This window comes from Scyliorhinus canicula, chromosome 23 (assembly GCF_902713615.1).
Source record: "Scyliorhinus canicula chromosome 23, sScyCan1.1, whole genome shotgun sequence".
NCBI classification, from domain to species: domain Eukaryota; kingdom Metazoa; phylum Chordata; class Chondrichthyes; order Carcharhiniformes; family Scyliorhinidae; genus Scyliorhinus; species Scyliorhinus canicula.
In genome coordinates this window covers 18198380-18267973 of record NC_052168.1, presented here as the reverse complement: position 1 = coordinate 18267973, position 69594 = coordinate 18198380, and the positions used below count along the sequence as shown (strand labels likewise).

At 51.4% G+C, this 69594-nt stretch overlaps 1 protein-coding gene across 1 annotated transcript; it reads right to left on the bottom strand.

Annotated features, from left to right (window-relative positions):
• Positions 1–9496: 9496 nt before the first annotated feature.
• tab1 (TGF-beta activated kinase 1/MAP3K7 binding protein 1) lies at positions 9497–57044 on the bottom strand. Its single transcript, XM_038783539.1, has 11 exons — positions 56954–57044; positions 56195–56328; positions 52917–53067; positions 49495–49581; positions 36893–37031; positions 34634–34750; positions 20670–20781; positions 18748–18892; positions 17554–17776; positions 17059–17221; positions 9497–10458 (listed from the first exon to the last, which is right to left on the bottom strand). Exons 1-11 carry the CDS (start codon positions 57005–57007, stop codon positions 10239–10241), a joined length of 1545 nt encoding a protein of 514 aa, XP_038639467.1. The 5' UTR covers positions 57008–57044; the 3' UTR covers positions 9497–10238.
• Between the last annotated feature and the right edge of the window lie 12550 nt (positions 57045–69594).

The following is a 69594-nucleotide window of genomic DNA, read 5'->3' as shown; positions in this document are numbered from 1 at the left end:
GAGGTAATATCAGGTAAGCTCTTCCGTTCTTTTTCTTTTTCTTGTTTTTTTTAATCTAGAGGGGATGTCAGGGAAGGCAGTACAATGCTCCTCCTGCAGAATGTTTGAGGTGAGGGACGCGTCAGTGTCCCTGCTGATTTCATCTGTGGGAAGTGCACCCAACTCCAGCTCCTCAAAAACCGTGTTAGGGACCTGGAGCTTGAGCTGGATGAACTTCGGATCATTCGGGAGGCAGAGGGGGTCATAGATAGGAGCTTCAGGGAAGTAGTTACACCAAAGACTGGAGATAGATGGGTAACTGTAAGAGGGACTGGGAAGAAGCAGTCAGTGCAGGGACCCCCTGCGGTCGTTCCCCTGAGTAACAAGTATACCGTTTGGATACTTGTGGGGGGGGACGACTTACCAGGGGTAAGCCATGGGGTACGGGCCTCTGGCACGGAGTCTGTCCCTGTTGCTCAGAAGGGAAGGGGGGGAAAGGAGTAGAACATTAGTAATTGGGGACTCAATAGTCAGGGGCACAGATAGGAGATTTTGTGGGAGCGAGAGAGACTCACGTTTGGTATGTTGCCTCCCAGGTGCAAGGGTACGTGATGTCTCGGATCGTGTTTTCCGGGTCCTTAAGGGGGAGGGGGAGCAGCCCCAAGTCGTAGTCCACATTGGCACTAACGACATAGGTAGGAAAGGGGGACAAGGATGTCAGGCAGGCCTTTAGGGAGCTAGGATGGAAGCTCAGAGCGAGAACAAACAGAGTTGTTATCTCTGGGTTGTTGCCCGTGCCACGTGATAGTGAGATGAGGAATAGGGAGAGAGAGCAATTAAACACGTGGCTACAGGGATGGTGCAGGCGGGAGGGATTCAGATTTCTGGATAACTGGGGCTCATTCTGGGGAAGGTGGGACCTCTATAGACAGGATGGTCTACATCTGAACCTGAGGGGCACCAATATCCTGGGGGGGAGATTTGTTAGTACTCTTTGGGGGGGTTTAAAACTAATTCAGCAGGGGCATGGGAACCTGGATTGTAGTTTTGGGGTGCGAGAGATTGAGAGTAGAGAGGTCAGGAGCACAGTTTTGACTTCGCAGGAGGGCGGCAGTGTTCAGGTCTGTGGTTTGAAGTGTGTCTATTTCAATGCCAGGAGTATACGAAATAAGGTAGGGGAACTGGCAGCATGGGTTGGTACCTGGGACTTCGATGTTGTGGCCATTCAGAGACATGGATAGAGCAGGGACAGGAATGGTTGTTGCAGGTTCCGGGGTTTAGGTGCTTTAGTAAGGTCAGAGAAGGGGGCAAAAGAGGGGGAGGTGTGGCGCTGCTAGTCAAGGACAGTATTACGGTGGTAGAAAGGATGCAAGATGGGGACTCTTCTTCCGAGGTAGTATGGGCTGAGGTTAGAAACAGGAAAGGAGAGGTCACCCTGTTGGGAGTTTTCTATAGGCCACCTAATAGTTCTAGAGATGTAGAGGAAAGGATGGCGAAGATGATTCTGGAAAAGAGCGAAAGTAACAGGGTAGTTGTTATGGGAGACTTTAACTTTCCTAATATTGACTGGAAAAAGATATAGTTCGAGTACATTGGATGGGTCGTTCTTTGTACAATGTGTGCAGGAGGGTTTTCTGACACAATATGTTGACAGGCCAACAAGAGGTGAGGCCACTTTGGATTTGGTTTTGGGTAATGAACCAGGCCAGGTGTTAGATCTGGAGGTAGGTGAACACTTTGGAGACAGTGACCACAATTCGGTGACCTTTACGTTAGTGATGGAAAGGGATAAGTATACCCCGCAGAGCAAGAGTTATAGCTGGGGGAAGGGCAATTATGATGCCATTAGACATGACTTAGGATGTGTTGGTTGGAGAAGTAGGCTGCAAGGGTTGGGCACACTGGATATGTGGAGCTTGTTCAAGGAACAGCTATTGCATGTTCTTGATAAGTACGTACCAGTCAGGCAGGGAGGAAGGGGTCGAGCGAGGGAACCGTGGTTTACCAAAGAAGTGGAATCTCTTGTTAAGAGGAAGAAGGAGGCCTATGTGAAGATGAGGCGTGAAGTTTCAGTTGGGGCGCTTGATAGCTACAAGGAAGCGAGGAAGGATCTAAAGAGAGAGCTGAGACGAGCAAGGAGGGGACATGAGAAGTCTTTGGCAGGTAGGATCAAGGAAAACCCAAAGCTTTCTATAGGTATGTCAGGAATAAAAGAATGACTAAGGTAAGAGTAGGGCCAGTCAAGGACAGTGGTGGGAAGTTGTGTGTGGAGGCTGAGGAGATAAGCGAGATACTAATGAATACTTTTCGTCAGTATTCACTCAAGAAAAGATAATATTGTGGAGGAGAATGCTGAGACCCAGGCTATTAGAATAGATGGCATTGAGGTGCGTAGGGAAGAAGTGTTGGCAATTCTGGACAAGGTGAAAATAGATAAGTCCCCGGGGCCGGATGGGATTTATCCTAGGATTCTCTGGGAAGCCAGGGAAGAGATTGCTGAGCCTTTGGCTTTGATTTTTAGGTCATCATTGGCTACAGGAATAGTGCCAGAGGACTGGAGGATAGCAAATGTGGTCCCTTTGTTCAAGAAGGGGAGTAGAGATAACCCCGGTAACTATAGGCCGGTGAGCCTAACGTCTGTGGTGGGTAAAGTCTTGGAGAGGATTATAAAGATACGATTTATAATCATCTAGATAGGAATAATATGATTAGGGATAGTCAGCATGGTTTTGTGAAGGGTAGGTCATGCCTCACAAACCTTATCGAGTTCTTTGAGAAGGTGACTGAACAGGTAGACGAGGGTAGAGCAGTTGATGTGGTGTATATGGACTTCAGTAAAGCGTTTGATAAGGTTCCCCATGGTCGGCTATTGCAGAAAATACGGAGGCTGGGGATTGAGGGTGATTTAGAGATGTGGATCAGAAATTGGCTAGTTGAAAGAAGACAGAGAGTGGTAGTTGATGGGAAATGTTCAGAATGGAGTTCAGTTACGAGTGGCGTACCACAAGGATCTGTTCTGGGGCCGTTGCTGTTTGTCATTTTTATAAATGACCTAGAGGAGGGCGCAGAAGGATGGGTGAGTAAATTTGCAGACGACACTAAAGTCGGTGGAGTTGTAGACAGTGCGGAAGGATGTTGCAGGTTACAGAGGGACATAGATAAGCTGCAGAGCTGGGCTGAGAGGTGGCAAATGGAGTTTAATGTGGAGAAGTGTGAGGTGATTCACTTTGGAAAGAATAACAGGAATGCGGAATATTTGGCTAATGGTAAAATTCTTGGTAGTGTGGATGAGCAGAGGGATCTCGGTGTCCATGTACATAGATCCCTGAAAGTTGCCACCCAGGTTGATAGGGTTGTGAAGAAGGCCTATGGTGTGTTGGCCTTTATTGGTAGAGGGATTGAGTTCCGGAGCCATGAGGTCATGATGCAGCTGTACCAAACTCTGGTACGGCCGCATTTGGAGTATTGCGTACAGTTCTGGTCGCCTCATTATAGGAAGGACGTGGAAGCTTTGGAACGGGTGCAGAGGAGATTTACCAGGATGTTGCCTGGTATGGAGGGAAAATCTTATGAGGAAAGGCTGATGGACTTGAGGTTGTTTTCGTTAGAGAGAAGAAGGTTAAGAGGTGACTTAATAGAGGCATACAAAATGATCAGAGGGTTAGATAGGGTGGACAGCGAGAGCCTTCTCCCGCGGATGGAGGTGGCTAGCACGAGGGGACATAGCCTTAAATTGAGGGGTAATAGATATAGGACAGAGGTCAGAGGTGGGTTTTTTACGCAAAGAGTGGTGAGGCCGTGGAATGCCCTACCTGCAACAGTAGTGAACTCGCCAACATTGAGGGCATTTAAAAATTTATTGGATAAGCATATGGATGATAAGGGCATAGTGTAGGTTAGATGGCCTTTAGTTTTTTTTTTTCCATGTCGGTGCAACATCGAGGGCCGAAGGGCCTGTACTGCGCTGTATCGTTCTATGTTCTATGTTCTATGTTCATGCTCGCTTTTGGGAGGCCTGTAGTAAAGTCCCAACAATGTTACTGCACCCTTCCTATTTCTCAGCTCCACCCATATTGCCTCAGTGCTCAAATCCTCCATCATGCCCTCCTTAATCACAGCTGTGATATCATCTCTGACTAGTAATGCAACTCCTCCACCCCTTCTACCTCCCTCTCTATCCCTCCTGAAGCATCTATACCCTGGGATATTTAGTTGCCAGTCCTGCCCTTCCCTCAACCAAGTCTCAGTAATACCAATAGCATCATATTCCCAGGTACTGATCCAAGCCTTAAGTTCATCTGCCTTACCTGCTACACTTCTCGCATTAAAACAAATGCACCTCAGACCACCTTTGCGTTCATCATCTCTTCCCTGTCTACTCTTCCCCTTAGTCACATTGAGTTTATTGTCTCGTACCTTACTGGCTTTAGTTGCTGCTTCTTTACTCACCTCTAACTTCCTAATCTGGTTCCCATCCCCCTGCCACATTAGTTTAAAACCTCCCCAACAGTGTTAGCAAAAAGCACCCCCTAGGACATTGGTTCCAGTCCTGCCCAGGTGTAGACCATCCAGTTTCTAATGGTCCCACCGCCCTCAGAACCGGTTCCAATGACCCAAAAATCTGAACCCCTCCCTCCTCCACCATCTCTAAAGCCACGTATTCATTCTGACTATTCTTGAATTTCTACTCTGACTGTCCCGTGGCACCGGTAGCAATCCTGAGATTACTACCTTTGAGGTCCCACTTTTTAAACTTATCTCCTAACTCCCTAAATTCTGATTGTAGGACCTCATCCCTTTTTTTACCTATATCGTTGGTGCCTATATGCACCACGACAACTGGCTGTTCACCCTCCCCCTTCAGTATGTCCCTGCAGCCGATCGGAGACATCCCTGACCCGAGCACCCGGGAGGCAACATACCATTCGGGAGTCTCGTTTTCGACCACAGAAACGCCTGTCTACTCCCCTTACAATTGAATCCCCTATGAACAAGCGCTTAACTCTGGGCTATGGTAAATGAGGGCCCATCTCTTCACATAATCGCACCACATTTGCATTTAACTTAACTGGTAACAGTAAATGTCTTTATTCTTAGTTGATGGTAAACCAGCTCACTGCTAGCAGCAGCTGCAGTTACTTAGGTTGTGAGTTAGAACTGTTTCTGTAGTCAGCAGTGGCCAACTCAGCTCAGTGGAATTTCAGCTGTATGAAAATAGGAGGCTTAGCAGATGCATCCAGTAAGTTGCACGAAGCTGCAGCTCAAGACGGAGTTACGGGAGACTGGTATTACGTAAGGGAGGGAATGTGGTGCAGTGAGAGAAGAGTTGTTGTTCCAGCCTTTTACAAAAAGGATTGGTGCAAGGGTGGCAGCCGGAGATAGCGAGACCAGAGAGATGAAGCAGATGCATTAATTAGGCAAGTAAACGATTGATTTCCTCCGCCAAACTGGGGCACTGGTCCATAACATTCATAAACTCCATAACATGACTACAGATAATCAGTTATATTTCTAGACGTTTTATTATTCATTTGCAGGCTGTACATGTCACTGGCTAGGACAGTACTTATTGCCTATCCCAAGTTACCCTTCAGAAGATGGTGGTGAGTCACCCTCTTAAACCGCAGCAGTCCCCAAGGTGTAGGTACACCCACTGTGCTGATAGGGAGGAAATTCGAGGAATTTGCCCCAGTGAGTGAAGGATTGGCGATATATCTCTAAGTCAGGAAGCTGAGTGACTTGGAGGGAAACCTCCAGGTGGTGGGGTTCCCCGGTTTCTGCTGCTCTTAACGTTCTAGATGGTGGTGGTCGTGGGTTTGGAAGGTGCGGCCTAAGGAACCCCGGTGAGCTCCTGCAGTGGATCTTGGAGCTGGTACATACTGCTGCTGCTTTCCGTCACGGCGGAGGGATTGAATGCTTGTGTAAGGGGGAGCAATCAAGTGGGCCGCCTTATCCTAGATGGTGTTGAGCTAGAGTATTTTTGGATCTGCACACCCAGGCAAGTGGAGAATATTCCATCGTATTCCTGGCTTGAGCTGCATCCATAAGAACTAGGAGCAGGAATAGGCCATCTGGCCCCTCGAGCCTGCTCCGCCATTCAATGAGATCATGGCTGATCTTTTTTGGACTCAGCTCCACTTTCCGGCCCGAACACCATAAACCCTTTATTCCTTTATTGTTCAAAAAACGATCTATCTTTACCTTGAAAACATTTAATGAAGGATCAACTGCTTCACTGGGCAAGGAATTCCATAGATTCACAACCCCTTGGGTGAAGATGTTCCTCCTAAGCTCAGTCCTAAATCTACTTTCCCTTATTTTGAGGCTATGCCCCCTAGTTCTGCTTTCACCCGCCAGTGGAAACAACCTGCCCGCATCTATCCCCTTTATAATTTTATGATTCTATAAGATCCCCCCCCCCCCCCCCCCCCCCCCATCCTTCTAAATTCCAATGAGTACAGTCCCAGTCTACTCAACCTCTCCTCGTAATCCAACCCCCTCAACTCTGGGATTAACCTAGTGTATCTACTCTGCACACCCTCCAGCGTCAGTACGTCCTTTCTCAGGTAAGGAGACCAAAACTCTAGGTGCGGCCTCACTAACACCTTATACAGTTAGAACATAGAACATAGAACAGTACAGCACAGAACAGGCCCTTCGGCCCTCGATGTTGTGCTGAGCAATGATCACCCTCTTAAACCCACGTAACCCGTATACCCGTAACCCAACAATCCCCCCATTAACCTTACACTACGGGCAATTTAGCATGGCCAATCCACCTAACCTGCACATCTTTGGACTGTGGGAGGAAACCGGAGCACCCGGAGGAAACCCACGCACACACGGGGAGGACGTGCAGACTCCACACAGACAGTGACCCAGCCGGGAATCGAACCTGGGACCCTGGAGCTGTGAAGCATTGATGCTAACCACCATGCTACCGTGAGGCAACATAACTTCCCTAGTCTTAAACTCCATCCCTCTAGCAATGAAGGACAAAACTCCATTGCCTTCTTAATCACCTGTAAACCAACTTTTTGCGACTCATGCACTAGCACACCCAGATACCTCTGCACAGCAGCAAGTTTTAATATTTTATCATTTAAATAATCATGTAGATGGTAGACAGGCTCTGGGGAGTTTACAGGAGTGTTACTCACCACAGGATTCGTAGCCTTTGACCTGCTCGTCACCACAGTATTTGCCTGGTTAGTTCAGTTTAGTTTCTGGTCAATGACAACACGTAGGATATTGATAGGGAGGGATTCAGCGATGGTAATGCCATTAACGTCATTGTGCGCTGGTTAGATCCTCTCTTGTTGGAGGTGGTCATTGCCTGGGAGTAGTGTGGTGTGAATGCAACTTGCCACTTGTCAGCCCAAACCTGGATATTGTCCAGGTCTTGCTGCATTTGGACATGGACTGCTTCATTATCGGAGGAGTCCTGAATAATACTGAACGTTGTGCAGTCATCTGTGAACAACCCCACTTCTGACCTAATGATGGAAGGTCACCGATGAAGCAGCTGAAGATGGTTGGGGCCGAGGACACTACCCTGAGGAACTCCTGCAGTGATGTCCTGGAGCTGAGATGATTGGCCTCAAACCATCACAAGCATCTTCCTTTGTGCCAGGTATGACTCCAACCAGAGGAAATCTATTTAACTAAAACCCAATAAATGACAGGGAAGAATTAGGGGTCACTGATGAAAAATAAAACTGAGATGACGCAAAACATTCTCTGAGGGTTGAATCTTTGTAATTCTCTTCCTGAAGAAGCCGGTAGAAACAGATTTCCTTCCCGAAAGAACATTAGTGAACCAGATGTGTCATCATTCGACTTTTAATTCCACACCTTGATTCAATTCAAATTTTGCCATTCGTCCCCTCTAACACTTTTCCACCATGCCTTGCCATAGCACCCCTAAGCAGGAATCCACCATTCGGCCCATCGAGTCTGCACCCTACCCAGTACCACTCCCCACCGTATCCCCATAACCCCACACAATCTGCACATTTTTGGACACCAAGGGGCAATTTAGCACAGTCAACCTGCACATCTTTGGATTATGGGAGGAAACTGGAGGAAACCCACGCAGACACGGGGAGAAAGTGCAGACTCCGCACAGAGTCACCCGAGGCCGGAATCGAACCGGGGTCTCTGGCGCTTTGAGGCAGCAGTGCTAACCACTGTGCCACCCAGAGCCCAGCGACCATGAAACAAATTGCGGGAATATTGAATTTCAGGTTGGCGATGGAACACAACTTGACCGGTCTGTGCCCCTGCAGAGGTCAGATCCAAATCCCAGCAAGCTTCACTTTCAGGAGGAAGCAGATCTAAATCTGAACTTACTGACACACACACACACACACACACACACACACACACACACACACACACACACACACACACACTCTCTGGGACACAAGTTCAGAAACAATCTATAAATAATTCACAGAGCATTAAATTTTAATTGATGGAGTCATCGTTAAAAAAAACAAACAAAATGAGGAAACGAAAGAATGGGAGAGGTTGCTAACACAGGAAAGTGCGACACAGTTGAAAGTGAAATGCTAAGTATGGACAATAAATACATTCCCAGAAATAAGAGCAAACAAAACCTGCCAGCAGACTAAATAAAGACAGAATCCAGCCTGTAGTGGCTGCGGAGGAGGAAAAGGCTGACTTCAGGCAAATTCTAAATTGCAAAAATATCACGAGCAGAGACAGACTGGGATGAGAGAAAAAAAAAAGGACACAGAGCACCTTGAGCACAGTAAAAGTATTTGGTTGTCACAGCGAGAAGGGAGGGAGACGTGACAGCAGCCATGAAAGCTGCAGGCAGGGTGGATGCTTCCATCTCCCAGTCATCACCAGTCTGGGGTGACGTGCTCTCTCTAGGTTCAAATTCTCGAGGAAAGTCAGGCTGACCCAGGTAGAGTGGCTGTTTTTCCAACAGTGCCTCCCCAGGGCTGCAAGTCGAGACCTGTCACTGACGGCGTAGCCCAGCTGCTGTTGTTGAAGTAGTGGTGGGGTTATGGATGCGGCGATTCTTCAGGGAGTCCATCAACTTCAGAAAAATATGCACCAAATACCCGCAACTCATCAGATCAGCGTGAAATAAATGGTAAAAAAAAAATATTCAGCCCACTCCATTTTTTTCTCCAACTCCCTGAACTGCACATCCCTTTAGTATATCTCCTATCCATCAGGTGAGACCCTAATTAGAGAGCACACTATTGGTCTGTGGAAGGCATGAGGACTGAGCCTGGTCCCGATGCTGGGCTGCACGGTAGCACAGTGGTTAGCACTGTGACTTCACAGCGCCAGGTTTGATTCCCGGCCTCAGGTCACTATCTGTGCCGAGTCTGCACGTTCTCCCCGTGTCTGCGTGGGTTTCCTCCGGGTGCTCCGGTTTCCTCCCACAAGTCCCGAAAGACGTGCTTGTGAGGTGAATTGGACATTCTGAATTCTCCCTCTGTGTACCCGAACAGGCGCCGGAATGTGGAGTCGTGGGGATTTTCACAGTAACTTCATTGCAGTGTTAATGTAAGCCTACTTGTGACAATAAAGATTATTATTATTAATACAATTCAGTGGTTGAGTGTTGTCTCCCTCCACAGAGAACGGTGGCCAATCCTCCTGGTTTAAACACTGCCCTGGTGAACGCCTGGCAGAGCTGGTCAGTGCAGCTCAGTAACACACTTGTCGGACAGAAGCAAGTCAAACCAGTACATACTGGGGTTGTCCTTCGACTGGACAGCTTCCCAGCGCATTACGTCGGGTGTGCATAAACCGAGCCAGGGTCACGGATGAGGTACATGATGCACTGAACCCGTTCCCCGTCAACCTCAGCAGCCGAGAGGACAGAGCTCCTGAACACAGAGCACCAGCCTCGGCCCCAGAGCCGGGTTCCAGTCTCTCAATCCAGGGGGCGAGTGATACATTTACCTCTCCTCGAGGACAGAATCGAATTGACATTGAACCCCTTCCCCACCCCCAAATCCTTCCCACAGTTACGGGCAGTCGGTAATTAGAGATTCAACGGTTCACATTGGCCAACTCAGAATTCCGGAGGTTTGTAACAATGCCGCTGAGAAATGTGGTCAGGAAGCTTCCGCTGCCCCTCAGCTCCTGCTTGCGATTGGCAGCTGAGGAAGTCAGGGATTTGGGGGGGGCGGGGGTTAGTGTGGACACACAGCCCAGAATATTCCCGGCGGCTCACCCTGTGACCAGAGGCGGTGCTTGAGAGCAATCTTCTACTGGACTCCAGCCACGGTTTGCTCGCTGTGGTCCACTGTCCAGAGGCGGTAGAACTCCAAGAAGTCGACGTAGGGCTCAACCCGGCCGTCGGGGTCAGAGTGGAGGTTTTGAGGGAGGCGGTGACGGTGGAACAAGTGGCCTTGCCCATCGCCAGAGCTGGAACTGCTGCTGTGTGTGTGTGTGTTGGTCGACTGCAGTGTCGCAGTTGGACTTTGGCTGGAAAGGAAGCAGAAGTTTAACAATATCTGTTTTGCCAGGTTCACCTCATTTGTACACATATATGGAGCAGAGATAAAGCAGGAGCATAGAGACACAGAGATCTGGGCGTGCAGGTTCGATCCCGGCTCGGGTCACTGACCGTGTGAAGTTTGCATATTCTCCCCGTGTTTGTATAGCTTTCGTCCCACAACCCAAAGATATGCAGGGTAGATGCATTGGCCACGCTAAATTTCCCCTTAATTACAAAAAATGAATTGGGCACTCTAAATTTATTTTAAAAATGGAAATGGTGGTAAAGAAAGCATACGGCATGCTTGCCTTCATAGGACGGGGTATCGAGTATAAAAGCTTGAAAATTATGTTACAATTATATAGAACATTGGTGAGGCCACATTTGGAATACTGTGTCCAATTCTGGTCACCGCATTACCAGAAGGACGTGGAGGCTTTGGAGAGAGTACAGAAAAGGTACTGGTATGGAGGGTATAGCTATGAGGAGAGATTGAATAAACTGGGATTGTTCTCCCTAGAGAGATGGAGACTGAGGGGCGATTTGATAAAAGTTTATAAAATTATTAGGGGTATAGATAGGGTGAACAGTTGGAGGTTTTTTCCCAGGGCGGAAATGACCATTACAAGGGGGCACAAGTTCAAGGTGAGGGGGGAAAGGTTCAGCGGAGATGTGCGGGGAAAGGTTTTTACAAAGAGGGTGATGGTGGCCTGGAATGCACTGTCAAGCGAGGTGATTGAGGCATATAGGTTAGCGACTTATAAGACCTATCTGGATAGACACATGAACAGACGGGATATAGAAGGATACAGGCGGTTGGTCTAATAGGACACGCGATCGGCACAGGCTTGGAGGCCGAAGGGCCTGTTCCTGTGCTGTATTGTTCTTTAATGGAATTATCAGATTAGTCCCAATTTTCCACTCCTTTTCTCATCCAATTCCCCTTTGAAAGCTGCTCGTGTCCGTTTCCACCACCTCATCAAATCCCCTCTTGGCCTTTTCAGGGGAACAATCCTGGTTTCTCCAATCAAACCACAACCGTAAGCTTTCATCCCCGGAACTATTCTACTCAATCTCTTCCGTACCCTCTCCAAATCCTTCACAGGTCCATTCTAAAGCGTGGTGCCCAGATAGCACGGGTACAGCAGCACAGTGGCTACGTGGCTGGACTCTTCGCCTGCTGAATGAGAGATTGACCCCTCGAAGGCAGCTGGACAGTTTACAGTCTAGTTTATTTCAAATTCAATAAATTAAGAGTTAACAACAGATCGTGAAACTGCTGTCAGAAAACCCCAGCCGGTTCTCTAAAGCCCTTTAGGGAAGGAAATCTACCGTCCTTACCCAGTCCGGCCTGTGTGTGCGACTCCAAGCCCACAGCAATGTGGTTGAAACACAAGCAATAGGAGAGTGAACCACAAGGCCCATCGAGTCAGCTCCGCCATTCAATACGATTAGGGTCGATCTTGGACTCCACTTACCCGCCCTCTTCCCAAATCCTCGAGACACCAAAAAATCAATCCCACCCTTAAATATATTCAATGATTCAGCGTCTTCAACCCTCTGGGGACGAGAATTCCAAAGGTGCACAACCATTTGAACAATGGAGTTTCTCCCAAGCTCGGTGCGGAATGATGGGCCCCCTTATGAGGAGAACGTGCCCCCCACCACCCCGCGGTTTAGATTCCCCGACCAGCGGAAACAGATCTCTCAGCGTCAATGAGATTGTCTCTTCTTCTAAATTCCAGGGAATATTAACCCAATTTGCTCAGCCTCTCAACTTAAGGGCAACAGTCTCAATCCAGCCACCAATCCAGTGAACCTTTGCCGTACCACCTTCAATGCAAATGCACCCGTCCTTAAATATGGAGACCAAAGCTGCACACAATATCCACAATGTGGCCTCACAACAAAGTACCCTCTCCAAATCCTTCACAGGTCCATTCTAAAGCGTGGTACTCCAATCACCTTGCAATAAAGACTAAATGTTCCCATTTGTGGTACTAATATCTTGTTGTCCCGGTATGCTGTGTGGCTTGCACAAGCGCAGTCAAGTCTCTTTGAACATCAACACTTACAAGTTTCAGACCTTTTAAAAACTATTCTGCTTTGTTATTCTTACCACCAAAATGAATAATTCGCACTTTGCTGCTTTATTGCGTCACGCCACCCTGGGCTAGTTAGCGGTCAATTCAAACCCCAGTTGACCCGGGTGGCACCACAGCTGGGTAATTACCATCTAATTTCCAATTCTCCTCATTCTAACTCGCCCCACTCTATATATACACACGGGCACAGAGACACAGAGACGGCCCCCGCGCCGGCAGAGACGGCCCCCCCCGCCGGCAGAGACGGCCCCCCCCGCCGGCCGAGACGGCCCCCCCGCCGACAGAGACGGCCCCCCCGCCGACAGAGACTCGCACTCGCGCCGACAGAGACTCGCACTCGCGCCGACAGAGACTCGCACTCGCGCCGGCAGACACGCACTCGCGCCGGCAGAGACGCACTCGCGCCGGCAGAGACGCACTCGCGCCGGCAGAGACGCACTCGCGCCGGCAGAGACGCACTCGCGCCGGCAGAGACGCACTCGCGCCGGCAGAGACGCACTCGCGCCGGCAGAGACGCACTCGCGCCGGCAGAGACGCACTCGCGCCGGCAGAGACGCACTCGCGCCGGCAGAGACGCACTCGCGCCGGCAGAGACGCACTCGCGCCGGCAGAGACGCACTCGCGCCGGCAGAGACGCACTCGCGCCGGCAGAGACGCACTCGCGCCGGCAGAGACGCACTCGCGCCGGCAGAGACGCACTCGCGCCGGCAGAGACGCACTCGCGCCGGCAGAGACGCACTCGCGCCGGCAGAGACGCACTCGCACCGGCAGAGACGCACTCGCACCGGCAGAGACGCACTCGCACCGGCAGAGACGCACTCGCACCGGCAGAGACGCACTCGCACCGACAGAGACGCACTCGCACCGACAGGCACTCGCACCGACAGGCACTCGCACCGACAGGCACTCGCACCGACAGGCACTCGCACCGACAGGCACTCGCACCGACAGGCACTCGCACCGACAGGCACTCGCACCGACAGGCACTCGCACCGACAGGCACTCGCACCGACAGGCACTCGCACCGACAGGCACTCGCACCGACAGGCACTCGCACCGACAGAGACGCACTCGCACCGACAGAGACGCACTCGCACCGACAGAGACGCACTCGCACCGACAGAGACGCACTCGCACCGACAGAGACGCACTCGCACCGACAGAGACACACTCGCACCGACAGAGACACACTCGCACCGACAGAGACACACTCGCACCGACAGAGACACACTCGCACCGACAGAGACACACTCGCACCGACAGAGACACACTCACACCGACAGAGACACACTCGCACCGACAGACACACACTCGCACCGACAGACACACACTCACACCGACAGAGACACACTCACACCGACAGAGACACACTCACACCGACAGACACACACTCGCACCGACAGACACACACTCGCACCGACAGAGACACACTCGCACCGACAGACACACACTCGCACCGACAGAGACACACTCGCACCGACAGAGACACACTCGCACCGACAGAGACACACTCGCACCGACAGAGACACACTCGCACCGACAGAGACACACTCGCACCGACAGAGACACACTCGCACCGACAGAGACACACTCGCACCGACAGAGACACACTCGCACCGACAGACACACACTCGCACCGACAGAGACACACTCGCACCGACAGACACACACTCGCACCGACAGACACACACTCGCACCGACAGACACACACTCGCACCGACAGAGACACACTCGCACCGACAGAGACACACTCGCACCGACAGAGACACACTCGCACCGACAGACACACACTCGCACCGACAGACACACACTCGCACCGACAGACACACACTCGCACCGACAGACACACACTCGCACCGACAGACACACACTCGCACCGACAGACACACACTCGCACCGACAGACACACACTCGCACCGACAGACACACACTCGCACCGACAGACACACACTCGCACCGACAGACACACACTCGCACCGACAGAGACACACTCACACCGACAGACACACACTCGCACCGACAGACACACACTCGCACCGACAGAGACACACTCGCACCGACAGAGACACACTCGCACCGACAGAGACACACTCGCACCGACAGAGACACACTCGCACCGACAGAGACACACTCGCACCGACAGAGACACACTCGCACCGACAGAGACACACTCGCACCCACAGAGACACACTCGCACCGACAGAGACACACTCACACCGACAGAGACACACTCGCACCGACAGAGACACACTCACACCGACAGAGACACACTCACACCGACAGAGACACACTCACACGAGGCGAGGGAAGAAAATATGATAAAAAATAAAAGATGGGGATCTTTAATTTCAGATGGATATCCTCCAGTTTGTTCCTTTCTCCAGTTTAGACCTTCAGTTAGATGTTATTTTTTTCCTTCAGCTTTTAATGGTCTTCAATGTAAACTCGCAGAGAAGCAGGCAGGCGGGAGAGAGCAAGGAAACACAGCTTCTTACTCAGTCTTCACCAGAGTTCTCTCCAAACAGCCCCACCTGGCAGGAACCAATCATTGTCTGTTGCCAGGCAGAATACTGTGCCTGGCCAGCCCAATGGTCACGAGCCAACCAATCGATCCAAATCCCTCCAATCTGCTGGGTGCCAGAAAGTCTGGGATTTCCTTTCCCAAACCCAAAACCTGAGCACATTGTGCTACACGTGACTCCAGACCCACAGCAATGGAGCTCTTGCTCCAGACACTTCTCCCACCTTCAGCTTGACCCATCTCCCTTTCCTGAATGCTGGCCCTTGGCCACCCTGCTCCCGACACCGCGCTGTCCCCGCCCTCTCCCATCTTGCGCCCCATCCTTTCCCTGATGAGTAAGTTGGTCAGGGGTTGGGAGTGGCGCAGCAATCAGGAGGCAGCATTCATCTGCCATAGAGAATGGATAACAAGGTTCCCTCCGGGTGCTCCCAGCCCCCTTTTTAAGTCTGGGAGGGTCCAGTGAAGGAGACCACTTTTGATGCAGGCAGGTACCCAAGAAAGCTTTGATGTCACTGACCGCATCTCCACATGTGCAGGAACTGCTCATCTTAGTGTTGTGGCGGCAATAATCGCAGACGAGCATTCATGCCCCCAACCACGCCCTCGCTTATCTCCACCCGTGACCAAGTATATAGCACCGACTTCCCTCTAGCCACATCTGTGGAGACAGAATTAATGCTTTGAGTCTGTGCGACTCAACTGAACTCTGAACAGTCATACTGACTCGTAAGGCTGACTCTGTTCCTCCGTCCACAGATGCTGCCAGGCCTGCTGAGTTTTTCCAGCATTTTCTGTTTTTAATTTCAGAAACCTGGTGCCCCGCCCGGGGCCCCTGTAGCCATCTAAGATGGCCATCTGCAAAGGACCATGGGAATTATGGCCAACCCCAGGACTCAGACAGATACACAGCCTATGTGTACCTAAAACACAGGTAACCAGACCTGATCGAAACCCCCACTCGCTTGCATTTTAATGGCCCATTTTCCTAGGACAATAGAACTCCAATCAAGCACCCAGTACAGCCACAGACTGATCGGCGCCACTCCCCTTACTCAGAAAGCACAAGTGGCAAGGTCAATGACCGCTAAGGACCCGCCCAGCCACCAAGGCACCCGCCCCTTAATTGGCCGAAATCGAAGACAGTGATCAGAGCCCCATCGAACTATTGGGTCCAAGGTTAAGGACCGCCCCAAAGAACGCGAAATCCCAGAAGGATAAAAGAGGACGCAGCCATATGTTCTGTCTCTTTTGGATCCGGCCTGTGCCAGCCCAATTGTAGCAGGAACAGCCAACCAAGTTCAAGACCAACGATCGCTTCCTGACGGATGAGCCCAGCAGAGGCAGAGCCACTTTCTTCGAACCAGCCAAGTGAAATCCAGATAAAGGCCTTATCCATTTGCACAGTGCCGGTCGCCCTGAAGTTAAGTATAGGTTATTGTAGCTGATAGGTGTAGTTTAATTTGTTGTAGATATTGTGTTCGCATGTTGAGATAACTCGTGTATGTAAATAAACCATCTTTTGAACTAACTAACTGGTTGTGTGGTCATTTGATCGATATAAGGGAAGGCCTGTGGTTCACCAAGATAAATAGAAACACCCACAGTATTGGGACCGAAACAGAGCAACATTATTGGCGTCACTGGGTGGGAAAAACACCAATACCCTGCCCGGGGCAGGAGCTGTGTAAGTATATACCAGAAAGAGATGAATTGCCAGGCGATAAAAGGGAATAGAGGGTGACAAAAACATCACAATTTCCTGCATTACAACAGTGAGATCATCCTCAAAACTGCCTCGGGACAGCCTAAGGTTTTAAAAGGCACAAAGGAAATTTAACGCCAGCTTCCCCTTTTTCTATGTGAGAGTGATTGGGGTAGATGGGGATTCGCAAAAAATGTCACTCAAACCACTGAGGGATCTCACTGTCTCCCTCACGCAGCCACCCTCCTCATCCACCTACCTGTTGGTGAGAGTTGGTGTAGTCTCGTCCCCGGTTGAGTTGCTATGGTTACCATTCATCATCTGATTCTGGGAAGGCATTACCAGGGAGAGCGTGACACTGGTTTTTCCCAGGGTTCCTTGTGTGCTGGTGTAAGGGACGGAGACTGGGTAGATGCGGCCCCCTAGAAGGAGGTTCAAAGACCGAGATAAACACACATGGATATTAATGGATACCAAAAGTGCACCGAGTTTGTGACGCATGCTTAGAGACACTCCCTAACCACCTCCTTCAAAACCAACCCACCTGCCCACCCCTAGATGGACACCCAGCCAATCTCGTGACATTAATCTGGACATAGGTAGCCCCCCCCACCCCCAATAAAATTAAAGCGAGTCATCAGAACTCAGGCACCTCCGCCTCCTCCTCCGGTAGTGTCACACTCACAGGGTCTGACTGTGTGATGGACCAACTGAAAACTCAAGACACCGCTCAGATTATAACAGTCTCCCCTACCTTGTGTGGGGCTCATGGTCGCTTGGCTCATCTCCCCCAACGGGTAGCTGAAGTTTCGGACCAGGAGGGTCATATCCTCATGTTTGTCACAAAACTTGGACCTTTCACCTCCACTGACAAAGGTGTCGCGGTGGATCCGTCGAACACGGTCAACCACAGCCTGGGCCACAGCGTCCAGTGTGCTCTGCAGGGCAAACTCGGTCGCCACCATAGCAGCGATCTCCTGCAGAGGGCAAGACCAACAACGCATCAGCAAACAGATTAGCCGGGGTGGGGGGGCAGCAAGTGAAGGGCATAGAACACAGAACAGTACAGCACAGAACAGGCCCTTCGGCCCTCAATGTTGTGCTGAGCCATGATCACCCTACTCAAACCCACGTATCCACACTATACCCGTAAACCAACAACCCTCCCCTTAACCTTACTTTTTTATTAGGACACTACGGGCAATTTATCATGGCCAATCCACCTAACCCGCACATCTTTGGACTGTGGGAGGAAACCGGAGCACCCGGAGGAAACCCACACACACAGGGGGAGGACGTGCAGACTCCACACAGACAGTGACCCAAGCCGGAATCGAACCTGGGACCCTGGAGCTGTGAAGCATTTATGCTAACCACCATGCTACCCTGCTGCCCCTGACCTTTCACCTCCAGGTGTGAGTGACTGCCTCAGTGTAACACAAACAAACCCATGATGGTCATCCCAGATCTCATAGAATTTGCAGTGCAGAAGGAAACCATTTGGCCCATCGAGTCTGCACCAGCCCTTGGAAAGAGCACCCTACCCAAGCCCACACCTCTACCCTAGCCCCGTAACCCCACCCAACCCAAACTTTTTGGACACTAAGGGCAATTTATCATGGCCAATCCACCTAACCTGCACATCTTTGGACTGTGGGAGGAAACTGGAGCACCCGGAGGAAACCCACTCAGACACGGGGAGAATGTGCAGACTCCGCACAGACAGTAATCCAAGCTGGGAATCGAACCTGGGACCCTGGAGCTGTGAAGCAACAGTGCTAACCACTGTGCTATCGTGATACGCAGTGTTGACACTTCACTGCCCATCCCCACCAAATGTTCAGATTCCAAACCCCCCCCCCCCCCCCCCCAAGACCGAGTTTCAGACAGGACATCTTTGCCCCCCAACCTCCTTCCCCCACTGCCACCAGTATCATACGTACAGTACCTGGTTAGCTTGCCCTGGACCATGGGCTGCCTCCAGAGCTTTATACAATCCATCCGTCATCAGCACCAGAAACCCCGTCAACCCTTCCAGTGACTGTCCCCCATGAATCTCGGGTTCTGCAACGATCGGTTTCGTCTTGGCAGCGCTTCCAAGCAGAAAGAGGAATCAGAGAGTTAGCAATCACAGGAAGGTCAGGGTTGGACGTTTATGCAAATAGTTCCTGACTCGCAACAAAGATATATCCCAGTCAGGAAGGAGGATTCTAGGAAGGGGCTAAATCAATCAGGGTTAAACTGAAAAAATAAAAAAAACATACAATGTGGCAAAGATTCGTGGCAAGTCTGAGGATTTAGAAAGTTTTAAAAACCAACAAAAGATGACCAAAAAAAAAATAAAGAGGGAGAAGATAAACGGAATAGAAACTAGCAAGTAATATAGAAACAGCTTCTCTAAATACATAAAAAGGAAGAGAAGGCAAAAGTGAACATGGGCCCTTGGAGGCGGCATGTGGCGCAGTGGGTAGCACTGGGACTGAGGCGCTGAGGACCCGGGTTCAAACCCCGGCCCTGGGTCGCTGTCTGAGCGGAGTTTGCATATTCTCCCCATGTCTGCGTGGACTCCCCCCCCCCCACAATCCAAAGATGTGCAGGTTAGGTGGACTGGCCACTGTAAATTGCCCCTAAAATTAGAAAATAAATTGGGTACTCTCTATTTATATTAGAAAAAAAAGAACATGGGCCCTGAGTGAATAATCGGGAACCAGGAAATGGCAGACGAGTTCAATAAATATTTTGTATTGGTCTTCACCAATTCCAGAAATACAAAATAATCCAGGAGCAAAGGAAGGGAGGAAATAAATACAATATCACCAAACAGAAAGGGAAAATAAAAGGGACTAAAGTCTGATAAGTCCCCTGGACCGGACGGGCTGTATCCTAGGATATTAAAGGAAGTAGCAATAGAGATAAATCTTTCAATTTTGGAAAAACCCCAGAGGATCAGAAAACTGCCACTGTAACACCCTCAACGTGGGGTTATGCTGAACCACGAGATTGCAGATTGTGGTTGAACACAATTCTGGGGCTGCTGAGGGCCCACAGCAGCTCTTTATGTCCCAATTTGAGCTGCTCAATCTGTTGGGAATGTATCATTTTAGTATGGCGGTAGTGCCACACATTACGATGGAGGCTGTGCACGGTGTGAATATGAGAATTCAATTCCACAAGGACTATAAGAGATTGCATCTATGGTTAAAAGTATGTGTAACAAATAGGTCTTTTGTGACTCTGTCAGCCCAGTCACTGATGGTACTACAGTACCAAGACACTCTTGGTATCGGATACGGAAGTAATGCGTAAAACGGTGTTCTTGCCACCCGCAACTGCTTCTTCCAGTGTTGTGCAACAGGAAGGGGCACAGATTGATCAGCCAAGGAAGGGCGGTAGGTGGCAATCAGATTTCCTTACTCATGCCCCGAGGCTTCGTGGGATCTGGAGCAACTGTTGAGGAAAATAAATGCTGGTCTTGCCAGTGGATCCCACATCCCATGAACAAACAGATATGGCGATGCCGAGTCTGGGCCATCGGCTGAAGGCTGTAATTCTGTTGAGTATGATTGTTTATTGGAACGACATTCAGCAGGTAAGGATTTAACTAGCATCTAAGAATCAAGTTAAATTACCAACCAAATCTCCGTTCACCACTCGCTTGTTTCGAGTTAGTGTAGGTCACTGAGCACACGGGTGACAGGTGAATGAAGCATAGTGCAAGCTAGGATTTGGGTTGGAGAGGAATACATCAGCAGAGGTTCCCGAAGGGTGCAAGACGAATGCTTGGCCAAGGGAGTATTGGAGAGTTAACAGGGTTCACTGTTCTAACGATGTGGCGAACCTAAGACTTTAATAAAACTTAGGGTTCCTTACCTCAGTACTTCGACATCATTGTAACAGTATTTCATTCTGTAATCTCCAATCCTGCGACTGCTGTCCTGACCTCCAATCAGCCCAAATTGCTTTATTTTTGCTGCATCCAGTCCTAGGGGATAGGCACAAAGTACACAATCAAATATCGTCACACACTGACCAGCGGGTCCCCGGCACTGGGTCACACACTGACCAGCCTGTCGCTGGCACTGGGTCACACACTGACCAGCGGGTCCCTGGCACTGGGTCACACACTGACCAGCCTGTCGCTGGCACTGGGTCACACACTGACCAGCCTGTCGCTGGCACTGGGTCACACACTGACCAGCCTGTCGCTGGCACTGGGTCACACACTGACCAGCCTGTCGCTGGCACTGGGTCACACACTGACCAGCGGGTCCCCGGCACTGGGTCACACACTGACCAGCGCGTCGCTGGCACTGGGTCACACACTGACCAGCGGGTCCCCGGCACTGGGTCACACACTGACCAGCCTGTCCCCGGCACTGGGTCACACACTGACCAGCCTGTCGCTGGCACTGGGTCACACACTGACCAGCGGGTCCCCGGCACTGGGTCACACACTGACCAGCCTGTCGCTGGCACTAGGTCACACACTGACCAGCCTGTCGCTGGCACTGGGTCACACACTGACCAGCGGATCCCCGGCACTGGGTCACACACTGACCAGCCTGTCGCTGGCACTGGGTCACACACTGACCAGCCTGTCGCTGGCACTGGGTCACACACTGACCAGCCTGTCGCTGGCACTGGGTCACACACTGACCAGCCTGTCGCTGGCACTGGGACACACACTGACCAGCCTGTCGCTGGCACTGGGTCACACACTGACCAGCGCGTCGCTGGCACTGGGTCACACACTGACCAGCCTGTCGCTGGCACTGGGTCACACACTGACCAGCGCGTCGCTGGCACTGGGTCACACACTGACCAGCGTGTCACTGGCACTGGGTCACACACTGACCAGCCTGTCGCTGGCACTGGGTCACACACTGACCAGCCTGTCGCTGGCACTGGGTCACACACTGACCAGCGGTTCCCCGGCACTGGGTAACACACTGACCAGCGGGTCCCCGGCACTGGGTCACACACTGACCAGCCTGTCGCTGGCACTGGGTCACACACTGACCAGCCTGTCGCTGGCACCGGGTCACACACTGACCAGCCTGTCGCTGGCACTGGGTCACACACTGACCAGCCTGTCGCTGGCACTGGGTCACACACTGACCAGCGTGTCCCCGGCACTGGGACACACACTGACCAGCCTGCCGCTGGCACTGGGTCACACACTGACCAGCCTGTCGCTGGCACTGGGTCACACACTGACCAGCCTGTCGCTGGCACTGGGACACACGCTGACCAGCGAGTCCCCGGCACTGGGTCACACGCTGACCAGCGGGTCCCCGGCACTGGGTCACACGCTGACCAGCCTGTCGCTGGCACTGGGACACACACTGACCAGCCTGTCGCTGGCACTGGGACACACGCTGACCAGCGGGTCCCCGGCACTGGGTCACACACTGACCAGCGGGTCCCTGGCACTGGGTCACACACTGACCAGCCTGTCGCTGGCACTGGGTCACACACTGACCAGCGCGTCGCTGGCACCGGGTCTCACACTGACCAGCGGGTCCCCGGCACTGGGTCACACACTGACCAGCCTGTCGCTGGCACTGGGTCACACACTGACCAGCGGGTCCCCGGCACTGGGTCACACACTGACCAGCCTGTCGCTGGCACTGGGTCACACGCTGACCAGTGGGTCCCCGGCACTGGATCACACGCTGACCAGCCTGTCGCTGGCACTGGGTCACACACTGACCAGCGCGTCGCTGGCACTGGGTCACACGCTGACCAGTGGGTCCCCGGCACTGGATCACACGCTGACCAGCCTGTCGCTGGCACTGGGACACACACTGACCAGCGAGTCCCCGGCACTGGGACACACGCTGACCAGCGAGTCCCCGGCACTGGGACACACACTGACCAGCCTGTCGCTGGCACTGGGTCACACACTGACCAGCCTGTCGCTGGCACTGGGACACACACTGACCAGCGAGTCCCCGGCACTGGGACACACACTGACCAGCGAGTCCCTGGCATTGGACCACACGCTGACCACCGGGTCCCCGGCACTGGGTCACACACTGACCAGCGCGTCCCTGGCACTGGGTCACACACTGACCAGCGCATCGCTGGCACTGGGTCACACACTGACTAGCGGGTCCCCGGCACTGGGTCACACTCTGACCAGCGCGTCGCTGGCACTGGGTCACACACTGACCAGCGGATCCCCGGCACTGGGTCACACACTGACCAGCCTGTCGCTGGCACTGGGTCACACACTGACCAGCCTGTCGCTGGCACTGGGTCACACACTGACCAGCCTGTCGCTGGCACTGGGTCACACACTGACCAGCCTGTCGCTGGCACTGGGTCACACACTGACCAGCGCGTCGCTAGCACTGGGTCACACACTGACCAGCCTGTCGCTGGCACTGGGCCACACACAATAATCAACGATAGTTTTATGGTCATCATTACTGAGACTAGCTTTCAATTCCAGATTTATTACAATTTCGAATTCCACCAGCTGCCGTGCTGGCATGTGAACCCATATCCCCGGAGCATTCAGCCTGGGTCTGTGGACCAGTCCAGTGTGCAGCTGAGTGAAAGTATAGCAATGTCCTGAGAGAAAGTCAGTGAGACGCCACGTTGACAATAATTGCAAGATGAGACACACATGCTGGCTCATTCCCTACTAGCAACTACCACACTACAGCCCTCGGGGTTAGGGGTTAAGCAGTCGGATGCAGCAATGAGATATTTTACAAGAAACAGGGGTTAGAAAATAGTCCTTACACGAGCTTATCACTGCAGTCAGTGGATCACATGCAGCATACAATGTGCGAGCTGAAGCAAATTGATAAGTTCTTGGCTCTAACAGAGGGATAGGAGCTAAAAAGGATTGTGCGGAGATGATGCGGTGGGGTAGAGAATAGAGAGGTCTTTACAGATAATGGGCTATTCTGCTCACTTCATTGTGGAGAGCTATGCTGTAGCCATGGTTACACATGGGGAAATTCTCAATGGAGAACTGTAACACTTGTAAAGCTGTTGGGGGATATTCCTTTATGAGATATGAGAATAGCAAGAACATGATTTAGGAAGAGAAAGAAATTGAAAACAGACAGTAAAAGATTAGTGATCGAACTGTGAGAAATTAGAATAAAAAGTAACAGACTTCCCTTTGTGTCGCATGTTCTTTCTTGTGCGCACACTCCCATTCTAACGCGGTGTACTCACTCCGTGGCCCTGAACACTTTCACCCTGTTCACTCTCTCTCTGTACACTAACTGTCTGGGCCTTTAAATGTGTCTTGATTTCTGTTGAAGGTTGTCACGTTTTACAGAACTAAAAGAGTTTGATCTTTTGCCATTACTGGTAATAACAGATTTAGTGTATTTTCTATGCACCGAGGAGAGGCGGCGGTGTAGTGATATTGTCACTGGACTAATAAACCAGGGTATTGCTCGGGGGATCTGAGCTCGAATCCCATCACGGATGATGGAATGGTGAAATTTGTATTCAGTAAAATTTTTTAATCAAGTGAATAATGATGACCAGAATATAATTTTCGATTGTCGTTTGGTTTACTAAACTTTTTTTAGAGAGGGAAATCTGCCGGTTGACTCTTAAATGCCTTCTGAAATGGCCCAGCAAGTCATTCAGTTCAATAAACGTTGGCCCAGCCCGCAACACCCACTTGCAAGGAATACATTTTTAAAATTGACGTATGTTTGTTTTCTGTACATTTATATATTTTGCGATGTTAAGTTCTTCCGGTTTTAGGTTGGAGACTAAGCACTCCTGCTTCATAGCGCCAAGGTCCCAGGTTCGATTCCTGACTTGGGTGACTGTCTGTGCGGAGTTTGCACATTCTCCCAGTGTCTGCGTTGGTGTCACCCCCACAACCCAAAGATGTGCAGGGTAGGTGGAGTGGCCACGCTAAATTGCCCCTTAATTGGAAGAAAAACAACTGGGTACTCTAAATATATTTTTTAAATGCCCAAAAAAGTTAGGTGGGGTTACTGGGATAGGGTGGAGGTGTGGGCTTAAGTAGGGCGTTCTTTCCAAGGGCCAGTGCAGACTCGATGGGCTGAATGGCCTCCTTCTGCACTGTAAATTCTAAATACATTCCCCGATTAAGTGACCGAGTGTCTGATCATATATGAATTCTGGTTTCCGGTGAGTGGCCATTATAGTTAGCTAGTTACTTGAACGATGCTGTCACTCAGTGTTATAAAATTTGGCACTTCTGAATTGATCAAATAATAACAGGGAATTAACAGTTAATAGTGGCTAGGAGCAAGTAAGGCGTAAATAAGGAGCATGATTAAGGTAGTCACCTGAGTTACGAGTGTGCGAATACAATTATTAAGCAGACTATCTTTTAATTTAAGATTGCATCCCAAAAAGGCATGGGAGATTTTAAAAAGTCTTTGTGCTTTACTCCATGCCAATCCACCGAACCTGCACATCTTTGTGGACTGTGGGAGGAAGCCAGAGCACCCGGAGGAAACCCAAGCAGACACTGGGAGAACCTGCAAACTCCACACAGTCACCCGAGGTGGGAATTGAACCCGGGTCCCTGGCGCTGTGAGGCAGCAGTGATAACCACTGTGCAACTCCATAGAATGGTTAAAAATTACGCTGAAGTAATCAGTCAGACAAATGTGAGGCAAAGGATTGGGCGAAATAGCGTGTTCTTTTGAAGGCTGGCGCAAACTCGATGGGCCGAATGACCTCCGTCTTGGATTAAAGTGCCTTGGATTTTGATGGAAAATGGAGAAGCTGTGCTTAAAAGGATCTTAAAGCTATAGCAAGGGATTGAAAGAGCATCACTGAAACACAGCTATGCTGCCTCTGTGACTGATATGGCAATACAAGCACGCCAGATCCTGAGTTGACAGGGTGGACGCGAGGGAGGACGTTTCTTCTTGTAGGTGAAGCTGGAACTAAGGATCGCTGTTTAAAAATAACAGGCCACCCATTTAAGGAGAACTTCTGGCTCAGGGGGTCGTGGATCCATGGACCTTTTCGTCCTCAAAAGGTGGTGGAAGCAGAATCTTTGAATGTTTCTGAGGCAGAGCTAGAGAAGAGTCTTGGGGATTAAGCATCTTGGGTAACGTCGCTGTCTTGTGTTCCTCACTGGCCAGTTGGTAGCAATCGCAGCATCGCTGACAGTGTTTGGTGGGTTGGAAGGACAGGAGGAAGGTCAAAGTGTTTTTGCGAACAGTTTGAAAAATAGTGATGGGGTTGTTGAATCGTCAATACCAATCAAAGGGGGTTTCGTCACTCTGAAAGAATGCACATTTAAGATAGGGTGTGTAGAGTGAGCACACAACCTGCAAATGAATTTCATCAAAAGTGGGAGGTATCACATTCTGGTGAGCAAAATAAGGAGATCACGTATACTTTTAACTGGAAAAACTACGGGCAGCATGGTGCCGCAATGGTTAGCTCTGCTGCCTCACAGCGCAGAGGACACGGGTTTGATCTCAGCCCCAGGTCACTGACTGTGTGGAGTTTGCACCTCCTCCCCGTGTTTGCGTGGGTTTCGCCCCCACACCCAAAGATGTGCAGGGTAGGTGGATTGGCCACGGTAAATTGCCCCTTAATTGGAAAAAAGAATAATCGGGTACTCTCAAATTATTTGTAAAAATTGAAGAAACTGATTGATGTTGAGGAACAGAGATCTGTTTGTACAAATACACAAATTATTAGTTGCAACACATTTGAATAAGGCCTTAACTAAAGCAAATTGAGGCCTCATTTTTGGATGGATAGCATCAAGAAGTAGATAATTGTTCTATGTGAAGCTTGCATCAAATCTTGTTTTGAGCACATTTGGAGTACTGTGTACAGTTCTGGCAGCTATTCAAGAATGATATAGAGGTATTGGAGAGGATGCAAAAAAATGAGATCATCAAGAATATCGCCATGAGGAGAGGATGATAAACAGGGTGGGTCTCTGTTCCTGGAAACTGAAAACAAGAGGTGTGACCCAAAACAGACAGCTCCAATTAAGAATTGTTTTGATCAGCTTTTACGGAGCATGTATAATATAACTTTATTAGTGTCATAAATAGGCTTACATTAACACTGCAATGAAGTTAGTGTGAAAAGCCCCTAGTCGCCACACTGCGGCGCCTGTTCGGGTACACTGAGGGAGAATTCAGAATGTCCAATTCACCTAACAAGCCCGTCTTTCGGGGTTTGTGGGAGGAAACCGGAGCACCCGGAGGAAACCCACGCAGACACGGGGAGAACATGCAGACTCCACACAGACAGTGACCCAAGCCGGGAATCAAACCTGGGTCCCTGACGCTCTGAAGCAACAGTTTTTATCACTTCCGCGAAAGACTATTCATATGACAGTCACCAAGAAATCAAATGTGGAATTCAAAAGCTACTCAGCGAGTAGTGATACCGTGGAAATTGCTACCACTGGGAGTAGTTGACGTGAATAGCATAGATACATTTACAAGGAAGCTACATAAACACAAGGGGCCGACGCTTATAGAGTAGATGAGGAAAGGCCAGAGGAGGCTAAAGGGAAGCGTACATTCTGGCATGGAGATGGTAATCCAGTGGAATGTCACTGGACTAATAATCCAGGGACCCCAAATAACACACACGGCAGCTGGTGGAATTTAAATTTAATTAATTAATCTGGAATATAAAGCTGGTCTCAGGAACGGCAACAGGAGAACTCTCAATAATTGTTGTAAAAACCCCATCTGGTTCACTCGTGTCCTTTAGGAAGGAAATCTGCCATTCTTACCTGGCCTGGCCTACATGTGACTCCAGACAGCAACGTGGCTGGCGCTTAACCATAGAATCCCTACAACAGTGCAGAAGGCACGCATTCCCATTGCGTCTGCACCGACCCTCTAACTAGGCCCATACCCCCACTCTATGAGAGGAAACCGGAGCACCCGGAGGAAACCCACGTCGACACGGAGAGAAAGTGCAAACGCCACACAGTCACCCAAGGCTGAAATTGAAGCCGGGCGCTGTGAGACAGCAGTGCTAACCACTGTGCCACGCCTCTGATATGGCTTCGCAAGCCACTCAGCTCGAGGGCAATTAAGGATGGGCAACAAATGCTGGTCTTGCCAGCAATGCAAACATCCCTTGAAATAATGTTTATATTGGCTTGGTTATGTTGAATGGTCTGTCTCTGTAAATTCTCTGCTGTAACTTAATTGTGAATCCAGATATACATAGGATTAGGGTCTGGCTCTGATCTGATTAGAGTGTTACTTTTAATTATAAATAGCTTACAGTATTATAGCTAGAAATAATGAAATAGTTAAAGTTCTTCATTTCCAGGACATTTTAGAGTTCAGTGCGTTGGGGAACAATTCAGCTGACTGGTGTTTCAGTTTCAGCTGAAAGTATAGAATGAGAGTTGCAGTGTATGTGATACCCGCCGAGTAATCTTTTCTGTTGCCACATAGTAAAACAGGATAGTGAAGGCCGCCCAGAGAGGAGACAGGACAATGACGACAGGGTGATTAGTTACATCCAGAATGACAAACAAGTTGACAAGTGGAGGTTTGAAGGAACTTTCATTTCTCGGGGTCTCATTTTCACCAACACTTGTCACTCCAGAATCAATTGACGAGCGAACCTGACTAGAGGTCTATGTAAATTTAAGTTGTCCCCAAACTATGTGTCGATAGAGTCGGGGTCGAAAGGATAGACAACAGTTACGTTTCTACTAAGAAGAAAAAGAGGGTAATTGAGTTTACTGCTCTGTATGTCGACTGCTTAGTAACATTATGTAGGGGCGCAAGGGAGGAGCAGCATCTCACAGAAAGGCGCATCATACTTTGGTGGCACAGTGGTTAGCACTGCTGCCGCCCTGCGCCAGGGACCCGGGTTCAATTCCAGCCTCGGGTGACTGTCTGTGTAGGGTTTGCACTTTCTCCCCGTGTGTGCGTGGGTTTCCTCCGGGTGCTCCGGTTTACTCCCACAGTCCAAAGATGTGCAGGTTAGGTGGATTGGCCATGATAAATTGCCCCTTAGTATCCAAAAGGTAAGGTGGGGTTCCGGGGATAGGGTGGAGGCTGGGCCTAGAGAGAGTGCTCTTTCCAAGGAGTTAGTGCGGACTTGATGGGCCGAATGGCCTCCTTCTGCACTGTGGGGATTCTATGAAGCTTGAGGATTGGCACTCGCTTTCATCCAACTCTCACCTGTGGCTCCAAGTAGTTTTTACTGTGCAACAGTAGCCACAGCCTGAGAACTGCTTCCACATGCTGGCCAAACCTGATGAGGGTAGCTGTTGGGGCTTTGATCCTCACCAACCTAGGGTTTTGTCTATCCTGGTGGGTGGATGAGATCAATCTAAGATCCAATTGCCTGTGTTGTGGAATGTGTAGAGCGCGATAAGAACATAAGAACTAGGAGCAGGAGTAGGCCATCTGGCCCCTCGAGCCTGCTCCGCCATTCAATGAGATCATGGCTGATCTTTTGTGGACTCAGCTCCACTTTCCGGCCCGAACACCATAACCCTTAATCCCTTTATTCTTCAAAAATCTATCTTTACCTTAAAAATATTTAATGAATGAGCCTCAATGCTTCACTGGGCAAGAAATTCCATAGATTCACAACCCTTTGGGTGAAGAAGTTCCTCCTAAACTCAGTCCTAAATCTACTTCCCCTTATTTTGAGGCTATGCCCCCTAGTTCTGCTTTCACCCGCCAGTGGAAACAACCTGCCCGCATCTATCCTATCTATTCCCTTCATAATTTCAAATGTTTCTATAAGATCCCCCCCTCATCCTTCTAAATTCCAACGAGTACAGTCCCAGTCTACTCAACCTCTCCTCATAATCCAACCCCTTCAGCTCTGGGATTAATCTAGTGAATCTCCTCTGCACACCCTCCAGTGCCAGTATGTCCTATCTCAAGTAAGGAGACCAAAACTGAACACAATACTCCAGGTGTGGCCTCACTAACACCTTATACAATTGCAACATAACCTCCCTAGTCTTAAACTCCATCCCTCAGAAGACAGGTAGAAGGCGTTGTGAGCACCCACTAGATGCGGGCCCATCTTCAGGTGTCTGGGCCACGCTTGACACTGGACCCAAGTAGGTCACAACTAGAGCACAAGACCAACAATGTGTAATTCTCCCTCACTATTGTTCAGTTCACATGTGAATCATGTTCATCATCTTTCTGTCACCCGTCTTTTACTGGGTTACAGCAGGCGCGGAGCCAGTGGGAGCTGTAGCTAGGAAGCTGCTCACTGGCGACTCTGACCCCAGGGTCGGTTTTCCACTGAAAGGACACTTCCTTTCAAGGCCAAACCTGAGCTCAGTCGCTGTCCTTTTCAGCACCAGGTCCCTCATACGGGGAAGACGAGAGAACAGGTGCCCTGAACACTGTTTGCTTCATCTCCCTGGCTGGCAGGAACCCGATCAACGCAAGTTGGAAGTCAATCTCAACAAAGAAAGATGAAAATGGTCACCATGGGCACATGCTCACCCGCGCGGGCAATGCCAGAGCCGATTGGTGTGAAAGAGGAATTGTTGCTCGATAAGAGAGTCGGCTCGGTGCAATATCCAGATCATCGCCCTCGGCGAGATTCATCTCACTGAGGAAGGTCAGCTCAAGGAAATTGGTGCAGAGGCACATTCTGTCGGAGTGATGAAGAGCACAAAGCTGCCAAAAGGCTTTGTCATGAACCATCTCGTCAGGAAGCTGACGTGCCTTCAGGGTGTTAATGATTGTCAGATGGTGTTTAAACTGCCCCCTGTTTGTACACCCCCGGATCCATCACCAATCCTGATGAAGTTGAGGATAAATTCTATGATGACTCTCCACTTCTTGACTGTGCCAAAGTCAGACAAACCAATCATTCTTGGTGACCGCGACACAAAAGAGTTGGTGCAGATCACCAGGTGTGGGAAATCACGAATCACGTCATTTACAGTGCAGAAGAAGGCCATTCGGCCCACCGAGTGTGCACCTACACCTCCGCACTATCCCCGTAACCCCACTTAATCTTTTGGGCCACGTAGGGCAATTTGCATGGTCAATCCACCTGACCTGCACATCTTTGGACTTTGGAACAGGACCTTGGGGCAAAAACAGGGGTGGCAGTAACAACAATGATCTGCTCTCGCTGAAGATCATGCTGAGCACGGGCTTTTAAATCACCAACACACCTTTGCATCCTCCTCGCCACTCTATGCATTGGCATCTAATCGACTATGTCATCACCAGGCAGAGGGACAGGCAGGGTGTGTGTTTAACAGAAGTGTGGTGCTGACTGGACGGGCCAGCTAAACATCAAGAGCTACTTCCCCAGATGCCCTCAGGGCACAAAGTCCCAGAAGTATCTCAAAGTCTCAAAGAGACATTCATGAAGAGAAACCCAAGAGTTACCCATGCACAGCAAAAATGGGGGATGACTGGTTGGCCTTCTGGGATATGGTGTCCACTGTTCTACAGGCCCATGGCCCTATCTCCCGTCAGCATCAAGATTGGTTTGATGAAAGCAATAAGGTAATCCAGAAACTATTGGTTGAGAAACACCGCCTCTACAGGGTTTGCCCCAATGACAAGTCATCACTATCAAGATGCCTAGCGAAACATCCACAGAACTGTCCAATGCAAGCTTAAGAGAGATACAAGGCACTTGGGATGAATGAGAAAGCAAATAAACTTCAATCACATCAGCCACAAAGACTGGAAGAGATCCTGCGATGCTCTGAAAATCTGTCGACAGGCCTCAATCTACTGGTTCAGCACCAATCCCTCTGGGCCAACACCGCTCACTGGAAAATCCCAAATTCCACACAAATGGGCAGAGCACTTTAACCATATTCTCAACGTCCTTTATCCATCAATGAAGTAGTAATCAGCAGACTGCCATCAATTACCTTTTAACACACAGGGTGCAACCAAACAAAACACGGTACGGCCTCCGTCAAAATAAGTGCGCATTAGGAACAGAGAGAAAACAGAAGGTGAGGAAATCCTGAGTCAGCAGCTCGTCCACAATTCAATTGTCTGCGGTAACCTGTCCAATAGGAAGAATGTTCTGGGCACAGATTGGACTTGGCAGTCGCTGATGGACCCACCAGAACCCAACTAAACATTGCAGCTAACGGACAGTCAACTAGGCATCAAAGGACAAACAAGAACACTGTGCATGGCAAAATCTTGGTCAAACACAATGAAAGGATGAGATTGCAACCATATGGGCAGCACAGTGGTTAGCACTGTTGCTTCACAGAGCCAGGGACCTGGGTTTGATTCCCGGCTTGGGTCACTGTCTGTGCGGAGTCTGCACGTTCTCCCCGTGCTTGCGTGGGTTTTCTCCGGGTGCTCCGGTTTCCTCCCACAAGTCCCGAAAGACGTGCTTGTTAGGTGAATTGGACACTCTGAATTCTCCCTCAGTGTACTCGAACAGGCGCAGGAATGCAGCGACTAGGGGATTTTTACAGTAACTTAATTGCAGTGTCAATGTACCCCTACTTGTGACAATAAAGATTATTAGTTGGTGCTAGGTTTGAATCGTGATTAGTTTGCCTTCCATATTGAATCAGACAGTTTACCTGCCTACGTTAAATCAGACAGGTGCATCCCTTTCCTTGTTATATCAGACAGGCATTGAATTTTGCCAAGTTAAATGTGACCGATGTGATTCTCTCTCCCCCCCACCCCCCTCCCCAAATAGCTGTCATCATTTTACAGTGGAGGTTGATGTTTACATAGCAAGGGTTCTCCCACAAGAGGTGCTCAGTCCCATAGCCTACAGCAGTCAAACAATACTCGAGAAACTTCAAGTGGGAAGAATTCAGCGGCATCTGAAATTTCTGCAGCCTCCATGAGACGAGGGCTGGTTTTATTTACTAACCTGGAATCAAGGCATGAGCCCTCCGAATTCAGAGGGTGCACATCAACACCAAGGTTTACATTTTGAGGTTGCAACGTGATTAGAATCATAGAGGTCTACAGCACAAAAAAGACCTTTCAGCCCATCACATCTGCACTGGTCAAAAACAACATCCTCGTATTCTAATGTCATTTTCCAATACTTGGCCCATAGCCTTTTATGCCTGGCCATTGCAGGTGCGCATCAAAATATTTCTTAATGTTTTGCGGGTCTCTGCATGCAGCACCCTTTCAGACAGCGAGTTCCAGACGCCCAGGTGAAATAAACTTTCCTCACATCCCTTCCTGCCCCTTATCCTAAATCTAAGCCCCCTGGTCATTAATCCCTCCGCCAAGGGGAAAAGTATCTTCCTGTCTACTCTATGCCCCTCATCATTTTATCCATCTCAATCATGTCCACCCTCAGTCTCCTCTACTCCAAGGAAAACAACCCCAGTCTATCCAATCTCGCTTCATAACTTAAACTCTCCAGGCTAGGCAATATCCTGGTAAACCTCCTCTGCACCTTTTCCAGTGCGATCATATCCCTCCAATAATGTGGATTCCAAAACTGCAAACAATACTAACTGTGGCGTAACCTACATTTTACACACTTCCAGCAAATCCTCCCTGTTCTTAAACTCTATGCCTCGGCTAATAAAGGCAAGCATGCCATATGCCTTTTTAACCACTGTATCCAGCGGCTCTGCTACCTTAAGGGACCGGTGTACCAAGGTCCCTCTGATCCTCAGCACTTATCAGGGTCCTGCATTCATCATGTACTCCCTCGCCTGGTTTGTCCTGCCCAAGTGCATCACCTCACACTTATCCGGATTGATCAGTCCATCAGGCCAGGCCGTCTATACCCTCCTGTAATCTAAGGCAATCCTCCTCACTATTGACCACGCCAACAATTTTTGTATTAGCCACGAACTTACTGATCAACCCTCTTACATCCAAGTCTAAATAATGGTGTCCATGATCAATAAGGATATTTGTTGATTAATAAAGGGATCAGGGGTTCTGGGGAGAAGGCAGGAGAATGGGGATGAGGAACATATCAGCCATGATCGAATGGCGGAGCAGACTCGATGGGCCAAATGGCCTAATCCTGTTCCTCTATCTTCTGAACTTATTTATTCATATAAACCACAAATAGCATAGGCTTCCAGTCAGAAAAACACCCCACGAACACTCGCCCTCAGACTCCTGCCACTCACCCTCAGACTCCTGCCACTCACCCTCAGACTCCTGCCACTCACCCTCAGACTCCTGCCACTCACCCTCAGACTCCTGCCACTCACCCTCAGACTCCTGCCACTCACCCTCAGACTCCTGCCACTCACCCTCAGACTCCTGCCACTCACCCTCAGACTCCTGCCACTCACCCTCAGACTCCTGCCACTCACCCTCAGACTCCTGCCACTCACCCTCAGACTCCTGCCACTCACCCTCAGACTCCTGCCACTCACCCTCAGACTCCTGCCACTCACCCTCAGACTCCTGCCACTCACCCTCAGACTCCTGCCACTCACCCTCAGACTCCTGCCACTCACCCTCAGACTCCTGCCACTCACCCTCAGACTCCTGCCACTCACCCTCAGACTCCTGCCACTCACCCTCAGACTCCTGCCACTCACCCTCAGACTCCTGCCACTCACCCTCAGACTCCTGCCACTCACCCTCAGACTCCTGCCACTCACCCTCAGACTCCTGCCACTCACCCTCAGACTCCTGCTACTCACTCAATTCTGGATCCAATTTGACAAAATTCCTTGGATCCCGCGGGTTCTTACCTTCGATCCCCAACCCACATATTGCAATGAACAACAAATCCCAGTTGTATAAGGAGACCTATAAATCTACCTCCTAAGGACACGAGTCCCTTTGAGGGACCATTGGGCAGAATTATGTTCCACCCCAGCCTCTGTCCCCGTGTTTCAGCCAGGCATGTTCAGGAGCCTGGGCCGGGCTGCGATTACTCACCGAGCTGCGACAGGCGGAAGAGCTCATCCTCGTTGTCCATCGTGTGATCCACGCTCACCTGAGTCACCTGGAGTTGCCCGTCTACAGTGGATTTACACAGCAACGCACGGCTGGTACCTGCCAACAGCAAGAGGGAACCAGTCACAATCACCGCTTGTCATGTTACGCCACCCTGGGCAAGTGCACGGTCAATTCCAGCCCCACAGGTCCTGGAGTCACAACACAAGCCAATTAGCCAATAATTTGTATAAAACTTCCCAAAATCTTCGCCCTTGGTTGCCCAATGATTACAATCGCCCGGTTTGTAAGTTGAAACACAATGACTGTTTATTTATAACAATTTAATGGTGAAATATGCAGCAGATACATTTGGTAAAATATTAATTAATACCAAACTCCTACCGTAACCTTCCTTCCCCCACCCTCCACACACAAAAGACAAACAAAAACGGGGGGGGGGGGGGGGGGGATTGTAAATGAAAGAGAAAAGTCTTTGCTTCAGATGATGGGTCCTCACAGGCTTTCCCCACAGTAGCTTATCATAGAATTTACAGTGTAGATGGAGGCCATTTGGCCCATCAAATCTGCACCGGCCCTTGGGAAGTGCACCCTACTGAAGCCACCCTGGTTTAGCTCAGTGGGCTAGACAGCTGGTTTGTAATGCAGTGCGGGTTCAATTCCCGTACCAGCTTACTCGAACAGGCGCTGGAATGTGGCAACTAGGGGCTTTTCACAGTAACCTCATACTTGTGACAATAAAAGGTTATTATTATTATCCCCATAACCCAGTAACACCACCTAACCTTTTTGGATACTAAGGGCAATTTATCATGGCCAATCCACCTACTCTGCACACCTTTGGACAGTGGGAGGAAACAGGAGCACTCGGAGGAAACCCATGCACACACGGGGAGAACGTGCAGACTACGCACGGACAGTGAGCCAAGCTGGGAATCGAACCTGGAATCCTGGAGCTGTGAAGCAGGTGTGCTAACCACTATGCTACCGTACAATCTAAACCCACAGAGGGTATGTAGTGGGTCTCTAACAACGGGGCTCGTTGGTCTAGGGGTATGATTCTCGCTTTGGGTGTTTCGCTGTCGGAATTTGCGAGAGGTCCCGGGTTCAAAACCCGGCCGCGCCCTTCAATGACGTTTTCAGGGCCTCACGGTAGCATGGTGGTTAGCATCAATGCTTCACAGCTCCAGGGTCCCAGGTTCGATTCCCGGCTGGGTCACTGTCTGTGTGGAGTCTGCACGTCCTCCCCGTGTGCGCGTGGGTTTCCTCCGGGTGCTCCGGTTTCCTCCCACAGTCCAAAGATGTGCGGGTTAGGTGGATTGGCCATGCTAAATTGCCCGTAGTGTAAGGTTAATGGGGGGATTGTTGGGTTACGGGTATACGGGTTACGTGGGTTTAAGTGGGGTGATCATTGTTCGGCACAACATCGAGGGCCGAAGGGCCTGTTCTGTGCTGTACTGTTCTATGTTCTAACACCTCAAAAGTGTACCCTGAAGATGGGCAACACATGCTGCACAGGGTCCCAGGAGCCAAACAAAGAGGGCTCCACCCCATTATAGACAACAGACAAATCCCTCTGGCTACAGGAGGCACGCGTCTAAAGGAGGAGGCCACTCGTCCCTTCGAGCCTGCCCCGCCATTCATTATGAACATCCAACTCCGTAACCTGTTCCCGCGCGCCCCCCCCCCCCCCCCCATCTCTTTTGATTCCTTTAGCCCCAAGTGCTATATCTAACTGCTTCTTGAAAACATATAGATTTGGGCCTCAAATGCTTTCTGTGGTAGCAAAACCCACAGGCTCACACTATCTGGGTGAAGAAACTCCTCATCTCAGTGCTAAATGGTTTACACCGTATCCTTAAACTATGACTCCTGGTTCTGGACTCTGCCATTGGGAAAGTCCTGCCTGCATCTACCCTGTCTAGTCCTGATCATACTGAATGGTGGATCAGGCTTATGGAGTTGAATTGCCTATTCATGCCTCCACTTCTGTGTTCTGTTCGAATTTTATAGGTTTCTAGGAGATCTCCCCTCATTCTTCTGAACTCCAGTGAACATAGTCCTAACTGACTCAATCTCTCCTCAGATGTCACTCCCGCCATCCCAGGAATCAGTCTGGTAAACCTTCGCTTCACTCCCGCTGTGGCAACAACATCCTTCCTCACGCAAGGAGACCAAAGCTCCCCACAATAGCCCAGCTTTGGTCTCACCTTGGCCCTGTATAATTGCAGCAAGAGGTACCTAGATTGGCGATGTAGAGCTTGTTGTTGAGAATTAGGGCAACAATGGCAGTTGTTCCGCCTGCAATCTCTTGCTCAACTTTATTCAGTTTCTCCAGGAGTTTCTGATACTGTTGCGGAAGCTGGGAGTGAGGAACACCCTGGGGAGTAAGAATAAGACACCAGTCAAAAAGCAGAAAGGTACAAAAGGAATGAGGGGAAGAGGGAAAGAGGAGAAGGAGGGTGGGAATCAGGGCTAGGGCGAGGAGGGGGGCCACTATAACAAAAAGAAGGTGCATGATGCCTGTGAATGATGGATTCAAGTGTGAACCAGGCCAAATACAATAAAGTTGAGGGGCGAAATGAAGAGGAAATAAGACTGGCAAGGAGAGAATGTGATTAGAACAGCAGCTAATAGTGGGCAGCACGGTGGCGCAGTGGGTTCGCCCTGCTGCCTCATGGCGCCGAGGTCCCAGGTTCGATCCCAGCTCTGGGTCACTGACTGTGTGGAGTTTGCACGTTCTCCCCGTGTTTGCGTGGGTTTCACCCCCACAACCCAAAGATGTGCAGGGTAGGTGGATTGACCACGACAAATTACCCCTTAATTGGAAAAAATGAATTGGGTATTCTAAATTTATAAAAAAAGAATGGCAGCTAAGATAAAAGGGAAGCCGAAAACCTTCGACTAACATGGAATCTTACCGGCCATTTGGCCCATTGTGAGAGCTGCCTAGCTGGTTTAGCACAGTGGGCTAACAGCTGGCTTGTAATGCAGAATGATGCCAGCAGCGCGGGTTCAATTCCCGTACCAGCCTCTCCGAACAGGCGCCGAAATGTGGTGACTAGGAGCTTTTCACAGTAACTTTATTGAAGCCTACTTGTGACAATAAGTGATTATTATTATTATTATTAGTCTCATTCCCCAGCCCCATCTCCCTAGCCCTCTAAATTCATCACTTCAAAATATATATCCAGCTCTCTTTTGAAACCTCCTGTGGAATCCACCTCTCCCACTTTCCCAGGCAGCGCACTGCAAACCCCAACAACGCTGAGTGAAGATGTTTCTCCTCATCTCACGTCCAGCTCCCTTGCTGACCATCTTGAAATTGTGACCCTGATGTACCGACCAGTGGAAACAGAATATCCTTCTTTACCCTGTCAAAATTGTTCAGAACTTTGAACACCTCAATAACACCTCTTAATCCATCTCGGCTTTAAGGGGAACAAGCCCAATTTCTCCAATCGTTCCTGGTATCTGAAACTCTTCATCCCTGGCATCATTCTAGCAAATGCTGTAAAAACATGTAAATACTAAGTTCATAGCAAGAGGTGAGTGAGTCCTATCAGAGACGAGGAGGGTAATGCACGCTTCGAGGCGCAGGGTAAGGCTGCAATACCTAATGAGACTTTGCATCAGTGTTCACTAAGGAAGAGAATGCTGATAAAATATCGGTCAGACATGGAGTTGGGAGAGGTGATGATGGGGTGAAAATTGACAGACAGGATGCACTGGAAAGGTTGGCAACGTTTAGTGTGGGCAAGTCACCTGGTCTGGATAGTTTGTCTCCCAGGTCTCTAAGTGAAGTGTGGAGGCGATGACGGAAGAACGTGCCATACTAACTATTGAATTTTTTGATGAAGTAACAGAAGAGGCTGATGAAGAGGCTACAATGGATGTAGTCCAAATGAGATTTTAAGAGAATGTTTGACAAAGACCCACATAAAGGGCTGGTTAACGAGACTGCGACTGGTGGGTCAGTGTCAGCTTGGATATTAAACTACCTTTGGATGGAAAACAGCGATTCGGCATAAATGATTATTTTTCAGACTGAAGGATCGTTTTCCAAGCATCAGTGCTAGGACGGCTGCTTTTAAAAAATGTATATATGCATATAATGTACTTGTACATAAATGGAGGGGTGACAGACAGTGAAGAGAATACCGATAGCCTACAACAGGACAGTCATAAGAGTTTTACAGAAAGAGGCCCATCGTGTCTGCGCCAGCCATCAAGCACCTATCTATTCTAATCTCATTTTTCAGCACTTGGTCCCTAGCCTTGTGTGCCGTGGTGTTTCAACTACTCACCTAAAAGCTTCTTAAATGTAGCGATGGTTCCCGCTTCTACCACCCTTTCAGGCAGCAAGTTCCAGGCTCCCGTTATTCCTCAAATCCTCTCTAAATTTCCTACCCCTTCCCTTAAATCGATACCTCCTGGTTATTGACCCTTCCTTTAAGGGGAAATGTTTCTTCCCATCTACCCCATGTCCCTCGTAATTTCGTGCACCTCAATCAGCCTTCTCTGCTCCAGGGGGAGAACAGCCCCAGCCTATTCATCGCTGAAACACTCCAGCCCAGGCAATATCCTGGAGAATCTCCTCTGCACTCTTTCTGGTGCTTGGCCAACAGAATGGGCAGACGGAATTTAAGGGTGAGATGATGTATTTTGGCAAACAATGTTGGGGAAGAGGCATCAGTGACTTAATGGCACAGTTCTAAAGAGTATGCAGGAAGTGAGGGACCCAGGAGTTCAGGCGCACAGATCTTTGAAGATGAAAGGGCACATTGAGTGAATGATTAGCAATGCATGTGGGACCTGGACCTTCAGAGAGAGAGATACTGGGTACAAAAGGAGGAGCGTTATAGAGAACCTTTATGGTCCACCAATTAGGCCCCAACTAGATTGTGTTCACTTCATTCCTAAAATGTGGTACCAGAGCGGAGGAGCCCGAAGGGGATGCAGAGATTTACTAGTGAACCAGGGACGAGGGATTTTAGCTACAAGGTTAGATTGGAGACCTAGGTTGTTCCCCCTGGAGCAAAGGAGATTGAGGGGGGATTTGATAGAGGTGCACAAGATTGTGACAGGTTTGGATAAGAGAGATAAAGAAAAGCTGTCCTCATTAGTTGATGGTACAAGGACCAGAGGGCACTGATTGAAGGTTTTGCACAGGAGATATAGGAGGGATGTGAGGACTATTTTTTTTACGTTGTGAATAGTAATTAAATCAAACTGTGATTTATGCGGCTGGTGGAAGTGAAGACAATTAATAATTTCATAAGGAAATTGAATAAGCTCTTGAAGAAAACAAACTGACAGGGTCGCAGGGCATCAAGCAGAGAATTGGATTGACTGGGTTGCTCTACAGAACAATCTCAATGGACTGAATGGCTGCTTTCTGCGCCATTAAAACTTTGTCACATTTCTGTACACCCATTGAGGCCATCTACTTTCAGTCTGCAACATCGCTCGTACTTCACCAACTTCAGTTCATGCGCCGCACAAACCCTCACCCAAGGCAGTTACCTCCAGACATGATCATTTCTCTGCAGTCCTGCCCGCCTCCTACATTCTGCAACTTGCGGTTATCTGAACCTCTCTTATCGGTGCCCCGACTCGCACCAGTCAGCAAGCGCCCCTGTGCTCCCGTGTAAACAACGCCTCGGGAATTCTTGTCATTGCTTTCAAATCTCTGTTTTTTGCATCCTCCCCATCTCTGCAATTCCTTCCAGCCCTACAATCCTCTGACTCACCTGTGTTCGTCCAGTTCTGGTCCCTTGGGCATCCTTGGTTTTTGATCAATCCACCTTCTAGCTAGCTGGGCCCCAAACTCTGCAATTTCCCTCCTACATCGCTCTACTTAGCTTTCCTCCTTAAAGAGAGTCCTTAAAACCGACCTCTTTAGAACATAACAGCACAGTACAGGCCCTTCAGCCCACGATGTTGTGCCGACCATCTATCCTAATCTAAGATCAACCTAACCTACACCCCTTCAATTTACTGCTGTCCATGTGCCTGTCCAAGAGTCGCTTAAATGTCCCTAATGACTCTGACTCCACCACCTCTGCTGGCAGTGCATTCCACACACCCACCACTCTCTGTGTAAAGAACCTACCCCTGACATCTCCCCTATACCTTCCTCCAATCACCTTAAAATTATGTCCACTGGTGACAGCCATTTCCACCCTGGGGAAAAGTCCCTGGCTATCCACTCTATCCATGCCTCTCATCACCTTGTACACCTCGATCAAGTCACCTCTCTGCCTTCTTCGCTCCAGTGAGAAAAGCCCTAGCTCCCTCAACCTTTCTTCACAAGAAATGCCCTCCAGTCCAGACAGCATCCTGGTAAATCTCCTCTGCACCCTCTCCAAAGCACTAAGGAGGTTCCAGGCATTATTTGGGAAGTTGAAGTCACCCATGACAGCAACTCTGTTACTTCTGCACCTTTCCAAGATCTGCCGCCCAATCTGTTCCTCTATCTCTCTGCTGCTATTGGGGGGGTCTATAGAAAACTCCCAATAAAGTGACTGCTCCTTTCTTGTTTCCGACTTCCACCTATACTGATGCAGTAGACAATCCCTCCTCGACTACCTCCTTTTCTGCAGCTGTGAAGCACTCCCCAATTAACAGTGCCACTCCCCCTCCTCTTTTACCTCCCTCCTCTTCTGAAAACATCTAAACCCCGGAACATCTAACAACCATTCCTGCCCCTGTGAAATCCATGTCTCCGTAATGGCCACAACATCATAGTTCCAAGTACTGATCCAAGCTCTAAGTTCATCTCCCTTATCCCTGACACTCCTTGCATTGTAACAGACACACTTTAACCCATTCCATTGAGTGCAACGTCGCCCTATCAACTGTCTATCCTTCCTTACAGACTTGCTGCATAGTATTTCTGCCTGTTCAACAGCTACCCTATCCTCTGATCCATAGCTCTGGTTCCCACCCCGCTGCCAAACTAGTTTCAACCCTCCCGAAGAGCTCTAGCAAACTCCCACCCAGGATATTGGTGCCCCTCCAGTTTAGGTGCAGGTACAGGTTTAGGTTCATGTACAGGTCCCCCCCCTGCCCCAGAGGATATCCCAACGATCCACATATCTGAAGCCTTCCCTCCTGCACCAGCCCTGTAGCCACATGTTCAGCTGCACTCGCTCTCTGTTCCTTGCCTCACTTGCACGTGGCACCAGTTGCAATCCTGAGATCACTACTCTGCTTGTCCTGCTCTTTAGCTTCCAACCTAACTCCCTAAAATCACTTTTTAGATCCTCATCCCTTTTCTTAGCTGTGTCGTTGGTGCCTATGTGCACCACGACTCCTGGTTGCTCCTCCTCCCACTCAAGAATCCTGTAGACTCGATCCGAGACATCCCTGGCCCTGGCACCCGGGAGGCAACATACCTTCCAGGAGTCACGATCGCGACCACAGAATCTACTATCCATGCCCCTAACCATTGTGTCTCCTATCACTATTGCTTTTCTATTCTCCCCCATTCCTTTCTGAGCCACAGAGCCAGACTCAGTGCCAGAGACCTGGCCTCTAGAGCCTTCCCCTGGTAGGGCAACCCCCCTAACAGCATCCAAAATGGTATACTTGTTTTGAAGGGGAATGGCCACAAGGGATCCCTGCTCTGTCTGCCCGTTTGTTTTACTTACCCTGACTGTAACCCAGCTACTCTTGTCCTGTATCTTGGGTGTGGCTACCTCCCTGTAACTCTTCTCTATTACCCCCTCTGCCTCCCGGATGATCCGAAGTTCATCCAGCTCCAGTTCCCTAATACGGTCTCCGAAGAGCTGGAGTTGGGTGCACTTCCCGCAGGTATAGTCAGTGGGGACACCAGTGGTATCCCTCACCACCCACATCCTACAGGAGCATGCAACTGCTCTACCTCCATCCCCTCTTACCTTACAGAACGTAGCTGCCCTGTGAACCAACTGGATCTCCTCCCTAAGACTCTGCTCCCAGTCAGCTGCACTCTGTGTAAACTTCCGGCTCCCTTCTCGCTCTTTGAGGAAATGAAACAAAAGGAGCACCTTACTCCCTCAGTCACCAAACTCTCACTGTAGCACTCAAATGCACCCAAATTCAGCACTCAGTGCAAACAAAGTCGGCACTGTAGCTGGCTCACCTTTATACTGTGACTCTAGCCTCTGAAAACTGGCCTAATCCAATTAACTAATTAACAAGCTCTTTGACCAAGCTTCTGATCATCCGTTTTATAATGCGCCCATGGAACACGTTGGGACATTTTATTACGTTAAAGCTGCTGTATATTACACCATGTGAAATGATATCGGTCCGATGATTGCTGTTGATTTTCTTTTGGGAGCTAGAGAAGATTTTTCATCTTTTTATTTTCCCATTGCTTTTTTTCCCCTTCCTCCTACTTCCCTTTTCTTTCTTTTCCAAATGTACGTTTATTAAATTATTGCTGTGCTGTGAACTAATCCCCGGACTGTTATTCATTATGCTCGCCGTTAAAACTTAACAAACAGAAGGAAGGCGGTAAATAAACGTAAGCTATTTTTGGGTGGGTTTGGGGGAGGCCTGACATGGATTGTGCAGGGCGGGAGTGTTCACGGTCTTAGCCAGGATAGTGGAGGAGGGAGTGGACCCGGTAGCGATACTTGGGGTTTCAGAGAAGCCGGAGCTCATGGAGAGGAGGAAGGCCGATGTCATGGCCTTTGCCTCTCTGATTGCACGGCGGCAAATTTTACTGGAGTGGCGGTCGGCATCGCCACCGGGGGTAGCAGCATGGTTGGGTGACCTGTACAACTTCCCGCAATTAGAGAAGATAAAGTATGAGTTAAGGGGCTCAGCAGGGGAGTTTAAGAGAAGGTGGGGGATGTTTGTGACCGTGTTTGAGGAACTGTTCGTCGCGGGGGGGGGGGTGATGGGGAGAGGTGGGGGTGAAAAAAGGGGGAAAATTTGTACAGACTGTATTGTTGGGAAGTATGTGTCCCAGGTGTTTACTTGCTGTAACCTACTTTGATACATGTTTGTAATAAATTATTTTTTAAACATAGGAAATGGATAGTTGGGGAGGGGTCGGTGTGGGAGCGGTTGGAAGTGGCCTCATGCAAGGACACAAGTTTGGGGGCATTGGTAACGGCTCCTTTCCCATTCTCACTGGCCCAGTACGCCACAAGCCCAGAGGCAGTGGCGTCCCTGAGAGTCTGGGGGCAATGGAGGAAGCATATGGCAGTGGAGGGAGCATCGTGTGGGCTCCAATTTGTGGTATTCACCGGTTTGTCCCAGGGAGGATGAATGGGGGGGGGGGGGGGAATTGAGAGGCTGGGGGATTTATTTATTGATGGGAGCTTTCCATATTTAGAGGATTTGGAGGACGAGTTTGAATTGCTGGGAGGTTTTGATATCTGCAGGCAAGGGATTTTGCGTGAAGGCAGGTTTCGACCTTTCCGCTTCTCCCACCACAGGGGATACAGGACGAGGTTGTTTCTAGAATGGGGGTGGGGGAGGGGTAGGTATCGGAAATCTATAAAGAACTTATGGAATGGGAGGAAACCCAGATAGGTGAGATAAAACGTAAATGGGAAGCTGAGCTGGGTAAGAAGTCAGAGGCGGGCCTGTGGGAGGATGTTCTGAGCAGAGTCAACACGTCCTCATCATGTGCCAGGCTCAGCCTAATATAATTCAAGGTGGTTCACCGGGCACACATGATGGTGCTCCAGATGAGCAGGTTTTTTGGGGTGGAGGGCAGGTGTGTGAGGTGTGCAGGTAGGCCTGTAAACCATGTCCACATTGTTTTGGGCATGCTCGAAGCTTGGGGGACTCTGGCAGAGATTTGCGGATGTCGTGCCCACGGTACTAAAAGCGAGGGTGGCGCAGAATCCAGAGGTGGCCATGTTTGGAGTATCGGAAGACCCGGAAGTCCAGGGGCGAGAGAGGCTGACATTTTGGCCTTTGCCTCCTTGGTAGCCCCGAGACGGATATTGCTAGCGTGGAGGGACTCGAAGCCCCCAAAATCAGGGGTATGGGTTAGCGACATGGCTAGGTTTCTCAGACTTGAGAAAATTAAGTTCGCCCTGAGAGGATCAATGTTAGGGTTCGTTCGGAGGTGGCAGCCGTTTATCAACTTCTTCGGAGAAAACTAAACTGTCAGCAGATTCAATAAACTGCGGTAAGGGGGCGGGGGGGGGGGGATTAAGGCTATTTTTGGTCCAGATTAGGCTGAAACAGTGGGAGATGGAGGGATGTTTTATGCACTGAGCTATGTTTACATTTTGTATTTGTATCTTTTGTTATAAAATCATAAATGCCTTAATAAAATGTTTTTTTTAAAATTAATATAAGCTATTCTGGTGACTGCTGGCGTGGAGAATAGACGTGAGGAGGCTGTTTCTGTTGGTTCCTGCCTGTTTGATCGTTCAGCAGAATTGTGGCACGGGATGGAAGACTTGAGGCCAGGAGGCGCCAAACAATATGATCAACAAGAATTATCCAACGTGCTGAAGGGGCAAACAAAAGCAGCACTATATGGAATTATCCATATTAGTCTGCGAGTGTCTTAACAGGGGCTGTTTAGCTCACAGGGCTAATCGCTGGCTTTGAAAGCAGACCAAAGCAAGCCAGCAGCACGGTTCGATTCCCGTAACAGCCTCCCCGAACAGGCGCCGGAATGTGGCGACTAGGGGCTTTTCACAGTAACTTCATTTGAAGCCTACTCGTGACAATAAGCGATTTTCATTTCATTTTCAACAATATCAGCAAGCAGAATTATCCACATTGCCAGGAGTGAGTGCGTGCGTGTCCACGTATGTGCACACAGTGTGTGTAGACGTGATCAGGCCCAACACTTTCTGCCCAGGATCTCGAGTAGTCGGGATCCTCTCTCCCTGCCCCTGTGGGATGGGTTGGGGGGTGCAGGGCCAACAGCTGACAGGAGGCTACGTAGCTCTGTGGAAACATGGGTGATAAGGGACTCTTGTCATAAACACTTTCTGCTTCTTTCATCCTGCACTCATCCCTTGAACCAGTGGAACCCAATTAAGATAACTGCGCAGTTACCATAGCAACAGACCACGTAACTATGGTTACCAAACACCACTCGAGAAGCGACCATTATTTATCCCTGCAGCTTTACAGCAGCTAATAGTCCCCGTCACTCCCTCACAGCTCCAGTACTGAACCCGGGGAGAACTCCTTTTTTTATAGTCCCGTAACCTCCACCACCAACCCCCACGGCAAGTCCAAATACTCCTTGCCAGTCTTTGCACATGGTGCTGGGAGAGGCAATGCTACAGAGGTAGGAGCAGGTAGGCTTGGCGATGGGGAGAATATGGATTTGGGCGCCATGATTTTAAACAACCAGGGCAGCACGGTGGCCTAGTGGTTAGCACAACCGCCTCACGGCGCTGAGGTCCCAGGTTCGATCCCGGCTCTGGGTCACTGTCCGTGTGGAGTTTGCACATTCTCCCCGTGTCTGCGTGGGTTTCGCCCCCACAACCCAAAAATGTGCAGAGTAGGTGGATTGGCCACACTAAATTGCCCCTTAATAGAAAAAATAATTGGGTAATCTAAATTTTTTTTAAAAAATTTTTTTTTTTTTTTAAATGATTTTAAACAACCACTGCTTGCATTTACACAGGACCCTTAATGTTGAAACATTTCCCAAGGTGCTTTGCAGGAACATACATCAGGCAAAAATTGATAGAGCCTCATGGGGAGATACCAGGACAGTTAAGCAAAAGCTTAGACAGAGCAGTAGGTTTGAAGGAGGGTCAAAAGGAGGAACATGGAAACAGGAGGTCGTTCATCCCAAAGAGCCTGTTCTGCCTGTAAGATCATAGTGGCCTGCAGCAACCTAACCTGCCCACCATAAACCCCTTCATAACTTTGGGTGGCAGTGGTATTTTTGCTGGGGTAGTAATCAAGAGACCCTGGGGGTTCGAATCCCACCACGATAGGTGGTGAAATTTGAATTCAATAAAAACATGGAACTGAAAGGTGACACGGTAGCACAGTGGTTAGCACTGCTGCTTCACAATGCCATGGTCCTAGGTTCGATTCCCAGCTTGGGTCACTGTCTGTGCAGAGTCTGCACGGTCTCCCTCGTCTGGCAGATATAAATGGTCCCACTCCATTAGCCTTGCTGGTCATTTCCTGTACCTGTTTGCAACAGTTCAACAATCTCTGTACCCTGTCTTGTCTTTCATCTGTCCTCGCCCCAAGAACTGGCCGCAGTATGAACAATCTTTTCCCATCGATTTCCAATCGCCCTGCCCTCATTGCCCCCAGAGAGGCCAGTCCATGTTTGGACGATGTCTCTCCACGCCATCTTGGGTCTTCCTTGTGCATGTTTCCCAGGTGTTTTGGCTCGCGTCACCTCTTTTACCAAACACCCTCCCTCCTGCCTGTTCATATCACCTGCCCTGAATGCGTGAGCTCCATTGATATCACTGCCTCAAACAAGTTCCTCTTAACAGCAACTATCACGAGCACCCAGAAAGCTGCACCAGGATTCCCCGAAGACCCTTTGGACATCTTCGGTACCTAGCCTTACACTGTTACCCTATCCTGTCCTGGATGAACTTATCTACCTCCATTGAGATCCAGTTTTTCCCATTCACTTAACCCATCAATAGTTTTGATTTTATGCTTTAATTTACACGGCCTACAATGTCTTTATCTTTGCGTCGTCTCAAAACTTAAGTTTCAATCCCATCACCTAAATTATTAATACACAATTGAGGCCCTAGCACAGATCCTTGGGGAGGGGTCATTCTGCCAATTCAAGTATCTACCCATTATCCTCATTCTGTCTCCTGCCACTCAACCAATTTCCGAACCGGATCGATAATTTGCCTTCAATTCCACGAACTCCACCCTTAGCTAAAGCCTTATGAGCCACTTTATCAGATACAGCCTGGAAATCTAGCTAAATATATCCCCCGTTCACTACTTTAGCAGCTCCTTAAAAAAAAATCCAAACACATTTGCCAGCCCTTTTACAAATCCTTGCTGATCAGCTGGAAATTTAAGATGTTCAGACATTCTAAATGGGGAGAAACTTCAAGAGTGTTTTGGTGCAGAGGGATCTGGGTGTCCTCCTGCATGAGTCGCAGAAAGTTGGTATGCAGGTGCAGCAGGTCATACAGAAGGCAAATGGAATTTTATCATTTATTGCTAAAAGAATAGAGTATAAAAGTAGGGAAATGTTGCTGCAACTGCACAAGGTATTAGTGAGACCGCATCTGGAGTATTAGGCACAGTTTTGATCTCCTTATTTGAGGAAAGGTGTAGAGGCAGTTCAGAGGAAGTTCACTAGATTGATTCCAGAGAGTGAGGGGTTTGTGTTATGAAGAGAGATTGAGTAATCTAGACCTATACTCTCACGTGTTTAGGAGAATGAGAAGAGATCCAATAAGGTGAGATCCAATGAGAAGAGATCCAATGGGGCAGCACGGTAGCATGGTGGTTAGCATAAATGCTTCACAGCTCCAGGGTCCCAGGTTCGATTCCCGGCTGGGTCACTGTCTGTGCGGAGTCTGCACGTCCTCCCCGTGTGTGCGTGGGTTTCCTCCGGGTGCTCAGGTTTCCTCCCACAGTCCAAAGATGTGCGGGTTAGGTGGATTGGCCATGCTAAATTGCCCGTAGTGTAAGGTTAATGGGGGGATTGTTGGGTTATGGGTATACGGGTTACGTGGGTTTAAGTAGGGTGATCATTGTTCCGGCACAACATCGAGGGCCGAAGGGCCTGTTCTGTGCTGTACTGTTCTATGTTCTAATTTAAAGGAACGATTCCTAATTCAGATTGTAGTTCAACATCCGCTTTCTTTAAAAAGAAGCCATCTGGTCCCAGGGACTTGACATTCTATATAGTGCCATTTTTTTCTTCATCGCTATCATTTTGTTTCTGTTAATTTTGGTCACTCAGGATGTCCAGCATTCTGACCTCTGCCTTTACTGCTGAGGTGATGTGGAGATGCCGGCATTGGACTGGGGTGAGCACAGTAAGAAGTCTTACAACACCAGGTTAAAGTCCAACAGGTTTGTTTCAAACACGAGCTTTCGGAGCACAGCTCCTCCACACTGTCCCCATCAAACACTCCCAAGGACAGGTACAGCACAGGGTTAGGTACAGAGCAAAGCTCCCTCTACACTGTCCCCATCAAACACTCCCAGGACTGGTAAAGCACGGGGTTAGATACAGAGTAAAGCTCCATCTACACTGTCCACATCAAACACTCCCAGGACTGGTAAAGCACAGCTCTGAAAGCTCGTGTTTGAAACAAACCTGTTGGACTTTAACCTGGTGTTGTAAGACTTCTTACTTTACTGCTGAGGAGAAAGAGAGGTGGAAAGGGAGAGAACCCCAGAACTTAAGGGGCTTGGCAACTTGAAGGCACGGCTGCCACTGATGGCGTGATTAATATCAGCAAAGAGCAAGAGGCCAGAATTGATAAAAAGACTGGCTCAGCCCTCAGCTGCCGGAGAGTGAGATGGATTTGGTGTCGAGGGAACACTGCCTGCGCAGGGCTCAAAGGGCTTTTGTTTTCCCAGTGATTCATTGGAGGGAGTTTCTGTGGCTTAGGTTGTGCATGCTGGGATGATCAGTGTGACAAATCAGGGAGAGTGGAGGGGTTGAGTTGGTACTCAGATTAAAAGCTACATGGTCCAATTGCTATAAACATGCTGTGGAAGAGGCAGTCAAGATTCTCGGGGGTGGGATGGGGGCTGGGCTGTGAGTGTCTGTATAATCCTGTGACGTGATACCAACACATCGTTTACACAGAAGTTATAGCATAGAAACTTGCTATTCAGTCCAACAAGCCTTTGTTTAATACTATACAGATGGGCACTTGGGCAGACAGTGGATTTACCTCCGGAAGTTGAGACATCAGGTTTGCCTTTAATGCCAGAGAGTCATCAATTGACTCAAAGAAACTGCGTTCCACCACATCGAAGGCCTGTGGAGAAGAAAACAAACAGGCCTCAGGCTGTGCAGTCACTCATCCACTCGCTTCAACCCAATTGGCTTCAGGAATTCCATCTGGCATGAAGTTGGAGAACAGATTTCATCATTCTGTCATTGACAAGGTCTCGCACAAAACTAATCCCATTTTAATAATGAACAGGTCATCTCACCCAGAGACCACAGAATGGTCAGGAAGGGAAAAAGGCACAGTGTGCACACTGAAATCCATCTGAGTTAACCTTAGCGGCTGGCCGCACTGAATGAGACAGAGCTTTCCCCTGCACCTATTCTAGACTGTACCCGTGTCCAGTGTAGGGGGATGTTTTACTCTATATCTAACCCCATGCTGTACCTGTCCTGGGAGTGTTTGATGGGGACAGTGTAGAGGGAGCTTTACTCTGTATCTAACCCCATGCTGTACCTGTCCTCGGGAGTGTTTGATGGGGACAGTGCAGAGGGAGCTTTACTCTATATCTAACCCCATGCTGTACCTGTTCTGGGAGTGTTTGATGGGGACAGTGTAGAGGGAGCTTTACTCTGTATCTAACCCCATGCTGTACCTGTCCTGGGAGTGTGATGGGGACAGTGCAGAGGGAGCTTTACTCTATATCTAACCCCATGCTGTACCTGTCCTGGGAGTGTTTGATGGGGACAGTGTAGAGGGAGCTTTACTCTGTATCTAACCCCGTGCTGTACCTGTCCTGGGAGTGTGATGGGGACAGTGTAGAGGGAGCTTTACTCTGTATCTAACCCCGTGCTGTACCTGTCCTGGGAGTGTTTGATGGGGACAGTGTAGAGGGAGCTTTACTCTGTATCTAACCCCATGCTGTACCTGTCCTGGGAGTGTTTGATGGGGACAGTGTAGAGGGAGCTTTACTCTGTATCTAACCCAGTGCTGTATCTGTCCTGGGAGTGTTTGATGGGGACAGTGTAGAGGGAGCTTTACTGTGTACCTAACCCAGTGTTGTACCTGTCCTGGGAGAGTTTGATGTGGACAGTGTAGAGGGAGCTTTACTCTGTATCTAACCCCGTGCTGTATCTGTGCTGGGTGTGTTTGATGTGGACAGTGTAGAGGGAGCTTTACTCTGTATCTAACTCCGTGCTGTACCTTTCCTGGGAGTGTTTGATGGGGACAGTGTGGAGGAAGCTCTATCTGGATCTAATCCCATGCTGCACCTGTTCTGAGAGTGTTTAAAAGTTTAACACAGCTTCTTTGACTAGATTTAACGAAAGCAACTATTGAATTGGCATCCTCCCTTTCAGACAGGGGAAATTCAGGTATGAGGATAGACCGGAGAGGTTGGGACTGTTCTCCTTGGAGAGAAGAAGGTGAAGAGAAGATTTGATAGAGATGTTCAAAATCATGAAGGGGCAGGATAGAGTTGATCGGGAGAAATTGTTCCCCTCTCGTAAAAGGATCAAGAACGAGGGGGCACAGATTTAAAATGATTTGCAAAAGAAGCAAATGGGTTGTGGGAGAAAATGTTTTCACACAGCGAATAGTTGGTGCCTGGAATGCGCTGCCTGTGGGGGAGGCAGGATCAATCGAGGCGTTCAAGAGGGCATTGGATGATTACTTGAATAGAAACAATGTGCAGGGGTGCGGGGTAAAGGCAGGGGAATGAGGCTAAGACATAATGCTCAATGGGCCAAATGGTCCCCCTTTGCACTGTAACAATTCTGTGGTAACAGCACACTGTGGATCACTGCCTCATCGTGTCACCCATTTTTTCCGCTGATGTCCTCAATCCGTGTTCTCTGGTTACCAATCCTTTTGCCAGTGGAAACTACTCTGTTTATTCACCCTGTTAAAATCTTCTGAACAACTCTCTCAGATTTCCCCACAACATTTTCAGCTCTTAAGAAGAACAATCCCAGTCTCGCTCATTGCCCAATGTCCCCCGGTATCATTCTAATACATTTCCTCCACACCTTCTCTAAGGCCTTGACATTCTTCCCAAAGTGTGATGCCAGAATTATCCAGAATATTCAAGTTGGGGAACAACCGATGCTTATTCAAGGTTAGGGTCAATTCTGCATCTTTCCCATTCCTCTCTTTAGAAAGTCGAAGCACACCGTTTGACTTCTGAACAGTCTCAACTTCTGCCGCCCTCCAATGTTTGTGTATGTCGACAATGCAGTCCTGCTTTCGCTGCGTCCCCTAATGAATTGTGCCATTGAGTTTACATTGCCTGTAAATCTTTCTACCTAAATGCATCACATTTTCAGCATTAAATCTCATCTCATAGAATTTACAGTGCAGGAGGGCATTCGGCCCATCGAGTCTGCACCGGCCCTTGGAAAGAGCACCCTTCTTAAGCTCATGCCTCCACCCTATCCCTGTAAGCCATTAAACCCACCTAACCTTTTTGGACACCAAGGGGAATTTATCATGGCCAATCCACCTGTGGGAGGAAACCGGAGCACCCGGAGGAAGCCCACGCAGACACGGGGAGAACGGGCAAACTCCACACAGCTAGTCACCCAAGGCTGGAATTGAACCCAGATCCCTGGCGATGTGAGGCTAATTGCTGTGAGGCAATCCATGGCCAATCCACCTAAACTGCACATCTTTGGACTGTGGGAGGAAACCGGAGCACCCGGAGGAAGCCCACGCAGACACGGGGAGAACGACAGACTCCGCACAGACAGTGGCCCAAGCCAGGAATCGAACTTTGGGCCCTGGAGCTGTGAAGCAACTGTGCTAACCACTGTGCTACAGTGGTGTCACATGTCTGTTCATTTTGCCACTCTCTGTCCTCCTGAAGTTATCATCCTTGCTGTTTAACTCCATTTCCTTGTTTAATGTAAACCAGTCCCCTCTTGTCTCAAGGAGCGACACGGTGGCACAGCGGTTAGCCTCACATCGCCAGGGACCCGGGTTCAATTCCAGCCTTGGGTGACTAGCTGTGGGGTGTTTGCACGTTCTCCCCATGTCTGCGTGGATTTCCTCCGGGTGCTCAGGCTCCTTCCACACTCCAAAGATGTGCAGGTTAGGTGGATTGGCCGAGCTAAAGTGCCCCTTAATATCCAGGGATGTGCAGGTTAGGTTATGGGGATACTGGGATAGGATAGGGTGGACAGGGGAGCGGACATGGGTAGAGTTCTCCTTCGAATGGTGGGTGCAGTCTCGATGGGCCAAATGGCCTCCTTCTTTGTTTCCTCAAAACCAATCATAAACCCCAAACACCTTCTCTTGCAGGATTAATTTAAAGCCACTCCCCACCATCCTGTTTAACGACTGCCCCTTGACCAAATGAATTAGCCCCTCTTGTCTCGGCTCCCCCGAGGTTATGAAGAGGTCGGTGATTCGGATTAGCTCGTTACCTGCAGCAGCACCTTGCGGACGTCAGCATCACCATGACTCAGAGTCAGCTGGCCCAGCAACAGCTCTGCCGTCAGCCTCTGTGTCACAAACTTCGAGACTCGACTCCCATCATATCCATTGAAGACCCCATAGAGGTAGCACTCGTCCTCCCTGGAGAGAGAGAGAAGGGGGAGTTAAATAAGGAGAAACTGCTTCCAGAGCAAGAAATGTCGATAACCCGATCTGATGCTGGATTATTCGCACAGACACAGATAAATCATTAATGCAAGGAATGGGCCAGGTGGAATTCGACAGGAACCAGTGCCGGGGCAGTTGATCTTCACCAGGGATGTTACTAATTTAGATGAAGGCAAGGGGGAAGAGGTCTGATTGCAGGGAGATATGAGCAATCATTAGCCCCTCAGATATGGACACACTGGAGCAGCGGGCACATATCCAACTGGCTAATAATCTGGAGACACAGGCTCTCATCCCAAAATGGCAGCTGATGGAATTTAACTTCTGGAACTAGCCTTAGTAACGATGACCATGAAACCGTTCTATTGACGTAAAAACCCATCTAGTTCACTACTGTCCTTTAGGGAAGGAAATCTGCCGCCTGTACCCGGTCTGGCCTGCATTCAAGTCCAGATCCACAGCCATGTGGTTGACTCTTAACTGCCCCTCTGAACTTGCAAGCCACTCACTTCAAGGGCAATTAGGGATGGACAATAAATACCGGCCTGGTCAGCAACACCCACATCCCGTGAAATGAATAAAACACAGACAGGTTCTGGTGTTTGATCACTCCCATCACAAGTGATTTCAGGTCCACAGAAAGACACTTTGCAGAAATGCGGCCAATCTCCGGTGACTAGAGTGTCACAAATGGGGCGGTGTGGGTCGGGGCAGTGCCAGCCGGGGTTAACTCGGAGATCATTGATTGAAACAGTTAGAAAAAAAGAGCGTGGGAAAGTAAGAAATATTTTCACACAAGGCATTTGAGAAAGTACCACGAGACACCTTTTGGCAAAATTAAAGCCGATGGAATGAAATGGACACTTGCAGTGTGGATATCAGATTGGTGAAGGGATAGAGTGTTATACTGGTGACCAGCTGATTTTCAGAATGGAAGGGATTCTGAAACGGAGTTTTCCAGGGATTGGGCCGCTGTTCATTTGGATATGAGTGTGTGACTTGGGCATGCGCCGCATAATTGCAGGATTTGGCCATGATACAAAACTCAGGAATAACAGTCACCAGTGAGGACGAAGAGTCACCGGAAGCTGGAAATGTCTTCCATTCCTTTTCCCTAAATGCTTCAGTCACGTGGAGGGACCAGAGGAAATGGGATTGTTCTACTTAGAGCAGAGAGGGTTAAGGGAAGATTTGACGGAGGAATTCAGTTTGAGCAAAATTAACAAGGAAAAACTGTCTCCAGTGGCAGAAGGGTCAGTAACCAGATATCCTGCCAGGCAGTGAGGTCCAGATCCTCACCAACCTCTGGTTTCTCCTCACCTTCTCTCGATTACTTTCAGTGGATGCCCCTGACTTCATTGACCTCTCTGTTGGCGGAAACTGCACTTTCCTCTATCCATTCTATCGAGGCTCTTTCATAATGTCATACGCCTTAATTAAATCTTTCCTCAGCCTCCTCTTTACAAAGAACACAGAGACAGCGGAGACACTGAACCGATATTTTGCCTCTGTCTTCACGGCAAAAGAAATTAAAAGGAAATTTAAAATTTCCAAAAACTATTTAATGTAGAGAAACGTGGTGCAGTAAACATCACTAAGGAAACGGTATTGAATAAACTGATGGGATTAAAGGCTAAATCTCCAGGACCTGATGGCCTACACCCTGGGGCATTAAGGGACGTGGCAGCAGAGATAGTGGACGCATCGGTTATGATATTTCAGAATTCCCTGGATTCTGGAAGGGTCCCGGGGGATTGTAAAACCGCTAACGTGATACTAATTTCACCGCAAACATTTGGCAGTGTCGGCTAGTATATATGTAAAATAATCTGGCAGAAGTGTCCTTTGATTGTTGTTGTCTGTATCCCAGGTTCTGTCCCCAAACCTATTCCTGTCGCCTACACTGAACATGACATAACACTACAAGGATGATGTGTACCAAGATGTGCATTGCTACTCAGGACCATAACGTGAGGTTCAACAGAGGTGTCTGTGCTGGGCTGCGTATTTTTTTATGAGAATCGCCTGGGGCAACAGCGGGCACTGTTGACATCTGAAACTGTCCAAAGCACTGGGATCTCAGATAAAATTTGAAAGTTTGATCAAAGGGGTATTTTAAACAGCTAGCTTTGGTGTGCAGGTGCCGTTGTTGGACTGGGGTGAGCACAGTAAGAAGTCTTACAACACCAGGTTAAAGTCCAACAGGTTTGTTTCAAACCCTAGCTTTCGGAGCACTGCTCCTTCCTCACCGGAGGAAGCAGCAGTGCTCCGAAAGCTAGGGTTTGAAACAAACCTGTTGGATTTCAACCTGGTGTTGTAAGACTTCTTACTGAGCTAACTTTGGAGAGGTAATCGTGAAGTATCCGAGATGTCAGGTTCCATGTATATACAGATGACACCCAGTTGGTCCGCACGTCATCGTATTTCTCAACTCCGCCACCACTTTTTGTCACATTGTTCATTCAACATCCAGTATTGGAATAGCAGCTGCCTGTACAGCCCTCATTCAGCCTTTGTTACCTGCAGACTCGACTATACCAATGTGTCCCTGGAGGCTTCACGTTTCCCACAAACTTCATCCCAAACTCTACAGGCTGCATCTTAACTTGCACAAAAGTCCCATTCCCCCATGATCCCTCTATGCTCTTCGTCTGGCAACGTCAATATTTTAAAATTCTAGTCCTTGAGATCAAACCCCTCTCTGGCCTCACCCTCCTAAATCTCTGTGATGTCCTCAAGCAACATAATATTCAGAGCTCTGCACACTGTACCTTCGGGCCTCTTGTGCATCCAAACTTCCTTCACCCTATCATCCGCACGTAGTCATGTAGACCCAAAGTGTAAATTCCCCCCTCATTAACACGTACAACGTTTGTCAACGTTTTGGAGATAACGCTGATAATACCGCTCTGAAGCATGTTGGCATGCGCTTCCTATGCTAAAGATGCTGCATGTTGTTGTTGAATGGCATGTTTAGATAGTGTGTAATATGGGCTGTACAGGGTGTGTGAGCAGAGGTATGCCCAGGGTGTACAATGGGCCCATATTACTGTTTCTTAGGCTGTGTGGCAGGACATTAAGGTGCAGAGATGAAACTCACCGAAATCTCAGCCATCCATCCTCCAATGTGTGGCCCTCAGAACTGGTGCCATCCACCTGGTAAACCCGGTTTGTGCCATAACCAATACCCGACAGCTGACACACGGTGAGATCATCCGTCCAACTGGGCTGCTCCTGAGCAGGAAGTGAAATTAAACCATTAATCTGTGACCAGGGATGAATAATCCAGTAATCCACCCAGAACACCCGTCTCCCCAGGGCAGGGATGCAGAGCTCAGACTCCCCAGGGCAAAGGGGTCGCAGTCTTCCGATGGTAAGGGGGGGGGGGGGGGGGGGGTGCCACAGGGCTCAGTCTCGGGGAGGGGGGGCACAGGGCTCAGTCTCTGGGGGCCCTGTCCGGGGGGGGGGGGCATGGGGCCCAGTCCCGGGGGGGGAGCACGGGGCCCAGTCCAGGTGTGGGGGGGTACGGGGCCCAGTCCGGGGGGGGGGGGCCACGGGTACGGGGCCCAGTCCGGGGGGGGGGGGGGCACGGGGCCCAGTCCAGGGGGGGGGGGGGCGCACGGGGCCCAGTCCAGGGGGGGGGGGGCGCACGGGGCCCAGTCCAGGGGGGGGGGGGCGCACGGGGCCCAGTCCAGGGGGGGGGGGGGCATGGGGCCCCAGTCTCGGGGAGAGGGAGCACAGGGCTCAGTCTCTGGGGGCCCTGTCCGGGGGGGGGGGGGGGGGGGGCACGGGGCCCAGTCCAAGGGGTGGGTGGGGGGGGCCCAGTCCGGGGGGAGGGGGGGGGGGGGGTGTCTCTCACATTCTGAACAATCCGTCTTCTCTGCGACGCCATTTCTCCGGATGTGCGTGACATTGCGATCACATGACCGGAAATGTTTCAGAGAATCGGGGGCGGGGTTGGGTATGAGGGGGCGTGGCTGGGGTACAGGGGCGGAGCTAGGGTTTAAGGGGCGGTGTTGGTGTAGAGGGGGTGGGGCCGGGTTTAGGGGGCGGGGTTCGGATTGGGAGTGTGGGGCTGGGATTTAAGGGGTGGAGGGGGTGGGGCGGAGGTGGAGGGGGCTGGGATGGAGGGGGCTGGGATGGAGGGGGCTGGGGCTGGGATGGAGGGGGCTGGGGCTGGGATGGAGGGGGGCGGGGCTGGGATGGAGGGGGGCGGGGCTGGGATGGAGGGGGGCGGGGCTGGGGTGGAGGGGGCTGGGGTGGAGGGGGCGGGGGCGGGGGCGGGGTGGAGGGGGCGGGGCTGGGGTGGAGGGGGCGGGGCTGGGGTGGAGGGGGCGGGGCGGGGCTGGGGTGGAGGGGGCGGGGCTGGGGTGGAGGGGGCGGGGCTGGGGTGGAGGGGGCGGGGCTGGGGTGGAGAGGGTGGGGCTGGGGTGGAGAGGGTGGGGCTGGGGTTGAGGGGGCGGGGGCTGGGGTTGAGGGGGCGGGGGCTGGGGTTGAGGGGGCGGGGGGTGGGGTTGAGGGGGCGGGGGGTGGGGTTGAGGGGGTGGGGTTGAGGGGGTGGGGGGTAGGGTTGAGGGGGTGGGGCTGGGATTGAGGTGGTGGGGCTGGGGTGGGGCTGGGGTTGAGGGGGCAGGGCTGGGATTGAGGTGGTGGGGCTGGGGTTGAGGGGGCAGGGCTGGGGTTGAGGGGGTGGGGGGTGGGGTTGAGGGGGCAGGGCTGGGGTTGAGGGGGTGGGGGGTGGGGCTGAGGGGGTGGGGTTGAATAGATACGGGGTAATTAATACCTCATTAAACTTACAAATAACTTCAGACCTGCTGTCTTCACTCTAAACTGATACTCGACTCAGCTTTAACCTCGTTAGCCCACCAAGAAAATACGTATGTGCTCCAGAACTTGCCGCACCACTAGCCAAGCTATTCCAGTACAGCTACAACACTGGCTTCTACCGATAATGTGGAAAATTGCCCAGGTGTGTCCTGTACGCAAGACACAGGATAAATCCAACCCAGCCAATCAGTCTACTCTCCATCATCAGCAAACTGATGGAAGGAGTCATGAACACTGCTATCAAGTGTTCACTGCTATCACGGGGAGTCTGCACGTCCTCCCCCTGTGTCCGCGTGGGTTTCCTCCGGGTGCTCCGGTTTCCTCCCACAGTCCAAAGATGTGCAGGTTAGGTGGATTGGCTATGATAAATTGCCCTCAGGGTCCAAATTGCCCCTTAGTGTTAGGTGGGGTTTCTGGGTTATGGGGATAGGGTGGAGGTATGGGCTTGGGTAGGGTGCTCTTTCCAAGAGCCAGTGCAGACTCGATGGGCCGAATGGCCTCCTTCTGCACTGTAAATTCTATTAAAAAATTAAAGTGCCACTTACTCAGCAATAATCTGCTCACGGACACTCAGTTTGGGTTCCGCCATGGTCACTCAACACCCGCCCTCATTGTAGCCTTGGTTCAAACATGGACAAAGGAGCTGAATGCCAGAGGTGAGGTGAGAGTGACTGCCCTTGACATCAAGGCAGCATTTGACTGAGTATGGCATCAAGGAGCCCTAGCTAAACTGGAGTCAATGGGAATCAGGGGAAAACTCTCCGCTGGTTGGTGTCATACCTGGCACAAAGGAAGATGGTTGTGGTGGTTTGAGGCCAATCATCTCAGCTCCTCATCTCAGGTCATCACTGCAGGAGTTCCTCAGGGTAGTGTCCTAGGCCCAACCATCTTCAGCTGCTTCATCGGTGACCTTCCTTCCATCATAAGGTCAGAAGTGGGGATGTTTGCAGATGACTGCACAACGTTCAGCACCATTCGTGTCTCCTCAGATAATGAAGCAGTCCATGTCCAAATGCAGCAAGACCTGGACAATATCCAGGCTTGGGCTGACAAGTTACATTTGCGCCACACAAGTGCTGGGCAATGACCATCTCCTAGAAGAGGATCTAACTACCCTCCCCCCCCCCCCCCTACCTTAACATTCAATGGCATTAGCATCGCTGAATCCCCCACAACCAACATCCTGGGGTTCCCATTGATCAGAAACTGACCTGGACCCGGCCATATTAATACTCTGGCTACAGGGCAGGTCAAAGGCTAGGAATCCTATGGCGAGTAACTCACCTCCTGACCCCCCCCCCCCCCCCCCCCCTCCCCCACAAATCCCATCCGCCATCTACAAGGCACATGTCAGGAGTGTGATGGAATACTCTCCACTTGCCTGGATGAGTGCAACTCCAACAACACTCAAGAAGCTCGACACCATCCAGGACAAAGCAGCCCCGCTTGATTGCTCCCTCTTCCATAAACATTCACTCCCTCCACCTCCCTCCACGAACAGTAACAGCCATGTGTACTATCTACAAGATGCACTGCACTAACTCACCATGATTCCTTAAACAGCATCTTTCAAACCCACGATTGCTACCATCTAGAAGGACAAGAGCAGCAGATAACCTGGGAACCCCACCTCCTGGAGGTTCCCCTCCAAGTCACTCGCCACCCTGACTCTGAAATATATCGCCGTTCTTTCACTGTCGCTGGGTCAAAATCCTGGAACCCCCTCCATAACAGCACAGTTGGTGTACCTTTACCTCAAGGACTGCAGCGGTTCAAGAAGACAACTCATCAGCCTCTTCTGAAGGTCAACTAGGGATGGGCAATAAATGCTGGCCTTACCAGCGATGCCCACCTCCCTTAAATGAATAAAAAATATGTGTAAAATTTAAAGCTACATCGTATTCCCAACTTTCCAACAGGTAGTAAAATCTTGCTCAGAATCATCCTGGACTTAATTCAGAAAAAGATAAAAGATGAAATTGCTGATGAGCAAGTTGGATTCCAACATGGAAGAGAAACCAGAGGTCAGGTCCCAGAATCACAATGAGCGAAGCCCAGGAACATCAGCCAACATACATGCGCTTCATTGATTTTGAGAAGACATTCGATTGAATCTCACACAAGAAACTCTGATTGACAATGTTAGATGTGGGATACCCACCACATTTAACCAGCTTGCTAACCAAGCTTTATTGTAAACAATGAGCTATCGGCTCACAGTTGGCAGCTTCCTCTCAGAATGATTCAGAGTCAAAAACAATGTTAGATAGGGGTGTGCCAGAGTTATTCAACTTAGCACTGTTGCTTCACAGCGCCAGGGTCTCAGGTTCGATTCCCAGCTTGGGTCACAACCTGTGCAGAGTCTGCACATTCTCCCCGTGTCTGCCTTCAGGGTTTCCTCCAGGTGCTCTGGTTTCCTCCCACAAGTCCCGCAAACTGCTTGTTAGGTGAATTAGACAGTCTGAATTCTCTGAACAGGCGCCAGAGTGGGGCGACTCGGGGATTTTCACAGTAACTTAATTGCAGTGCTAATGTAAGCCTACTTGTGACACTAATAAAAATTATTATTGTCGAAGTGGTTATGAGAGAGACTCTTGGCAGGCAGCGGGTTTTGAATGTTTGATATGCTAATGACATTCTTCAGCTTGTTAACTCAGTGGAGGAGCTAGACAATCGTCTTGAGCAAGTTATTTTATTTTTTAATATAAATTTAGAGTACCCAATTCTTTTTTCCAATTAAGGGGCAATTTAGCGTGGTCAATCCACCTACCTTGCACATCTTTGGGTTGTAGGGGTGACACCCATGCAGACAGGGGGAGAATGTGCAAACTCCACACAGACAGTGACCTGGGGCCATGATCGAACCCAGGACCTCGGTGCCGTGAGGCAACAGTGCTAACCTCTGCGCCACCCATTTTTTTTTTTGTCTTGGTCAAATTAGCCGGAAATACAGGCTCCTGATCAGTGTCGGCCAGACTAAGGTGATGGGTTGTGTGGGAAGGCCTGCAAGATTCTGCGTTACAGAGTTCAGCTTGATACCTTCTGATATCTTGGGTCACACATCGCAGAAGATGCAGGATCACAGATGAATTCAAGCTGGACTCAACGATGGTCATGACATTGGGAACTCACTTAAAACATGGAGTCGCCGCAGTGTCTCAGATGACAATGAATGTTCTGGAAGGCCTTGCGCAACCGGTGACGGTGTGCGGCTGTGAAAACTGGACCTTCATGAAGAGTTGGACGAGGCTCAAAGAGGAGCATTTGAAATAAGACGGATATTACGTGTGTCATGGACGGACAAGTGAACAGACGAGTAGCTGCTGGAGAACGCTGGCATTACGAGGAACCTGTTTGAGGCAGCGATATCAAGGAAGCTCACATATATTGGACTTGGGATTCAAACGAGGGGAGTGTTTGGAAAAAGAGCAACACAAGGCAAAATGCCCTGAAAAACATGCACAAGGAAGACCTAAGATGGCGTGGATGGGTAACATCAGAACATGGACTGGCTTCTCTATGGAACAGGCAGTGAGGACATCGGAGAATAGAAATCAGTGGAAAAAGATAATTCACGAGATTGATTCCAGAGGTGAGGGGTGTTGGAACCAACAATTCTACGGACACGTGCTTGTAGGATTAGAATAGCGGTTTTAATATACTCACAACAGAGCCAGCCGGTTAGCCATTGAACATTCAGTGAACTGGCCGGCTGACCATGTGGCACTGATCTTTTATACAGGAGCTTCCGGGGGAGGAGTCCTGGGCAGAGCCAAGGGAGAAGCCCCATACAACTCGAGCATTCCCAGAGCTACTCCCCTGGAGGACAGGTAGTGCAACTGCACTTACAATACAGACACATGTATATACAGATTACAATCCGGTGTGAATCACATTCACCACAAGGGGTTTGTCTTATGAAGCAAGATTGAGTAGTTTAGGCCTATACTCTCTCGAGTCGGGAAGAAAGGAGTTCATATTGAGCTACGGCAGCACGGTAGCCTTGTGGATAGCACAATTGCTTCACAGCTCCAGGGTCCCAGGTTCGATTCCGGCTTGGGTCACTGTCTGTGTGGAGTCTGCACATCCTCCCCGTGTATGCGTGGGTTTCCTCCCGGGTACTCCGGTTTCCTCCCACAGTCCAATGATGTGCAGGTTGGGTGGATTGGCCATGATAAATTGCCCTTAGTGTCCAAAATTGCCCTTCGTGTTGGGTGGGGTTCCTGGGTTATGGGGATAAGGTGGAGGTGTTGACCTTGGGTAGGGTGCTCTTTCCAAGAGCCAGTGCAGACTCGATGGGCCGAATGGCCTCCTTCTGCACTGTAAATTCTATGATGATAAAAGGTATTGACAAAGTAGACGTGGAGCAGATGCTTCCTCTTGTGGGCAACCTTGAACGAGAGGTCATAATTTAAGGAGAAGGGGTAGCAGATTTTAAAACTGAGATGAGGATAAATGATTTCTTTCAAAGGGCCATGAATCTGTGGAATTCACTACCCCAGAGTGCGGTGGATACTGGGACATTGAGTTCATTTAAAGAGGAGATAGACAGATTTTTAATTAGGAATGAGTTGATGAAGGGTTATGGAGAAGAGGCAGGAAAATGGAGTTGAGGCAGAGATTAGATCAACTGTGATGGTTTTCCTTAATGACCAGTAAGTCAGCAGGTGGAAGAACATAATTTTATTTAAGGAAACATAAAGTCAGCCCACGGCAGTGAAACACTTACACTTCATGTACAGTTCTATTGAGACAACCAACATGCCGGTCCCTTCTCGGGCCGGCTTTTATGCGCGATCTTAAGAGTCCCAACCAGGTGGGCCTCTACCCTTTAGCGGGGATCTCGTAATCTGCAAGCCCCAAGGCGAGATCAATTCGATTTACCCCATGGGAGTTATTACAGTATTGAAAGGCGGAGTTGGCTAGAAGGACTGAATTACCTACTCCTGTTCCTCGTTCTTATGTTTTGTTATAATGTGGTTAACCCGCAAAACGAGGACGGATTAAAGACAAGACTTATCTCGGTTTAGAGTCTTTCCCATGTCTAATGACACCAAGGCAGACAAAGCAGGCATGTTTGTGTGTGTTTCCATAGCTAGCTGTTCCGAGAACAGGTCACAAGTAGCTGAACCGTGAGGGGCGCCACTCTGCATCAAGCATGGCTGGCCAAGGGATACTCCCACTCTAACCAAACCATTAGTATACTCGAAGGGTTTTTAGGTTGATATTTGTTTGGCCGCACGTCCGACAGCCACCAAGTCCTGGGTAGGACTCAAACCCAGACATTCTGACTCAGAAACAGGGATCCTACCCATTGCACCACAACACCTCACTCTCTCCCGTATACCAGGGCTCAATTTTCATTTTTGTTGCCTGGTGGTAATTTGAAGCTGTGAATCGCCCACTTGTTGCAAAATTCACACGATTTTGCTTTAGTTCCAGCACAACTACCCTCAACGTTAGCACAGCAAGAACCCGATAACCCGCCCTCTGTCCCAGAGACCCGCCCTCTGTCCCAAAGACCCGCCCTCTGTCCCAGAGACCCGCCCTCTGTCCCAGAGACCCGCCCTCTGTCCCAGCGACCCGCCGTCTGTCCCAGACCCGCCCTCTATCCCAGACCCGCCCTCTATCCCAGTCCCGCCCTCTAACCCAGACCCGCCCTCTGTCCCATCGACACTCCCTCTGTCCCAGCGACCCACCCTCTGTCCCAGTCCCACCCTCTGTCCCAGTCCCGCCCTCTGTCCCAGACCCGCCCTCTGTCCCAGACCCGCCCTCTATCCCAGTCCCGCCCTCTATCCCAGTCCCGCCCTCTAACCCAGACCCGCCCTCTGTCCCAGGCCCGCCCTCTGTCCCAGACCCGCTGTCTGTCCCAGACCCGCCCTCTATCCCAGACCCGCCCTCTATCCCAGTCCCGCCCTCTCACCCAGCGACCCACCTTCTAACCCAGCGACCCGCCTTCTTTCCCAGACCCGCCCTCTATCCCAGACCCGCCCTCTATCCCAGTCCCGCCCTCTAACCCAGCGACCCGCCCACTAACCCAGCGACCCGCCCTCTGTCCCAGTCCCGCCCTCTAACCCAGCGACCCGCCCTCTAACCCAGCGACCCGCCTTCTAACCCAGCGACCCGCCCTCTGTCCCAGCGACCCGCCCTCTGTCCCAGTCCCGCCCTCTAACCCAGCGACCCACCTTCTAACCCAGCGACCCGCCTTCTTTCCCAGACCCGCCCTCTATCCCAGACCCGCCCTCTATCCCAGTCCCGCCCTCTAACCCAGCGACCCGCCCACTAACCCAGCGACCCGCCCTCTTTCCCAGTCCCGCCCTCTAACCCAGCGACCGCCCTCTAACCCAGCGACCAGCCCTCTGTCCCAGTCCCGCCCACTAACCCAGCGACCCGCCCTCTAACCCAGCGACCCGCCCTCTGTCCCAGACCCGCCCTCTGTCCCAGACCCACCCTCTGTCCCAGACCCGCCCTCTGTCCCAGCGACCCGCCCTCTGTCCCAGCGACCCGCCCTCTGTCCCAGACCCCCCCTCTAACCCAGCGACCCGCCCTCTGTCCCAGCGACCCGCCCTCTAACCCAGCGACCCGCCCTCTGTCCCAGACCCACCCTCTGTCCCAGACCCACCCTCTGTCCCAGACCCGCCCTCTATCCCAGTCCCGCCCTCTAATCCAGACCCGCCCTCTGTCCAGGCGACCCGCCCTCTGTCCCAGCGACCCGCCCTCTGTCCCAGACCCGCCCTCTGTCCCAGACCCGCCCTCTGTCCCAGACCCGCCCTCTGTCCCAGCGACCCGCCCTCTATCCCAGACCCGCCCTCTGTCCCAGCGACCCGCCCTCTGTCCCAGTCCCGCCCTCTGTCCCAGTCCCGCCCTCTGTCCCAGGCCCACCCTCTGTCCCAGTCCCGCCCTCTGTCCCAGTCCCCGCCCTCTGTCCCAGTCCCGCCCTCTGTCCCAGACCCGCCCTCTGTCCCAGACCCGCCCTCTATCCCAGACCCGCCCTCTATCCCAGTCCCGCCCTCTAACCCAGCGACCCACCTTCTAACCCAGCGACCCGCCTTCTTTCCCAGACCCGCCCTCTATCCCAGACCCGCCCTCTATCCCAGACCCGCCCTCTATCCCAGCGACCCGCCCTCTATCCCAGCGACCCGCCCTCTGTCCCAGTCCCGCCCTCTAACCCAGCAACCCGCCCTCTAACCCAGCGACCCGCCTTCTAACCCAGCGACCCGCCCTCTGTCCCAGCGACCCGCCCTCTGTCCCAGACCCGCCCTCTAACCCAGCGACCCACCTTCTAACCCAGCGACCCGCCCTCTTTCCCAGACCCGCCCTCTATCCCAGACCCGCCCTCTGTCCCAGTCCCGCCCTCTAACCCAGCGACCCGCCCACTAACCCAGCGACCCGCCCTCTGTCCCAGTCCCGCCCTCTAACCCAGCGACCGCCCTCTAACCCAGCGACCAGCCCTCTGTCCCAGTCCCGCACTCTAACCCAGCGACCCGCCCTCTAACCCAGCGACCCGCCCTCTGTCCCAGACCCGCCCTCTGTCCCAGACCCACCCTCTGTCCCAGACCCGCCCTCTGTCCCAGACCCGCCCTCTGTCCCAGACCTGCCCTCTAACCCAGCGACCCGCCCTCTAACCCAGCGACCCGCCCTCTAACCCAGCGACCCGCCCTCTGTCCCGACCCACCCTCTGTCCCAGACCCACCCTCTGTCCCAGACCCGCCCTCTATCCCAGTCCCGGCCCTCTAATCCAGACCCGCCCTCTGTCCAGTCGACCCGCCCTCTGTCCCAGCGACCCGCCCTCTTCCCAGACCCGCCCTCTGTCCCAGACCCGCCCTCTGTTCCCAGACCTGCCCTCTATTCCCAGCGACCCGCCCTCTATCCCAGTCCCGCCCTCTAATCCAGACCCGCCCTCTGGTCCCAGCGACCCGCCCTCTGTCCCAGATCCCAGCCTCTGTCCCAGTCCCGCCCTCTGTCCCAGGCCCACCCTCTGTCCCAGTCCCGCCCTCTGTCCCAGTCCCGCCCTCTGTCCCAGTCCCGCCCTCTGTCCCAGACCCGCCCTCTGTCCCAGACCCGCCCTCTGTCCCAGACCCGCCCTCTGTCCCAGTCCCGCCCTCTGTCCCAGTCCCGCCCTCTGTCCCAGCGACCCGCCCTCTGTCCCAGACCCGCCCTCTGTCCCAGACCCGCCCTCTATCCCAGACCCGCCCTCTATCCCAGTCCCGCCCTCTAACCCAGCGACCCACCTTCTAACCCAGCGACCCGCCTTCTTTCCCAGACCCGCCCTCTATCCCAGACCCGCCCTCTATCCCAGTCCCGCCCTCTAACCCGGCAACCTTGAACGAGAGGTCATAATTTAAGGAGAAGGGGTAGCAGATTTTAAAACTGAGATGAGGATAAATGATTTCTTTCAAAGGGCCATGAATCTGTGGAATTCACTACCCCAGAGTGCGGTGGATACTGGGACATTGAGTTCATTTAAAGAGGAGATAGACAGATTTTTAATTAGGAATGAGTTGATGAAGGGTTATGGAGAAGAGGCAGGAAAATGGAGTTGAGGCAGAGATTAGATCAACTGTGATGGTTTTCCTTAATGACCAGTAAGTCAGCAGGTGGAAGAACATAATTTTATTTAAGGAAACATAAAGTCAGCCCACGGCAGTGAAACACTTACACTTCATGTACAGTTCTATTGAGACAACCAACATGTCCCAGACCCACCCTCTGTCCCAGACCCACCCTCTGTCCCAGACCCGCCCTCTATCCCAGTCCCGCCCTCTAATCCAGACCCGCCCTCTGTCCAGGCGACCCGCCCTCTGTCCCAGCGACCCGCCCTCTGTCCCAGACCCGCCCTCTGTCCCAGACCCGCCCTCTGTCCCAGACCTGCCCTCTATCCCAGCGACCCGCCCTCTATCCCAGTCCCGCCCTCTAATCCAGACCCGCCCTCTGTCCCAGCGACCCGCCCTCTGTCCCAGTCCCGCCCTCTGTCCCAGTCCCGCCCTCTGTCCCAGGCCCACCCTCTGTCCCAGGCCCACCCTCTGTCCCAGACCTGCCCTCTATCCCAGCGACCCGCCCTCTATCCCAGTCCCGCCCTCTAATCCAGACCCGCCCTCTGTCCCAGCGACCCGCCCTCTGTCCCAGTCCCGCCCTCTGTCCCAGTCCCGCCCTCTGTCCCAGGCCCGCCCTCTGTCCCAGGCCCCGCCCTCTGTCCCAGACCCGCCCTCTGTCCCAGTCCCGCCCTCTGTCCCAGACCCGCCCTCTGTCCCAGACCCGCCCTCTGTCCCAGACCCGCCCTCTGTCCCAGACCCGCCCTCTATCCCAGTCCCGCCCTCTAACCCAGCGACCCGCCTTCTAACCCAGAGGCCCGCCATCTATCCCAGACCCGCCTTCTATCCCAGACCCGCCCTCTGTCCCAGCGACTACGCCCACTAACCCAGCGACCCGCCCACTAACTCCGCGACCCGCCCTCTGTCCCAGTCCCGCCCTCTAACCCAGCGACCCGCCTTCTAACCCAGCGACCCGCCCACTAACCCAGCGACCCGCCCTCTAACCCAGCGACCCGCCCTCTGTCCCAGACCCGCCCTCTGTCCCAGACCCGCCGTCTAACCCAGCGACCCGCCTTCTAACCCAGCGACCCGCCCTCTGTCCCAGACCCGCCCTCTGTCCCAGACCTGCCCTCTATCCCAGTCCCGCCCTCTAATCCAGACCCGCCCTTTAACCCAGCGACCCGCCTTCTAACCCAGCGACCCGCCCTCTGTCCCAGGCCCTCCCTCTGTCCCAGCGACCCTCCTCTGTCCCAGTCCCGCCCTCTGTCCCAGTCCCGCCCTCTGTCCCAGGCCCACCCTCTGTCCCAGTCCCGCCCTCTGTCCCAGTCCCGCCCTCTGTCCCAGGCCCGCCCTCTGTCCCAGACCCGCCCTCTATCCCAGACCCGCCCTCTATCCCAGTCCCGCCCTCTAACCCAGCGACCCGCCTCCTAACCCAGAGACCCGCCATCTATCCCAGACCCGCCTTCTATCCCAGACCTGCCCTCTGTCCCAGCGACTACGCCCACTAACCCAGCGACCCGCCCACTAACCCAGCGACCCGCCCTCTGTCCCAGTCCCGCCCTCTAACCCAGCGGCCCGCCCTCTAACCCAGCGACCCGCCTTCTAACCCAGCGACCCGCCCTCTGTCCCAGACCCGCCCTGTCCCAGCGACCCGCCCTCTAACCCAGCGACCCGCCCTCTGTCCCAGACCCGCCCTCTGTCCCAGACCCACCCTCTGTCCCAGACCCGCCCTCTGTCCCAGACCCGCCCTCTGTCCCAGACCTGCCCTCTAACCCAGCGACCCGCCCTCTAACCCAGCGACCCGCCCTCTGTCCCAGACCCACCCTCTGTCCCAGACCCACCCTCTGTCCCAGACCCGCCCTCTATCCCAGTCCCGCCCTCTAATCCAGACCCGCCCTCTGTCCCAGCGACCCGCCCTCTGTCCCAGACCCGCCCTCTGTCCCAGCGACCCGCCCTCTATCCCAGTCCCGCCCTCTAATCCAGACCCGCCCTCTGTCCCAGCGACCCGCCCTCTGTCCCAGTCCCGCCCTCTGTCCCAGTCCCGCCCTCTGTCCCAGGCCCACCCTCTGTCCCAGTCCCGCCCTCTGTCCCAGTCCCGCCCTCTGTCCCAGTCCCACCCTCTGTCCCAGACCCGCCCTCTGTCCCAGACCCGCCCTCTGTCCCAGACCCGCCCTCTGTCCCAGACCCGCCCTCTATCCCAGTCCCGCCCTCTAACCCAGCGACCCGCCTTCTAACCCAGAGGCCCGCCATCTATCCCAGACCCGCCTTCTATCCCAGACCCGCCCTCTGTCCCAGCGACTACGCCCACTAACCCAGCGACCCGCCCACTAACCCCGCGACCCGCCCTCTGTCCCAGTCCCGCCCTCTAACCCAGCGACCCGCCTTCTAACCCAGCGACCCGCCCACTAACCCAGCGACCCGCCCTCTAACCCAGCGACCCGCCCTCTGTCCCAGACCCGCCCTCTGTCCCAGACCCGCCGTCTAACCCAGCGACCCGCCTTCTAACCCAGCGACCCGCCCTCTGTCCCAGACCCGCCCTCTGTCCCAGACCTGCCCTCTATCCCAGTCCCGCCCTCTAATCCAGACCCGCCCTCTAACCCAGCGACCCGCCTTCTAACCCAGCGACCCGCCCTCTGTCCCAGGCCCTCCCTCTGTCCCAGCGACCCTCCTCTGTCCCAGTCCCGCCCTCTGTCCCAGTCCCGCCCTCTGTCCCAGGCCCACCCTCTGTCCCAGTCCCGCCCTCTGTCCCAGTCCCGCCCTCTGTCCCAGACCCGCCCTCTGTCCCAGACCCGCCCTCTATCCCAGACCCGCCCTCTATCCCAGTCCCGCCCTCTAACCCAGCGACCCGCCTCCTAACCCAGAGACCCGCCATCTATCCCAGACCCGCCTTCTATCCCAGACCTGCCCTCTGTCCCAGCGACTACGCCCACTAACCCAGCGACCCGCCCACTAACCCAGCGACCCGCCCTCTGTCCCAGTCCCGCCCTCTAACCCAGCGACCCGCCCTCTAACCCAGCGACCCGCCTTCTAACCCAGCGACCCGCCCTCTGTCCCAGACCCGCCCTGTCCCAGCGACCCGCCCTCTGGCCCAGACCCGCCCTCTGTCCCAGACCCGCCCTCTGTCCCAGACCCGCCCTCTAAC

What these genes read in the sequence shown, in the direction of transcription:
- tab1 (XM_038783539.1), bottom strand. Translation starts at nt 57,007, where the DNA reads ATGTCACGCACATCCGGAGAAATGGCGTCGCAGAGAAGACGGATTGTT. An exon ending in TGATGTCTCAACTTCCGGAG is followed by an intron (nt 37,032 to 49,494) that starts GTAAATCCACTG and finishes CTTACTCCCCAG; the next exon opens with GGTGTTCCTCACTCCCAGCT. An exon ending in GCTCTACATCGCCAATCTAG is followed by an intron (nt 34,751 to 36,892) that starts GTACCTCTTGCT and finishes TGCTGTTGGCAG; the next exon opens with GTACCAGCCGTGCGTTGCTG.